The 72089-nt window shown below is 37.7% G+C and overlaps 2 protein-coding genes across 4 annotated transcripts; one reads left to right on the top strand and one right to left on the bottom strand.

Annotated features, from left to right (window-relative positions):
* Positions 1–10391: 10391 nt before the first annotated feature.
* LOC107830579 (uncharacterized) lies at positions 10392–25875 on the bottom strand. 3 transcript variants are annotated; one of them, XM_075240589.1, is made up of 11 exons: positions 25775–25875; positions 24339–24491; positions 24073–24198; positions 23338–23598; positions 14219–14547; positions 14023–14133; positions 13444–13931; positions 12873–13041; positions 11455–11694; positions 11219–11353; positions 10392–11031 (listed from the first exon to the last, which is right to left on the bottom strand). In XM_075240589.1, the coding sequence occupies exons 3-11, from the start codon at positions 24176–24178 to the stop codon at positions 10900–10902; spliced, it is 1971 nt and encodes a 656-aa protein (XP_075096690.1). In that variant the 5' UTR covers positions 24179–24198; positions 24339–24491; positions 25775–25875; the 3' UTR covers positions 10392–10899. The 3 variants fall into 3 exon arrangements, with proteins under 3 accessions (XP_075096690.1, XP_075096689.1, XP_075096691.1); XM_075240588.1 differs by having other exon boundaries at positions 24327–24491; XM_075240590.1 differs by lacking the exon at positions 25775–25875 and adding an exon at positions 25110–25254.
* Positions 25876–45365: 19490 nt separating this feature from the next.
* On the top strand, positions 45366–48495 carry LOC107801063 (glycosyltransferase BC10-like). The gene is made up of 2 exons (XM_016624332.2): positions 45366–46415; positions 47573–48495. Exons 1-2 carry the CDS (start codon positions 45792–45794, stop codon positions 48212–48214), a joined length of 1266 nt encoding a protein of 421 aa, XP_016479818.1. The 5' UTR covers positions 45366–45791; the 3' UTR covers positions 48215–48495.
* The last annotated feature ends 23594 nt before the right edge of the window (positions 48496–72089 follow it).

A 72089-nucleotide genomic window follows, 5' to 3' on the forward strand; every position in this document is an offset into this window, starting at 1 on the left:
GATCTACATGAAATTCTGTAGCATAGAAGACCAAATTATAGATATCTTCACCAAAGCATTAAGTAGGGAACATTTTGAAAGAAACAAGGTGAAGCTAGGGCTTTTAAAGCCCAATTGAGAACCTGATTCCTCATCATTTGGCTATGAAAATCACCTTCAGGTAAAACTATCTAAAGTGTTTTCTGGCCAAGTCTAACTCACTTCAATACCGTTGCAGGTAAATACGCATGATGAGTATAGAAGCTATAGATGCAGTGCATGGACGATAAAAGAGGATTAATACTTTCAAATAACAGGTCAAGGACCTGGTTCTTGCACCAAAGGTTAGTAGTTCTGTGTATTCCTTAATACACATCTTAAAAGGGTACAAAACTCAACTGCCATGTCATCCACCTTTTCAGGCCTTGCTGTTGCGTCTCTTCACTTCAAATCGTTCCATCTCCCTCTGAAATGTTGCACTTCTCCATGCACAACCGCCGTTTCAGAACCGGTCCATATCTCTCTCTTCATAATTATCCATTCTTAATAAAACCCTCCTTCGTTCTCCACAAACGATAAGTCCTCCATTAGAACTTCCCAAAGTACCTTCACTCCATCTTTTCAATGGTTGATGCAAACTCTGACCTCCCTGCCTCAGTCATCCCTGATATTGAAAAACCTATGGAGTCCTCCGTCCCTACTAAGTCTTCTATAACCATTCTTACTCTCCCACTAAAATCACACCTCACCCAGATTCCCCGTCTCTCTCCATTTCAGAAACCCTAAAATTGTTGATCTGTCCTCTCTATCTTTTGAGGTTCCCACTAATCAAAAAACAAGTGGAGACCAAGGTCAAAGCCCTGAGGTCACAGAGGGTTCCGCCATTGTTGCTGCAGTTTCTGTGGTGGCAGTGGTGCCGATTGAGGGAGAAAATGTTGTAACCATCTTTGTGGTATCTACTGACGGTGTCCTACATGAGATAATTTCTCAGAGAAACGAGGTACAGGGTGTGGGGGGAAGAAGGAGCCATAGTAACTGTTGAGGGCGCTGCACTAGCAGAAACTATCGGGCCCTCACATGAGGAACCTGACCCTTCTCTAGAGGACCCAGGTCGGGTTTCTCATTCCCAGGACAGTTCTGCTCCTGTATTTGCTATTGCACCTTTGGACATTCAAGCACCTGAGATGAGGTCTAGTGATGAAGAGGATTTAGACAACCTGGCTCTTAATGCGTTCATAGTCAAGCAAAGGGTGGTATCCACTCCTGAGTCTTCCACCAAGCGACCTACTACCAGGTTGCAAGCTAAGGTGGCCTACGACTATGCCCTTCAGAAGAGCAGAAAAAGTAGTAAGAAGCAAAGGACGAGGTTGGTGAAAGATAATGTGCCAGTATATGATAAAGTTGTCCCTGTGGTAGAAGTGGAAGAGGAAACACCAGAGGAATCTAGTTGCTTGGTGAGACGGTCCCAGAAAAAGAAGCAGCCTGCTTCAGTAGAGAGAGTTTCAAACCCTATTTCAAAGTTGAAGGATGTTGTGAGTGAGCCCTCAAATTCTGATGAGGATGTGTTAGTCAAATCTAAGGGAAAAGAGAAATCAAGTGGTGGGAAGTCTGGCAAACGAAAGACTGAAACTGTTCAGGAACTTGGTTCAGTGAAAAGGCTGAGGAGTGAAGGCAGTTCTGTTTCAGAACGCCTAAGGCACCAAAAGGTTCTGCTGGGTTGTACGTTTGACCCAGCAATCTTTGAGATGGCTGGTATGCGACAAGTTCTTGAGATGGTAGAGTTTCAATGATGGGGGAATCTATTCCAAGTAGATGCACCTAAGGTGTATGAGGATGAGGTTCAAAGCTTCTTTGCTAGCTTTTTTCCCGTTGAGACTGACCATGTTTGTGCTTTGGTGAATGGAGTAGATATCGTGTTCGATGTAGGTTTGCTTAGGGACATTCTTAAAGTCCCTACAGTTGGTGTATCTAGTATGAAGGATGCGTGTCAGTATAATTTCTGGAATGTTGTGGTAAAGGACAATGCGAACCAGAAGGGGGACCAGATTCACAAGAAGGCATTACTCCCTGTTTATCAATTGCTCTTCGAATTGGTAAACAAAGTTCTATTTCTTCGTGCTGAGAGGAGGTCCATGACCTCTAAGTCTGACCTGTTTTTGATGGAGCAACTGCATAGCTTTACTCCTGTCAGCCTGCCTGCTATTATGATCGAACACATGCAAAAAGTAGCAACTTTCAAGGATGGTAATCATGGCCTTCCATACGGGTTTCTGCTTATGCAAGTGTTTAAGTTCTTCGAGGTGCCGCTGGGGCAAGGCAAGGTAGGAACTAAGAAGCAAACTTTCTCACAGACAACGTTGGAAGAATGCGGGTGCATAGAAAAGAATGGGGGGTAGGCAGTACATCAACCGTCTCATAGCTCATTAATGCTCAAAATAGTGCAACTAAGGAGATCCGTCGGTTGAAGTCTAGGAATGTTATCCTAGAAGGTCAGCAAGCCCAAGGGGTTCTGACGTCAAATGATGAAGTAGCTCGTTTGACTAAAGAGAATGTTGATTTCAGGGCGCAAGTGGAGAACCTGAAAGTAGAACTGCTCAATGAGCAAAAGTCGGTCAATTCCCGAATAGATCTAGTTCTCGAAACTCTTGTTGCGGCCTCCAAGCCCTCTACTCCTAGTGCCCCCTAAGTACCCCTTCAGTGACCAGTTTCTAGAATGTTCTTTTAAGTTTTTTTGTGGCAGATGTTTCGTTTCTTTATGATGTGGTTGGGATGTAACAGTACTACTCCCGTCTTTAACAGTTCAATTTTGCCTTTTTTTAAGCAAAGGCATATATTTTTATCTATATAAAATCTATCCTCTTTTATTGTCTCATTGCTAGTATTTTATTATTCTCTTCTCTATCATGTCGTGTGCACATATATGGAATGAGTTAGCTCGGCTAGACTTCTTTATGTTGTTTAACTGCTTGTGTCTTTCTAATGATGCCAAAAGAAGGAATAAAATAATGATGACAAATTAATTTGAATCAAGGATCTGATTAAGGGGGAAGGCATAAAGTCGAGGGAACTTGTGAGATCTTGTTACTTTATTTAGTTCTCCTTGCTCTAAATACATGTTATCAATGTCTAAGTTTGTCATCATGAAAAAGGGGGAAATTGATGGGTTTTCAATGTCTTTGCCTTATGTTTTGATGATCTAACAAACTTACTGTCAAGGACCAGATAGGGAACCTGACACACTTGGGCTACATTGCAAGTTAACGGATTCCAGCTAAATGTGAACTGCTATAGCTTTAGGAGATAGAGAACCAAACAAGGACTTGATACCCTTATGGTTCCCTCATAGCAGTACGAAGTCAATTGGACACATCTGGAAGCGATGTGACTGTCTGCACTATTTCTGCCTGCATTGCACTGTCTCTAGTGGCCACTTATTCTTTGACCAACTAAAGTTCTAACATCATTCAAGTGATGTCATCAAGGTGTATTAACAAGGAGTTTATATCAAAACATCATTTGAACACTTGAGAGATCATTCAAGCTTCTGCAAAATAGTGAACTTCATTCTCAAGAGCTTTAAGAACAAAGTTAAATGCTACTACGGACCAGTTCCTAAATCTAGTATTTTGTTATCCTTAGTTGAGTTGTAATTTTGTGATTGTTCTTATTGTAACTCCTAAATTGCTTAGCTAGAAGCGTTGATTAGGAACCCTCTTGTAAAAACCATAAACTCTCTGAGTTTGTGTTGTGACTAGAGTTAGTCATAAGTTAAAGCCTTTGTTACTAAGAGTTACAAAGTGGCTTATGGTAAGAGTATCACAAGTTATTGAGTTGGAGTCTTTGTAATGGAGTCATTACAAAGTGGCTTGTAATAGGTGTTTACAAGTTAGTGAAGTTGAAAGCCTACAAGTGTATGTCGTAGTTTTAGTTCCCTTGATTTGGGATTTTTTCACGTAAAAATACCGTGTCTCATTTACTTTCTGTTTCATTAGTATTCTCAGTTAAAACACATAGAGAACCAGGTACTCTACCGTTTGGTGGACTCATATAAACTAACACATATGTTCATGGGTCTCAGAAAAATACTTAAATTAAAAAAGAGTTTACTTCAATGATATTACTCAAAGGCATAATGGTCTTATGACATTCCAAGAGATTTTATGGATGTACTTCTCATGCATTGCATTCATATACATTGACCCATGACCAGATGGCGTTATATACGCGTATATATGTATATGGGATATGGGAAAAGGTTATGACGTTATATACGCACCACCACATGATCAGCTGGTATACGTTGATGATTTGCCCACAGTGGCCGAGATGATATGATGGGATACCCTCAGAGGCTTAATGATGTTATGAACGCATATACCCATGCATAGTATGACATTTATATACATATGCACGACATTATAATATTAAATGATTCACAGAGTTATTCAGATATACATGTTGAATCTTTTACTCCATGTTTCTCCCACGTCTACTAGTTACTGATTTTCATTCCTGACATACTCGGTACATTGTTTGTACTGACATCCCTTTTGCCTGGAGATGTTGCATTTCATGCCCGCAGGTCCTGATAGACAGGTCGAGAGTCCTCCAAGTAGGCTATCAGCTCAGCGGTTGATGATTTTATACGTTGCCTGAAACTTATATATATGTTGTATTTCTTCATGCTTTACTTCGGTTCTTTTACCTATGATAGAATGATATGAAAGATACGTTATGTTGGTACTTGGTTGAGTAAGGTACCAAGTGCCCGTCGCGGCCCATCTATTTGGATCGTGACACTACTACCGGAAAACAAAAAGGGGAAGATGGCAAATAAGGCAGGTGAGAATGTACCAAAGGATCTCACCAGAGCATTAATTGGAAGTTTGACTTCAACTTATCACCTCGCAATAAATCTGTTAAAGTGATGCTGCTATGCTTATTTGCCCAACAAAAAGTAGAAAATTGTTCACCATATTTGTTCTATATATAACACATTCCTCAGTTTAACCAAATTCACTAACTGAATTATTGGGTGAAATATCTCCAGGATGTCCGATTTGGCATCAAATATTGTTTCATTATCTTAAATAGTACAAGTGTACTACTAAATAAGCTTCAATATCTGCAAGTACCCATTTTGCCATCAGTATTAATATCCATCTGAGAAGCATTTAAATTTACTAGTTTTGATTCAATTTTCAACTTTCATAAAAAAATTATATTTGAGTGAACTTCATGTCCAAATACAACGATTTACTTTCATGAAAGTCTTTTTGAACTCTTAACTTTAGATGTTCTCTATTTCTTTTTTCAATTTAAATCAAATATTTGGATCTGGTGGGCGGAGGTTGTATTGTTGATTTAATCAAGGATTAGTTTAAAGAAGTTGTCTAGATTTATTTTACTACTATTCAATAAAATATATTAGTCAAAATCATTCGTTATGCTTGGCACGACCTGGAATCAAAATGGAGTACTCAGAAAAGAGTAGATCCTTCTGTAAAGCAAAGTCAGTTTTATTTGCGGATTCAACAGATCACAATAACTTTATTCTCAACAATAACAATAAAACTTTGTATTTGTACAAGAAATATATATTCCAAATCTAATAAAGTATTTTGTCTAAAATCCCGAACCCATAAATCATAATCCGAACCCATTGGCCAGTCCTTAATTTCACAGACAAAGTTAAAACAAAAAGTGAAAAGCAAAAGGGAGAATTTTCTTTTTGTGTGCGCGCGCAAGACCACCAGAATCGTTCACAAACTAAGACCAATGCTTTTTTATCTTCGCTGGACTAATAGCATGTTTGGTCTAAGCTTCTCGCAGGCCAAAATCACTTTTTTATTAAAAAAAATACTTTTTTTTCAAGAAGTGTTTAGGCCAAACTTTTATAAGAGAAGCAGAAGCAGTTTTGGATAAGAAAAAAAAATAGCTTCTCTCTAAAAATACTTTTCTGAAAAGCACTTTTAAAAAAACACTTAAAAATACTTTTTAAAAGCTATACCAAATGTTAATTGCTGCTAATAAATACTTTTTAAATCAATTAGTCGAACACAAATTATTTCTCACCAAAAATACTTTTTGACAAAAAATTCTTTCTCAAAATAAACTAATATAAGAAGTTTGGCCAAAGAGGCTATAAAACATGGTAAAATCTGAATCAGAAACATACTTGCAGTAAATGGTACAATGCTTCATCAGATACGTATGGTATACTTTTTGTTCCAGTAAATGAATGGCCATGTTTGGGTTTAAGCAGTTCCAAAACTAAAAGCAGAGTACGTACTAGGAGTAATTAATTTCAGTATGAAGCCCAGAGACTATACCTTTTACTATAAGTTAGAGGAATCAAAATGGTACAGACATAAAGACAAGAAATGGGCAACACTCTTCTGACTGTACATCGACTTAACTTTCTGAATCCAACGATTGGTCAATGTCAATCAGACATGAGAAGAACAACTTTGGAAGTTCTTTGAACATCATCATTGTACCATTTTCAACAAACGAGTCCGGAATCAAGGTTCTTTTAGACTCAAAATATATAAATAGGTGGGGAAAAAAAATGACATTTTTATATATAGTGCCAAAATACTTGGCACTATACATTAACTTTAATTGTGCCGTTAATGTATAGCGCCAAGTATTTTGGCACTATACTGAAAAAGCTGACATGCCCAGGTATAGCGCCAAAATACTTGGCGTTATATATAAAAAACTGACACGCCCAGTATTTTGGCTCTATACTCCTTTTTCTGGCCCCACCAATAATTCTTGACTTCAATAATTCAAAAGTGTATAGTGCCCACTTTTTGGGCGCTTTATAAAAAAACGACTAGCCATTTCCTATATAAAGAGGCTAGGATTGTATAGAAATTCATTCAAAAAAATTTTAACTCTTGTTGAAATGTTTATTGTTGTTAAATTCTCCAGCATTTTTTCATTATGTCTGAAGAGCGTAGAATAAGAGTTTCATTATATTTGGGGGGGTGAGGTTGTGATGGAGAATAACTCTGTGGGCTAGAGTTTACCTGCTCGGTGTCATGTTAAATTGCCACTTACAATGGAGTACGATAAATTGATATCGTTGTTATGCAAAAAAATGAGTGTGAGGAAACGTTCAGTGATGCTTAAAGTAACCGGAAGAAATTCGCATTCCGTCACTCCGCAAGGGGTTGCTTTTTACTCGGAGTTTAACATCGACGATGATGAAACTTTGAGTGATTTTCTGAGGACTCCGGACGAATGCCGGGAATTTCTTTGAGTAATATATATTCAATTACGTTTCTGGGCGTTTAAGCCAGCAATTGATGGTTTTCGCATTAACGGCCTGTAATATCCATAGACGGAACTCATGTCTCGTAAGACCCCATCCCCCCAAATAGAAGGAGCAACAACAGCCCCGTATATCGCTGTAAATCCACCTCCGCTGACTCGTCGGTGATAGTATGGTGGATCTGCACCAGGTGGTCTCTAATGGGGACCAACTGCATACGACTGGACCCAGACGCTACCTCCTCGTCCTCCGGCATGAAACCCGTGAGCATGTGCAGCATATCCCAATATGCCTGCCGCGAATAATATCTCATGGTCGCAGGCAGTAAAACTGGCAAGCCATCAGCGGACATGCCATATAAACTCTCAGTGTTCTGGAGTGTGATGGTGGCCTCGCCGATGGGCAGATGGAAAGTGTGCGTCTCCGGTCGCCACCGCTCAATCAAGGCCGTGATCAAAGCATAATCGAGTTGTATCCGGCCAATCCTAATAATCCTATATAATCCCATCTCCTCCGGGTAATGGACCACGCGGGGATGTAGAACGCGGGGAGGACTCAAAAACTCCCACAATAGATCCACTCTCTTGGCTCGAAAAGTCTGTGTAAGCAACTGTCCGTCCCATATATACTCGAATCTATGTTGGGGTTGTAGGGCTAATAGATCCAACGTCCGGGGGTCGGGATGTATAGTCGCGTCCATGTCGTCAACTGTAAATTCATATTTTTTAATAACTTAATTGTACAAATTATATATATATATATTTATGGGTTTACCTATGAGTTCCGGGCTCGATATTTTGAGGCCCAGTGGCACCAAACTATCATTAATAATTATGTATTTTTTTATAATTTAAATTCATATTTTTTAATAACTTAATTGTACAAATTACTAATTATGTGTGTTGATACAATTATTAACTTAATTGTACAAAGTTTGCATTTTCAACTACCAGTATAAGATACTTAAACAAAAGGAATTCTAATCTAAAATACTACACATTACTACGCTACAAGGCTCTAAATTTTACTACGCTAAAAGGGTCTACGTTTTACTACGCTAAAAAGGTCTAGATTTTACTACGCTAAAAAATAATCTAAACTAAACATAAACAACAAATAAATTTAATTGCAAATAAAACATAAAACGGCATGAAAACACATATATATAAATCAGGATAGTAACAGACAAATTTATTTGATAAATTTATATTTTTTTATAAAACACTAATATTAAATTCGGATAAATTTAACATACTAGTTTCGGAAAAAAAATACAAACCGAAATAGAACACATACAAATCAAATAATATGCATTATTATAAAAGTTTCAACTTAAAATAAACCGAAATACCTCGATTTAGAATTTTCGGAAAGCAAATAGATTGAAATTTTGACTCCGGAAGTGTGAATCAACAATAATACGAAGCTCTATTCGAATGTGGGACCTACGTTCTTCACCTTTTATGTGACGGGGGGACCCAGAATTTTTTTTTTTTTTTAAATAGTGGGGCAGCGGGTATGGGAGAGGGGGACCAAGAAGAAGAAGGAGTAAAATATTGAGGAAGAAGAACCAGAACGACGATGAAGAAGACGGTACGATTTTTAAAAAGGGGTATAGCGCCGAGTATTTTGGCGCTATACCTGGGTATGTCAGCTTTTTCAGTATAGTGCCAAAATATTTGGCGCTATACATTAACGACACAGTTAACATTAATGTATAGCGCCAAGTATTTTGGCACTATATATAAAAATGTCATCTTTTTTTTTCCACCTATTTATGTATTTTGAGTCCAAAAGAACCACAATTGAGTTCCGGACTCTTCAACAAACCCCTTAGATATGGAGTATTTTTTTTCTGTTCCTGGAATTTTCTATTTTCCTAGGATGCCCCTTCATCCCAAACTTGTGCATAGTAGATCAAGAAAGCTTCACAATTAATAGGAGTACTATATATCTATGACTATGATTGACTTACACGTAAGATGAGATAGGGAATTTAATCCACTCCATCATTCTTCAGCCAAGCAAATATCTTTGCTTGCAAATTAATGCTTGCCAACCACCCATCAACAACAAATAAAATTGCGATACCATCGAGGACTGTGATAGAATGATTGAGATCCATCTATCTTTCACCAAATAATGTCTCAGATTGGACTATTGGAGTCATAGAAAATTTCTTGGCATGGAGCGTTTTAGCACCTTATCAAGCTTACTCGGTACAAATCTGAATTAGCGGCCATAAAATTTCGAATAGTTAAAAAAAAAAAAAAAAAAGTGGCGGCTTCCAAAAGTCATTAAAGGAGGAGATGGTGGTTCAAATCACATCAAAATGTTGGTTTACCGTCTCACTTCTACGTTTGTACTCTCCCTGCTAGTAAATGTTGGAGAATGTTAATTTTGTCCGTTGCGGTTGCATAAATAATTGTAATATATTTTCGTTAAGAGTGGGGAAAGGAATAGATAACCTTCCTAACTCGAGCCCTCACGAGTTTGGCATTCGAACTACACGTTCCTTAGTTTAGATATTCCACGTTACACTAGTCATTTTCAGTTTTGTGAATAATTATACCATTACTGTAACCTACAACAGAATACAGAACTAAGAGGAGAGAATGATTCTGGATCAGCTCATATAAAGCCCGGTTTTACCAGAAAGAATAATCATCTTGAGTAGGGGTGACAAACGGGCGGGTCGGATATGGAACAAATCGAAAACAAGTAATATAAAAACGGATAAATTACCCGACCTGACTCACATTCAATACAGATAAAAAATGAATTAACTGACAAATAATATGGGTAACTATACTATCCATGGCTTCTTGAATATGATCACTTTTTATGAGAATTCCTAGTCTTCCAAACTTGAAGAACCCTCAATTTGAGGCTTCACAAATGTAAAAATTAAACCCATTAATAATCCATTGGTTATCCATTTTCTAAGTGAATAATATAGTTCTTATCCATATTTGACCCGTTTTTAAACAATTCATTATCCAACCCATATTTTAATAGATAATATAGGTAGATAACCATTTTCTTTTATCCATTTTACCACCACTAATCTTGAGGTTGCTCCTATCACAACTTTAATGTCTACTGTACAGTCGCAAAAGCAAGAATCTAGTTTTAAAATTCTACAAGCAAGTACGATAATAAAGGAGGTCCATGTATGCATGTAAGACAAAACTGGTAAATATGCCACTCAATAGAGGGTCCCTAAGACCATGAAGTTAATATCTTAACGGGAAAAAAAGGGAAAAATTAACTTTAAATTGTCTCCCAGATTCCGCCAATGTACACGTAAAGAATGACCCATCCCCAAAGATACTCACTCTTTCCTCAAAAACAGCCTATTAGAAGCCGTCCGGATACACGTATAATGAAGGGAAGAAACACATGCCTAAAGCTATACCGCCGTAGAATCATTAATATTCGTCTCAACTACAAAACTTGTGGATCTCTACCGACTGCCGGAGACCAAAACAGGCACGAAAGGAGGAAGAATATAAAGAAAGGGACGACACTCAATACCATGAGCAACATCATCTGTTTAAACTACAGGTCCTCATAGATGTATACCTTTACCAGCTGATTTTGGCCATGCACACCTCATTCCAGTAGAGGGAATTTATCTATTCGTTCTTCTCTAGAACTCGAGTCACAAGACCAAGAGCAACAGTTCTTCCTGATGCCCTGAGGGACACCCTTCCAAGAGCCTTACATTTAGAATGCTCTTCAACACAAATCATTCCTTGCAAGACCACCTAAACCATGACAAACAAACTAAAGTTAAGATCTCTTTTAAATAGTAGGCGTTATCCAACCTCTAACCTAGACACAAAGGCAGTTGCCTAGCACCTTTCGTGCACCCACTCCCACCCAAGATTATTTTCTTCTAAAAATGATAACATAAGCACATGAATAGACATAATAGTTGCTTTTGAGAGAAACCTCGATTATAGCATTCTGCTTTGCTAGAAGACATCGAGGTGATTTCTTGGTCTCCTTTCCAGTCTTTGGATCAAGCAATGACAAAATCCTCACAACTCTTGCAGCCTCCTTAGCATGATGTACATGAAACTCCAACTGCACATTTTCAAATATCCAGGGCTCTAGAGTTATTAACAATATGCCATGAAACTCTGCAAATTTGAGGGTAAAATGATCTTATTAACAAGAGCTGCTACCTGAGAGCCAATCAAAATTGGAACGGCAATATCCAGGATGAGAATCTTCAGTTCCAAATGATTTGTAACAGCAACAGGATATTCAGGGTGGCACAGCACATCCCCTGCCATTACACGATTTGCGTCTATACCTGGTAGATTAACAGTGACATTGTCTCCAGCTTTTGTACTGTTACAAACCTGAGAATTATGTTCCAAAGAACGCACTGTTGCCACTTCTCTTGATGGCATAACTAGAACCTGATCCATGTTAACAGTTTAGCATTTGAAGAATGACTATTATCCTTCCGAAGAAATCAAAACAAGTTTGGCAAATAGAAGATTGCACCACAGAAAAACACCGATAGCGAATTTCTTAATGACCATTAAACAGTTGCTGCCCAATAGAAATTGCACCGTAACATTATTATGATTGAAATACCAACAATTACCTAACAGCATGTCCTAACAATACCCTAACAACTTGAAAGCATAAGTATTTGTTACTTATCTTAGTCCCCTTTAACTCATATTACTCTGTCAACTTGAGCCCTAACATTCTAATTCACTGGTGTCTTACATTATAGGGAGAAAAGAAGTGTCTTTGTGTTTCACTGTTATACCCATCTTATTTTGTCACCATGCAGATGTCCCTTCCAAAGCAAGTGAGCAAGAGGAATCCACATGTAAAGCCTAGCTCAAACAACCACCACCTTGAACTCCCATCCCCCTCTTCCAACTAGCGATGGCAAACTGGTGGGTCGGGTCGGATATGAGCGGGTCAAAACGGGTAAATTATCCGATCCGACCCGCATTTGAGACGGATAAAAACGGGTTTATCCGGCGGATAATATGGATATCCATATTATCCATGGCTTCTTAAATATGATCACTTATGAGAGAATTCCTGGTCTTCCAAACTTGAGGAACTCCAATTTGAAGCTTTACAAATGTAAAAGTTAAACACATTAGTTATCCACTGGTTATCCATTTGGTTAACCATTTTTTAAGTGGATAATATGGTTCTTTATCCATATTCGACCCGTTTTTAAATGGTTCATTATCCAGCCCATTTTTTTATGGATAATTGTTTTCTTTTAACCATTTTGTCATCTCTACTTCCAACACACCCCAAATAAAATTTAAGATACTCTAGAATAAAAAGTGAGAAAAGAGCGTTACACAGAGAAAAATGCAAGGTAGAAGCACCTTGACAGTAAACTAGGATACAAGTTTACAGGCCTAGTGCCTCCTTCAGAACTTCCTTCTGAGAGCAGTGCTTGGGTCAGGTTAATCTGGGTGATATTCAGAATGATGACATAATCTACAGGCACCAATACGATTCCCTATTCAGATATGACTCTAGCATCCCAAGTCTCCTAAAAGCATGTATACAATAAAGGAGAAGGATCTCTCTTGCATTAGTGGTCATTGAGTACCTTATCTCCAACTTGAAGAGCTCCTGTCTCCAACTTCCCGCATACTGACACCTGTCCTTGTGACGGTGATTTAACAAGATCACATATCGGCATTACTAGAGGCTTTGAGTAATCTCTTTGGGGAGGTTGGAGAGAGTCTATTGCATCCAAAAGGCAAGAACCTTGAAACCTGAAATTAACCTTCATTATCAGCTACACAAGACAATGGGGGCTTTGCGAGCTATTTGTCTTATGACACTAAATCACCACAGAAATTTTGAATCAATATGACAATCACCAGTTTATCTATTAGCTTGCAAATTTTGGTTGCCGATATTTGAGAAGACTTTGATTGTATTAAATTCCAGTTCCATACAGTTTAACTAGTATCTTTGTTATATACCCTACCGTTTCCATTGTTTCGCCTCTTCCTCAGTTTAACTAGTATCTTTGTCATATACCCTACCGTTTCCATTGTTTCGCCTCTTCCTTAAAAACATTTTGTTTATAAACAATGTAAACGAGATAAAGTTGAAAAGAACGATTAACATTACACTTCCTAGTAGTGCTAGTAGTTGACCAGTAGACTAACCAGGACAACAATCTTGCATCAGAAGGACTTGTCACCAAATTTTGGTTTTCCATGGCACTGAGGGGAATCCAGAGTACTGATGAATCTTTAAACTTACAAGAACGAAGAAATGATCCTAGTTGATTCTTAATTGTATCGAAACGTTCTTTGGAGTATCCCACTGCATCCATTTTGTTAATAGCAATTATTATTTGATCCACTCCAAAGCTCTTGATAAGTAGTGCATGCTCCCTTGTCTGACCTCCAGTAACATCAATCCCTGCTTCAAATGCGCCTATTGAAGCATCAATTACGAGAATTGCAGCATCTGCTTGTGTTGCACCTGATATCATATTTGGGACAAAGTCTCTATGGCCTGGGGAATCAAGCAGTACAACACGGTAACTTTTTGTCTTAAAGTAAGCAACAGCCACTGTCATAGTTATTCCCCTCTCTCTTTCCTCAGCACTCTCATCCAGTGCCCAGGCATAAGCAAAAGACCCTTTTCCCTGATTGGATAGACAGGAGATTTATCAATCAGATAATCAAGATTTGACAATGTCTTAACAAAAACGGATCAGAAGCTAAAAGAAGGATTACTTGCTGCTTGGCCTCTCTCTCATATTTGTGCATTTCCTTCTGAGATATCTGCCCCAAAAGGTGTAATAATCTTCCTGATAATGTTGACTTCCCAGAATCAACATGGCCAACCTACATGGTCAAAACTTCAGAGTAACATCAGTGCATTAGACATTGTAAATGTTTGAAATCTGGTGCAGATAATAGTTTGACTTACAATCGCGAGATTTAACTGGTCCAATCTGTCTTCTAATTGGTCGGGGCGTACAATTTTCTGAGATTTACTCTGTGATCTTGAAGCTGCACTTCCGGTCTCCGCAATGCAAGGAATTGATGACATAGACATATTGCGCATGTTGCTCGTGACACCATGATTTTCCCTAGTTTCTTTAGGAGAACCTCTATCCTTCATAACATCACGTCTAAATTTTGCTGTTGGTGCAGAAGAGCTAGCAGGCCCTTCGGCAACCAGTTCTTCTTTAACTTCAGTAGCTAATTCTTTTTTACTTGATGGGACATTTGACTGTAAGACTTTGTCAAGAGTAGCTGTAAAAGGAGAGTAGCAATGTACAAGAAAGATGTCAAACTCTCAAAATAGAGAACAACAACAACAACATACCCAGTAAAATCCCACTAGTGGGGTCTAGGGAGGGTAGGATGTACGCAGACCTTACCCCTACCCGGGAAGGGTAGAGAGGCTGTTTCCGGGAGACCATCGGCTCAACAGAAGAGATAATAATATCAGAAAAGAAATGCAAGAAGAGATAATAATATCAGAAAAGAAATGCAAGAAGAGATCTGTAACAACAAAAGAAGCAAGAAAAGAAATAATAATATCTTAAAATACACCAAATAAATGAAAGGGAGTGCAGTAATACAATCCTATGCAAAACAACAAAATAGTGTGAACACAACCTAGACCGCTACCAAACATAGGTGTTAGCGGAAACGTAAAAGAAAGCACACAAGATTTAACGTGGTTCAGATCAAAATAATCCTACGTCCACCAGAGAACAGTTGTCTTTTTAATATTAACAAAGGAAGGGGAGAGTTCCCAATTACACTTAAGAGAATTTCTCTCTTAACTCTCTACTCACTACAATGTATTGTATTATTTTGGGATGATTTCTACAAGTGAAGGAGTGCATCTATTTATAGAGGTAAAGACCTCCTCTTGATGTCATTGGTGACATCAAACTACCTCCTCTTGATGTCATGGGTGACATCAAAGGAGGAAGCTTCCTCCTAGCATCCACACCAACTCTTTCCACCAACTCTTCCAATTGGCATGTCATTGTTGACTAAACATAAACCAACATTTTCAGCATGCCATTGTTGACTAAACATAAACCAACATTTTCAATCTCCACCTTGGTTTGCGTTTCGAGCGTGTGAACAACTCTGGCCAAAACTTCTAAGCTTACTGGGCAACCCCGTTGTAAGAAACAAGAAGAATCAAACCATTGTTGAACATACCACCTCCACCTAGCAACTGTTCTCTTCGGAGTTGCATCAGTTGATGCACACCCCCGCCAAGTCCTTGCAGTGTGCAAACTTAGCGAGCGGGACTATCTTGGTCAACATGTCTGCAGCATTATCGTCTGTGATAACCTTCACGACCTTGATAGTTCCCTCATCAATAACATCTCGAATAAAATGAAATCTGACATCAATGTGTTTAGTGCGCTCATGAAATCTCTGATTTTTCATTAGATGAATAGCACTCTGACTATCACATCTAAGAGTTGATTCCAGCTGAACCAAACTCAATTCCGCTACTAAACTTTTCAACCAGATAGCTTCCTTTACCGCCTCCGCTGCTGCCATGTATTCTGCTTCTGTCGTAGACAAAGCGACAATCGACTGCAGAGTCGACTTCCAACTGACGGCACTGCCAACGAGGGTAAAGATGTATCCAGTTGTGGACCTTCTTCTGTCAAGATCTCCTGCATAGTCAGAATCCACATAACCGAGAATTGAAATACCTGTACCACTTTTTCGAAAGGTAAGACCAACACCAGAAGCTCCTTTGAGATATCTCAATATCCACTTGACAGCTTCCCAATGCCTCTTTCCTGGGTTGGACATGTATCTACTTACCACACTTACAGATTGAGCAATATCTGGACGTGTGCATACCATAGCATACATAATACTACCAACTGCACTGGCATAAGGAATCTTTGACATATGCTCCACCTCATCCTCGGACTGAGGCATTTGTGACTCTGAAAGTTTAAAATGAGGAGCTAATGGTGTACTTACAGGCTTGCACGTTTGCATATTGAATCTCTCGAGAACCCTTTCAATATACCTCTTCTGAGAAAGATGTACAACACCGTCTTCTCTTGAAATCTCCATACCAAGGATTTTCTTTGCAGCTCCTAAATCCTTCATGTCAAATTCCTTACTCAACAGTTTCTTCAAAGCATTTATCTCTGTAATGTTGTTAGCAGCAATAAGCATATCATCAACATACAACAGTAAATAAATCATTGAGTTACCAGACATCTTCTTGTGATACACACAGCTATCAAATGCACTCCTTGAGAATTCATGTGTAGTCATGAATGCATCAAACCTCTTGTACCACTGTCTAGGGGATTGCTTCAAACCATACAAAAACTTCTTTAGTTGGCATACGTGATCTTCTTTTCCCTCAGCTAGGAAACCTTCAGGTTGATCCATATAGATTGTCTCTTCTAGATCACCGTGTAAGAAAGCAGTTTTGACATCAAGTTGTTGAAGCTCCAAGTCAAATTGTGCAACCAATGCTAGTAGCACGCGAATTGAGCTATGCTTCACGACCGGAGAGAAAATCTCATTGTAGTCAATTCCCTCCTTTTGGCTGAAACCTTTTGCAACCAATCTCGCCTTGAACCTAGCATCTTCCACTTCAGGAATTCCCTCTTTCTTTCGGTAGACCCACTTGCATCCAACTGTCCTCTTCCCCTTTTGTCTTTTCACTAAGACCCATGTCTGATTCTTGTGAAGAGACTCCATCTCTTCAGTCATGGCTAACCGCCATTGTGCAGCATCCTTGCAAGAAGTTGCTTCAATATACGAGGAGGGCTCCAGATCTTTAATCTCTTCTTGTGCAGCTACGAACGCATATGCAATCAAGTTTGCTTGATTTATAAGGCGTTCCGGTTCTCGTGTCTGCCTCTTCTCCCTCCCCTTCGCAATTGTGTATAGTTCATTGACAGCAAGTTCTTCAAGGCCTACATCTTCTGACTCATCTTTAACCTGAGTCTCTTGATCCTTTTCCTTGGCAAGCTCCACCGGAAGCTCCATCTGCTCGTTGTTCTTGTTTCCTGAAAACTCCACGGAAACTTTACGGGGATCAAGTATAGAGGATTCATCGAAGGTGACATCTCTACTAACTATAAATTTGAGTAAAGACAAACACCAAAGTTTGTACCCTTTTACTCCATCCACATACCCTACGAATATGGCCTTCTTAGCCCTTGGTTCAAGCTTTCCTTCATTAACGTGATAATAAGCTGGACACCCAAATACTCGTAAGTATGAATAGTTAGAGGGTTCACCTGACCATACCTCATTCGGAGTCTTAAAGTCAATTGTCGATGCTGGAGATCGATTGACAATATGAGCAGCAGTGTGAACTGCTTCAGCCCAAAATACTTTGGACATTTTGGCTTGTAGAAGCATACAACGAGCCTTTTCAAGAAGAGTTCTGTTCATTCTCTCGGCAACTCCATTCTGCTGTGGGGTATGCCTGACAGTCCTATGTCTTGAGATCCCATGAACCTTGCAAAATTCATTAAACTCTTCATTGCAAAACTCCAAGCCATTGTCTGTGCGAAGATACTTGATTTTCCGCTCCATTTGATTTTCAACCAAAATCTTCCACTCTTTAAATGTTTCAAAAGCATCACTCTTTGCCTTCAAAAATTGCACCCAAACCTTTCGTGAGAAATCATCAATAAAAGTGAGAAGATACCTCTTTTTGCCCTTCGATGGAAGTTTAGAGGGACCCCATAAATCTGATGGATGTAGTCTAGCACTCCTCTTGTCTTGTGTTTGCCAGTGCTGAAGCTGACCTTCTTCTGCTTCCCTAGAACGCAGTGCTCACAGAAGTCAAGCGTGCTGATCTTCTCACCTTCCAAAAGTTTACGATTGCTCAACATCTCCAGTCCACGTGCGCTCATATGACCCAGTCTCATGTGCCATAGTCTTGCCTTGTCATCATTAGATAACTGCACTGTAGATGCATTTGCAGAGCCAACAATGGTGCTTCCGGCCAATGTGTAAAGGCCGTTCTCCAGCTTGCCTTTCAGCATGACTAAAGAACCTTTAGTCACCTTCATAGTTCCTGCTTCGCTCATGTACCTGTAGCCTTGTTCATCCAGAGTACCCAAGGAGATCAAATTCTTCTTCAGATAAGGAACATGACGGACTTGTGTAATAGTCCTCACGATTCCATCATGGCAGTGAACCCGAACTGAGCCAATGCCAACTATTGCACAAGTTGCATTATTGCCCATTACTACGGTTCCTCCACTTTTCTCGTAGCTGCTAAACCAGTCTTTTCGGAACGTCATATGCAGAGTACAAGCAGAGTCTAACACCCATTTGTTTTCATAACTACTATTATTATTACACGATGTTGTTAGTACATAATCATTATCAAAATTATGTACCTGTTCAACTGTAGATGCACTCGCCTTTTCCTTGGACTTTGACATTGGGCAATCTCGTTCAAAGTGCCCCTTCTTGCCACAACCCCAACACTCTGTATTCTTCTTGTTCACACGAGACTTTGATCTGTGCTTTGATTTGCTCTTTCCCTGTTGGCTAGTCCGGCCTCTTACAAAGAGGCCACTTGCCTGGTCATCTCTATCTCCTTCAATATGCCTCCGCACATCACTAGAGTTAAGTGTCTGTCGCACTTGCTCAAGCTTGATAGGCTCCTTGCTATACATCATTGAATTCTCAATATCACGATATCCTGAAGTCAATGAAAATAGCAAAGCACATGCAAGCGTCTCCTCCTCCTTTTTAATTCCTGCAATCTGTAAGTCCATGACAAGTTTATTGAACGCATCTAAATGATCTTGTAACGAAGTACCTGACCCCATCTTAAATGTGTGAAGACGTCGTTGTAACAACATCCTTGTTGTCACTGATCGGTCTTGGTATAGTCCTTCTAGCTTTTCCCATAACTGTTTGGCCGTCTCTTCGGTACCCGTACTCACTTCACAAAGCACGTTAGGTGCAAGGGATAGTCGGATTGCACTCAATGCATCCCCTTCAATCTTCTCCTTATCGGGAGCTGATATATCCTTAGGATACTTTCCGTCAATAGCATGGATTGAACCTTCCCTCCGCAGTAACGCCATCATCTGGATCTTCCAGATATTGAAGTTGTTGCGTCCACTGAATCTATCAATTTAAAACTTCATGGAACTCATCTTTGCTTGTTCTTCCTCCTTGGATCGTTAAAGAATCCTGTTGCTCTGATACCAATTGTTAGCGGAAACGTAAAAGAAAACACATAAGATTTAACGTGGTTCGGATCAAAATAATCCTACGTCCACCAGAGAACAGCTGCCTTTTTAATATTAACAAAGGAAGGGGAGAGTTCTCAATTACACTTAAGAGAATTTCTCTCTTAACTCTCTACTCACTACAATGTGTTGTATTATTTTTGGGATGATTTCTACAAGTGAAGGAGTGCATCTATTTATAGAGGTAAAGACCTCCTCTTGATGTCATTGGTGACATCAAACTACCTCCTCTTGATGTCATGGGTGACATCAAAGGAGGAAGTTTCCTCCTAGCATCCACACCAACTCTTTCCACCAACTCTTCCAATTGGCATGTCATTGTTGACTAAACATAAACCAACATTTTTAGCATGCCATTGTTGACTAAACATAAACCAACATTTTCAATAGGCAAAGCTCTATCAGACTACCCGGTACAAAGAGGGAAAAACTATGCACTAACCCTTAGCCTACAACCCTAATGCTCGACCTCCACATGTTCCTATCAAGAGCCATGTCCTCAGAAATCTGAAGACGGGACATGTTTTGCCTGATCACCTCGCCCCAATTCTTCTTAGGCCGCCCTCTACCCCTTCTCGCACCTGCCAAAGCCAACCGCTCGCACCTCCTAACCGGGGAATATATGGTTCTCCTCCGCACGTGTCCAAACCACCTAAGCCTCGCTTCCCGCATCTCGTTGTCCACGGGAGCAATGTCTACCTTCTCCCGAATATCTTCATTCCTTATCTTATCCAGTTTAGTATGCCCGCACATCCATCTCAACATCCTCATCTCGGCTACTTTCATCTTCTGGATATGTGAATTCTTAACTGGTCAACACTCAACCCCATATAACATAGCCGGCCTAACCACCGTTCTGTAGAACTTACCTTTGAGTTTCGGTGGTACCTTCTTGTCACACAGGACTCCAGATGCTAACCGCCATTTCATCCACCCCACCCCAATGCGGTGCGTGACATCCCCGTCAATCTCCCCATCTCCCCGGATAATAGACCCTAGGTACTTGAAACTTTGTCTCTTGGGGATGACTTGTGAGTCTTCATTAAAGGGCAGCCCGGTGCACTAAGCTCCCGCTATGCTGGGGGTCCGGGAAAGGACCAGACCACAAGGGTCTATAGTACACAGTCTTACCCTGCATTTCTGCAAGAGGCTGTTTCCACGGCTTGAACCCGTGACCTCAGGTCACATGACAGCAACTTTACCAGTTACGCCAAGGTTCCCCTTCACAGGTAGCAGGTTGGCGAATTTAATCGAGATGTGCGCAGCTAGTCGGGACACCACCGTTATAAAATAAAATAAAAAAAATCAACCAATGTCTGATCCTACAATCATAATATTTCCACCAGCCTTTCTGATTATGTGTTGTCGAAACTCGAAAGCATATGAAGCAGCAACAAACTAATTAATGGCTAGGGGAATTCGAGCAATAGGGTTCTTTTGGTACAAGTAACTAACCTATTGAGAAAAGGAGAAAACCCTCAAACAGGAAGTATTCGCCGAAGGAAACTTATATACAAGAACTCCTTTCTACAAAATCAGTCCAATCATCTAGACATGAGGGAGTGTCTGCAATAAGGTCTGCTGTTAGAGCGTCTAGGTTAGTTATAGGTAATATTTATCATAACCAACTAAACCGAATAAGATCATTCCAGCCTGATCTTTGACAATGTTATGCATCTTGCAGCTTATTCACTTGGTTCCTTTTTCTATTTTCTGCCAGCAACAGCAGATCGTAACCTCTTCTTCTTCTTTTTTTGATAAGGTGAAGATTTTATTTAAAACAGTATCAAGCTGATACTGTAAAAATACAGAGATACTGCTGGCTTAAAACATTAAAATCCTAAGCGGTCTAGCATGTCCAGCATATCATGAAAAATTCATAACAACATTTCCATCTTTCCAATAGTACAAATAATGTAAACAACTGTATTTCACGTATTGCAGCTGCTCCTTCTTGCCTTCAAAACACCTATTATTTCTTTCTTTTCATATCGTCCAAGCTATGCTAAGAGGAATATCTCTCCAAATCTTCTTTAAGGATGCATTGACCAGTGAATCAGTAAAGAACATGAGGTTTCCAGATCGTAACCTCATCTTCTTGAAACCACAATGAGATGAAGTAACAAGATTACTATGGACGGGAAAGTAAGAAAGCAATTTCTGGGAACCTAGAGTGAATGGCAGTTAGAATGCTAGAGTGTCACCTGGAGCAACAATAAATGGGGCATGTTACCTCACCAACTTTTTAGGCAAAAACCAATGATTTTAACAATGCCAATAACCAGCCTCAAAATAATTTGAGTCACTGGTCAGTGCATTTCACAATAGAACCAGAAAGTTTTGTTCCCTCATACAAAATTATAAATTCACAAGAAGCACTGCCAAATACGATCTCGGACAAAATCTTAATCTCTCTACGACTTTGAAAATCCTTAAACTTAGACCCACCATTGAGTCTTCGACTATATCTAAGGGTCCAACTTCATCACTTACAATGCCGATAATGGACGAAGAAACAGATAATTAACTCAGTAAAGGTATTGATATTTTTATCTTTCAATTTCAGTTACAGTTGCTATGGTTGAATGCAACCTTCACTCTAGCAATAGATTGCCAACGCCAGCAATGACTCTCAACCATAAGCATACAATGACTTCATTCTCTCTTTTGTTATGTGAATCTCTAACTCTTCCACTTTCAGATTCCATATTTCTAATTCTTTCGTCATGGAATACAATTGCAAGTTGTTATTTTCCACCTTCCCATGGATTAAATATTGAGACTGTTGATGTATTCTTGTTATGAACTGTAATGGGTTAATTCACAACTTGATGGTCTGTAATTGTCATGTCTTGATTCTGTTTTTTCGATATCATCCCTATACGGTTTACGGCATGTTTTCAATTGACTGTTTGTAATTGTTATGTGTTGTGTATGTTTCATTCCATTGAGTAGGCACTGACGTCATTTATGAGCTAACTGTTATGTTCGTTAATTGTGAGTTTCTAGATGTTTATGCTTGTACTTGAAGCTTGGGCCCATGGATGACTAAGTTCGGATACAATGTTTTACTTCCCAGTTAAATAGAGAACTTTTTATTCATAATATAAGAGATCTTACAATAGTTACTTTAGGTTCTTTAATTTTTTGTTTATATGTTCCTAATTTAGATAATAATTAGTTATTACAATAATGATGTGACCAGCTCACCTTTCCAGTTTGATGAACCATCCTCTTTTTAAAGCACAGGCAGAGCACCCAATAAACACATAAGGCATCTTAGTCGACTCACCTCTCAATTATGTGAAATACTTTAAAAAGTCTAATAAAAAAGAGATCCATTAGAGAGCATGATAAACAGCAAAAACTACCCCCCCCCCCCAAAGAAAAAAGAAAAAAAGAAAAAGGAGAGAGACTCTATGACAGATCCATAAAGAGGTGTCACTAATGTATACAACGATAAATTTAGCCAGAGAAGCACTTTTAAAAATAGAATGCTTTATGAATCATCTTTCCCAGTGGGTAGAAGTTTCGTGCTGAAGGGGCGGATAAGCTTCTGTAGCTTTTTGTTTTGAACTATATGCTATTTAACCTGCTGTTTCTCACTAGAGATAACAAGGAGAATAATCATGCAATAAAAATATTATCTATAAAAACAGTTCTCTCCCAGCCCCACAAGGGAACTTTTTCTTCATGATTTACAATATGTGATTGTATAAACCATTAGCAATATGTGCTAAAGAGTAGTCAAATTTTCACATAGATACACATGCAGAGCTCTGCAAACGTATTGTCAGTTGCTAACCTGCACTAGCTTTGCTGCCGCCACAACTTTTGATCAATGGGTTACGAAGGACCCCACAAATATCACATGCATTCATGGTATCTTCATTATCAAATGTGCAAATGGGACAACGCCAAACCCCAGCCTTAACCGGTTCTTGCTTTGTATTTCCACAAACATCACACACATTCACAGTATCTTTGTTATCAAATGTGCAAATGGAACAACACCAGATGCCAGCCTTAACGAATTCCTGTTTCGTATTCGTTCTTGGTACCCTGCCTGTAGCAAATCGTAAACAACAAATTATGTTCTTACAATTAAGCTTTTAGTATATAAGGGACAAAAACTAATTCAAAGACCAGTAGTCATGGTAAAGTAACCACAAACATGAAAGCATGCAAAAATCAAATGTAAATCTTGTACGAGTAAACAAATATTCCCTACACCCTTTTATATCACATTTTGACTTGGTGGAGAAATTTAACTCAATATTTTCCACCAAAATATTTCAAGAAGATATTCTACAACCAAACTGCGAATTAGAAGCAGAAAAAAGTATTCCTATCAAAACCATTTCTGATACTGCAGGATGAACCAGAAATTAAGAGTGATAATCTTAAAATATGATTTAACATTTTCTTTCTGTTCTTTTTAAGTGTGTGTGTGCGGTGGGGGAGGGACGGGGATTAGAGTACAGAAGGAGGATGCAGCCTTTAGATGTGAAGCACTGAGAAGAGCTGGCGGGACACTCACCATTTTTCTCTGCAGAATCATATCCATCGTCATAGTCATAGTTGTAATCTTCATAGTCATAAAAGTCTTGCTCATAATCAACTCCATAATTTACCTTACGAGGCATGGTGACGCTTTCAGATATGCCTAAGAAAATAAACATGAGCTTGCATATCAATGTCTACATGAATCAAGTCATCACAGAAATGTGCAACATTAGAGAATCAACTCAGCTGCTCTAACAGCACGAACAGAATACACTGTGAATGCTTCACCTTCAATCATACCTCGAAGATGACCGCGTAACTAAGATAACATTTAAGATCTGACTCAACCACCAGGAAATGCTCACCCAAGCAATACCATAAATCCAGAAAAAAACAATATAACTGGGAAGAAATCCTCCTAATGTCCTGAGTGAGAAAGCAAATCTCAGCTTCCTGTCCAACAAAATACGCCACTAGTTTCAATCAATTGGAACATGTTTCAGAAGGAAGATAGAAAATTTCTAATTCTTAAAACTGTACAGACATGACAACATTACTGGATATCTTATATCGGCATGCTTTTTGTGCTTATCCTTTTTATATAGAAATATCTGTCACAAATAAAACTTTTCCATTTAGTACTATTTTCTTCATTCCCTAGCAGAGTCAGTGACAGGGTCCAAACGAAGATTCTTGAGAGAATCCATCTCACCGTATATCGTTCTTGAGAAGTAACAATATAACAATAAGTCTTAACTATGACCTCTTATGAATTCAGAACACATATAACATTTAAAACTATGATGAAGCAAATAGTCCTCTAAAATTCAAACATGTTTAATTATTTGGAAAAAAGTTTAAATACTGGTTATTAGTGGCATATGTTACATTTATAGGATTTAATACATCATCAAGATCCACAAGGAATTATACAAAAACTTTAGTTAAGAAGATACTAAAAGCATTAAGTATTAATTAGACTGCTAACAGCAACCAGCGCGCAGCTACAAGGAAACACTTATCCTGTTGGAAACGCCATTAACTATGTTATTCGACATGGATTATCAAAACCTGCTCGCGTGACCTCGCCTTCTGTACAGAACCCCATAGAGAACCCCATAGAACTGCTGAGGTCTAACAATAACTTTATCAGAAGTTTTTGATCAATCCTAATATTAAGGGGCAGTAATACCTAAACATTACTAACACACTACGTGATTGATCAAAAGAAATTATATTTTCTTCAAATACTAGCTGATTTTGATAGGTAGAGTTACCTAGTCCCTGTGCTTGTGAGAGAGGTGCCCACAAGCTAGCCCGGGTACCACCATTACAAAAAAAAAATACATATCAGTTAAAGTTCATTAATGAATAATTAAGAGGTCTAATAACCCTAGTACCCCCCACCCCCAACCCCCACCCCCAACCCCGAAATTGATGAACCGGTTGGGACCAGCTTTCTATCCTGAAGAACAATGTTTACTTATTAGGGAGGCGGCCTTTAATCATGCGAAACCATAGAGCTTTAATCTAGGCAATAACAGTAAACAGAGAATTAACTTGAATAAAACTTTTTTCACATAAAACAAAAAACTACAAATTAAAGAACGATATTATACCGACAGAACGTTAAAGAAAAAAAAAAACTAAGCAGAGTTTACTGGGGTTTCTTCATCTCCAACCTAATTGCCGAGAGAATTGAAGAATGAGGAAGAAGAATTGTACTTTAAGTTTACCTTAGTTACTTTCAACTCCGGCGAAGTGTATTTCTCTGAGAGTGTGAATTTTAAGGAGATTTCAAGGGGGCGTTTAGTGATATGCCACTTTTTTTGTTTTTGCTTAATTTATGTGAAGGTATTTCTGATTTTTTTTCATATATATATTTTAATTATTAATTATTTTAAGTTATAGTATTTTTTATGTAATTTTTAAATATATAAATTCTATTTTCAAAAATTAAAAAAATAATAATTCTAAATATATGGCCATTAAAATTAAAAGGTTTGAATCTAAAACAATAAAAAGTATTATATAAATTGGGACAGATATAAGTATTAATTTAGACTCTAGTCGGATCAGGTCAATTCAATAAAAAGCGCTCCTAAAAACTTCTTAAAACGAGATCTTGACAGTGATAATCTTCTATATATATATTAAAGCAAGAAAGTTTGCATTGTGGTTAAGTCAAGTGGCAAGCTACTATAAAGCCACTTGACAATCTTAAAGAGTTTGTGGGAAATTGTCAAATAAGGAAATATCACTTAAGAACTATATATGGAATTTCATTTATTGAAATTAAATTGAAATAAGAATTCTTTTAAAAAAAAATAAAGTTTAATCATTGTACTAATATTTTCTAATTGAAATTTTATATTTGGAAAGTAAAGAATTTTGATATCAATAGTATTTGGATTCCTTTTCTAATATCGAGTGAGAAGAATATATCCTATCGTAATCTAATGTGCAATTTTAATTTATTTTAAAAATTCAATACTTTTTAATGAGTTGAAGAATATATTTTAAGGTTTTAACCTAAAGTTCAGAATGTAGATATATTTAATAATTTATTTATTTCATAATGGATAATCCAAAGTATCTATTTTAGACTAAGTTTTCTGAATTTTAAACAAGTATACAATAAAAATAATTATTTTAAAGGCTAAAAGCTTCAACAAAAATAATAATTACTAGAAGTTTAATAATAAAAATACCGTAATATTTTGGTGAAGTACTATATAGTTTGATCATATGCACTTTTATTTTTGTCTATTATTGAATAAAGCACTAAATGAAAAAATTAAATAAAATATCATACTTACTAGGGAAAATAATTTAGAAAGAGGGGGATAAAGATAGTATTGTAGATAATAAATTTGCGTCGAGAAAATAAAATCAAGACCGAAAAATATCGCAACAATCGTAGTATTTTATTTCAAATATTTGAGTGTTACAATCTCTATGATTCCTCTAATTCTACTTTTCTAGTATAAATTCAAGGGCCTTTGAGCTTGATCTTGAATTGTAATTTGATTTATCCGTCACGAGCACTTTGATTGTTGCCACGAATTTTATCACAAACAAGTAGCCTTGATCTTGAACATCTTGTATTTGATTTGACTTCGTTCTTGATTTTGAATACTTGAATTGTTCTTCGTTCTTGAGCTTGAACTTGATTTCTTGAACTTGAACTTGATTGCTTGAAGCTTGAAACTTGTAGAGAAATTTGCGGCGTTTGATCCACGAGCTCTCTCTTGCTTCTTGTTATAACTTCTGGTCTCTTTTCTGAGTTATGAAGACCCCTATTTATAGTTGTGGAAAGAAGGAGTTGTGATAAGAACAAACTCTTTCCGACCAATCAAATTGAAGTGTGACATGGCCGCATTTGATTGGCCAGAACATGTCACTTGCACACGTGGCCCGATTTCATTGGACTTTTAGTGTGACTGGGCATGCCTTGTCATTTTGACACATGGCACAATCCTATTGGCTCTTTCGTTTGACTTGGCGTGCCACATCATTTGACATATGGCACCAAACTGGGCCTCTAGGAAGATAACATCTTGGGCTTAATTAAGTGGGCTCATCACTTTAGCCCAATAGATTAAGACTTATTTATTTAATCCATAAATGTTAGACCTATATAATTAATTTATTTATATATTAGCCCATAATATTTATTTGGACCAATATATCTTGAATTTAAAATATAGTCCAAATTATTTTACGGATTTAATTTAAATAAAATTTATATGCCTACAAATGCCCCTACTTCAAGGCTTGTCGTAGTGTGGATACGATAATCCTTGCGATAAGTCGTGAAGTACCAGCAAAGATAACAAATTTGAATCCGAGGTTGAATTAAAATTTCCAAAATATAGTATATTTCGACAATTTAATTCATTGACCCAACGAGCTGAGACAAATTTGTCTTGGGAACTTTAGTATCAAATTTATATATTAACAGAATTGAGCGAGGCCATATTAGTTTGAGAATTTGGAACTTTTGTTACTCGAATTCCAACGTTACCAAAGGACCTCTTGAATTCCAACGTTACCAAAGGATCTCCAAATCCAACAAAATAATCTTTTCTAAATATAATCATTAGGCTTGAGATTACACTTTGACTTCTACGTGGCATTGTTATTGCCACAGTCATATACTTTTAGTTTTATTGTCAGTGCTTGTTGCTTTCTTCCACATTTGATACAAATTCAATTACTTGGAGTAGTCCTGGTTTATTCCAACTACAACACAAGAAACGTAAATTCTGAGAGGATATGAGGCCAATTTCGAGTCTGAATCGAATAAGGGAATGTTTAGCCGCCTTATTGTATCTGATCCCAGTCCCACATCGAAATAACCTCTTGTCCAGCTGCTTTGAGAAATCTATATAAACTCGTGCTTGTATTTGTTGGGCATCAATTTGCAGTATTTGCGAGCCACTTGAGTTTATTTTTGTGAAATTGGAAGCATTAAAGCGAAGGTAATTTTTTTTTCTCGTGCTTTCTTTTTTTTGTTGTCTTCTTTTTTTTTCTTTTTTTTTGGTAGGTCAAGCGAGAAAGATACGTTCTTGTTCAACAAGATAATCCACGCATGAAGAAAATAATCTTGGGGTGTGAGGGGATGAGTATTCATTCTTGCCCGATTCTTGGAGAGATTACTCTCAATGTGGCCCGATTCTTGGAGAGGTTACTCTCAAAATGGTCCGATTCTTGGAGAGATTACTCTTAATGTGGCCCAATTCTTGGAGAGATTACTCTCAAAATGGCCCGATTCTTGGAGAGATTACTCTCAAAATGGCCCGATTCTTGGAGAGATTACTCTCAATGTGGCCCAATTCTTGGAGAGATTACTCTCAAAATGGCCCGATTCTTGGAGAGATTACTCTCAAAATGGCCTAATTCTTGGAGAGATTACTCTCAATGTGGCCCAATTCTTGGAGAGACTACTCTCAATGTGGACCAATTCTTGGAGAGATTACTCTCAAAATGGCCCGATTCTTGGAGAGCATTTCATCCATTTAGACTTTGTACCCATTCTAACATTCTTGATTCGGACTTTGATGACCCCTCTTTTCTTTTTCTTTTTCTTTTTAGCACGAAGAGATGGCAAATTTCAGGGACTATACCTCACCTTCCTCAAAACTTAGATATCTCATCATCGAGACTGAAGATGGCATAGAACAAACCAAGCTTTTGGTTCAAACCTCACAAGCCGGTCGATATGCTGCCTCATGGCCTCCTTTAAGGAACTCCCTTCATGTAGAGAACTGGACCTTGGAACACAAATCGATTTCTAATCCATTATCCAAGATGTGGTCTCTCCAAGCGCCAATCCATCGCCATGTAAATATTGCTAGCACCCTTCCAAACTTAGGAAGTCGCATAATTCAAGGCGAAGTACATTGGGAAAACACAACAACAATCGAGGGCAAGTATCGTCATATCCCAGGATATTGGGAATGGGTTGAAGACGTACTTGGTGGAAGCTAACAAACTCTGAGTACAACAAAGATTTATGATGTTGTTTATGCCTCACTTTTCACTTATGATCGAAACTCGACCATTTTGCAAGCATTTTGTGAGGCTTGGTGCCCCAAGACGAACACACTTCTTACATCAGCTGGGGAGTTATCTATATCTCTTTGGGACTTACATATCCTTGGGGGTTTGCCCATTGCGGGTTCTCCGTACGAAGAAATGGTACCTGAGACAAGGGAACTCATCGGTTTGAATGAAAAACAAGTCAGATTTATTCCTCGATCTTGCGAGTATTTATTTGTCGCATTTCATCATCTTAAAGAGGGTACGGGTGCTACCCAAAAGGTCTCCTTCATCAAGTGGACAAGTTTTTGGTATAAAAAAGCTTTAATATATAGGCTTGCCCCGTTGCGAAAGGAAAAGAAATCTGCACGCCTAAAGTCAACACATAATCCTAATGGAGTTATTCCCGAGACGACGAGGTGGTCGAGTGATCAAGAAACTATATTCTCTAAGCTTAGGGTGGGGTCTGACAAGAAAGATGAGACATATGTAGCGGCATTCTTATCAATTTGGCTATGTACCTTCGTGTTCCCCAAGGTATTAAACTCCATTCGCCCTGAGACTTTCAAGATGGCAAGCATGATGGCAGACGGGCGACAGATTAGCCTTGCAGTCCCAGTTTTAGCGAGTATTTATCATGGTTTGAATAAGATTTCGCGTTCTTCCCAACTCGATCAGGTCAAAATTTCTTTTCCCATTCATTATGTTTATGTCGGTCTTGCACATTACTTCAAAACCCACTATCCACTTGCTAAGGGTCCGTCTGTCCCTTTGATGGTGGCATACTCAAGAGAAGGGGCTGCAAGGTACTTTGACGAGAAGGATGGAAGAAAATGCATCCACAATGGGGAGTATATAGTTTGTGCACCAACAATGTTAACCAATCTCCGTCCTTATTATTACGTGGATAACGATGCCCCTCAAGAGTTGGAATCAAATTACTTCATGAGCTTACGTTTTAATTACCTTCCTTTGAGGTATGGTAACTCATTCATCATTGAGCCATATAGCCCGCATCGGTTCGGTCGTCAATTTGGATTTTACCAGAACGTCCCCGACTTTTTGGAGAACGATATCTGCAACGCCTCTCTAGATGAAGGAATCAGATTTTGGAGGATTTGCACACTGTATCGATCTATGTCACGTGCGGTTTTTCCCCCAGCGGGAGATCCTATGGAGAAGCCTTTCTCCACTAATTATATGTCTTGGTGGGAGAAAGCGCATGGGAAGTTTCTCGATAATAACTTACAAGCTTTGATAGACAATGTTGGGCTAAAGTCTACAACTCCTTTAGGAGGTGAAGATCAAGGTGTTGGAAAGACGCTCGCAAAAGTTAAAAAAATATCAACTCCAATCCCAAAAGTAGTTATGCAACCTAAAAAAAGGAAGCTTAAATCCTCAAAGGCAGCTTTGAAAGAAGTGGTGTGCACTTCAACAACTATAGAGACACACCCTCTAGTTCTTCCATTTAACACGTGTGTTCCTCAAGACACAAGCCAAAGTACCAATGAAGATCAAAATTGGAAAAGGAAACGGCCTAACCCAATAGAGATCGTAGAGGTTCAAAGTGTTGATAGTCCCTCAAGAACGCATACAGCTTGTAACAAAGAGGTAAAATACAATCGCCTCGCTCATTCTTTTTTTTTAGGAGTAGCTTCACTATAAGTTACTTACTTTCTTTGCCTTTTCTTTATGCAGTTAAACACCATTGGGCATCCGATGGTATCCCCATGCGACAAGCCGCAAGTGAGTGATGAATCTATTGGAGGGCCTACATGTAAAGTGAAGTCATCGTCAAAGGCGTCATCTCTTCCTCACGACGAATCCCTAAAAAGACAAACTCCAAATGAGATAACTCGCATTTCACCAATGACAAATACGGCGGTATCTATATTTGAAGGAAAAAGCATTGTTTTCAATCGCAAGAAGGAATTCATTTTGGGACTTTGGGAGGATATTTGTAATAGGCTCTCCAAAACTCGTCCGGAATTGCTCTCATCTTATAGGGAGCAAATCATTGAGATTTTCGAGGATATGAAGAAGGCGAATATTCTGGATTTTTCTCCATTAGAAGATTTACTGAATTCTCTTTTTGAACTTGCCGCATCATATGACCAAGAGCGATCCAATATGACTGATAAGACGAGTGAAGATGAGAAGCTAGAGTTGATTTCCAAAGCTAAATAGCGTCTCGAATCATTCAAAATTGAAGCAAGTGAGAAAGTCAAGAAAGTTTCCTCTAGTGAAAAAAAATTGAAGAGAGCCGTGAAGAAGTTGCAGACATTACAACAAGAGAGGGAGAATCTCGAAGGTGTTATAGAAGCGACTCAAAAGGAGGTTGAAGAGATTCAGAAAAAAATTTCAACTGCCGAGACTGAGGTCTCTTCATATGACAACATAAATTTGTTGACTATTGATGATTCGGCCAATTTGGAGGGGAAGAAGAAGAACTTGGAGACTAGCTGTCAAGAACTGATCAACTACAAATTTTGTTTAGATTAGGCTGTTAGCATTATCTCCCCTTTTATTTTTTTATATTAGGTTGACCTAGTGGAAATTTATTTCATCTTAGATAAGATTGTTTCTCGTTTGCTTTACATTACCCGTCATTTATCTTAGTTGAATAATTTTTTACTTTACGCACTTGTAACGAAAGATTCATATCTTGTCGTAGGAGAGTCCAAATAATGAACTATTTGATTTTTCAAAAATTAGATTTCAATATCTAAAATATATCCAAAATTTAGAATCAAGCACCTTCAGAATCGCCCCAGATAATATTTTGGGACTAACTTTAGATCCCACCACGTTGAAAATTTCAGATTTGCGCAGTCTCACCAAAAAATTCATATCTCGGTGTAAAAATATCGAAACGACAAACCGTTTGATTTCAAGAAAACTAGACTTCAAAATCTAGAGCATATCCAAAATTCTAAATCAAACAATTTCAGAATCGTCCCAAATAATATTTTGAATCCAACTTTATATTGCACATCGCTATCAATTCCAGATTTGCCCAGTCTCACTAAAAAATCATATCTTAGTGTAGGAACGTTGAAATTATGAACCGTTTAATTTCTTCAAAACTAGACTTCAAAATCTAGAACATATCCAAAATTCTCAATCAACTAACTTCAGAATCGTCCCAGATAATATTTTGAAATCAACTTTAGGTTCCACCACGTTGAAAAATTCAGATTTGCGCGACTTCGCCAAAAGTTTTGTATCTTGAAGTAGGAATGTCAAAATCATGAATCGTTTAATCTACTGAAAACTTAACTTCCAAATATATATAACATATCCAAAATTCAAGATTTAATGCCTTACGGATACATTCAGATAATATTTCGAAGTCAAGACTAAATTCTGATACACCGACAATTTCAGATTTGCGCGACTTCACCAAATATTTTATATCTTGATATGGAAGCCTCGACATCAGAAGACGTCTTACTTGCCATAAATCGAAATTTAAGAGCCATATTCTCACAAATATCTTGGGGTTCAAATTTCACTGAATTCGAAACATTGCGCCAAGCAATCATTTCCTTATACTTGTGTTTCCTTTTGACGTCTCGCTTCTCTTCCCCTTTTTTTTAGGCAGAGGGCGGACTTAGAGACCAACAAACTTGAAGGTTTGGCAAAACTGAAGACATAGAGAATCCCTGAACTTCAATGCAAATACTTGACATCCTTCTAAAATCGGCCCATTGAAGATATCAATTTACCAAGGAGGGTTGCCCCCTTTAAATCAAATGAGATCAAAGTTCAATAGGAGAATGGCATTTCAGCTTGATTTTGCATTCCTCCATACTTCACTCGAACAACAATTGGGGCAATATGTATCTTTTGAACTTATGCAACTGAACTTAGAATGAAACTCTAAGCTGCCTACGCACCTCGGTGAAGAGGATCAAGTCATATCGTAGTTCAGACTGGGTAGATTTGCCTAGGCCGCCTCTTTTGAGATTTTCAACCTAGCGGACTTTGTTTTTTACATCCTAACTTTTGCCTAGGCCGCCTCTTTCGAGACTTTCAACCTAGCAGACTTTTTTTTTGGGCCGTACACAGTTTATACTCTTGCGGGTTAGGAGTGTAGCAACGTGCAGTTTAGGCTCGTGCGTCAAGGAGCGTGGTGACTTCAAGGATAATACTTCTTCAAAAACTTGTCATTGATAGGGCCGATCCCCATACCATCTGCATCAACCAGCTTGTAAGCCCCACTTGAATAAGCTTCTTGTACGACATATGGCCCATCCCATTTTGAAGTGAACTTCCCTACAGGTTTATGGGAATTATGGGTCTTCGTATGGCAAGGACTTGATCTCCTACTTGAAAGGATCTCGGACGAACTCTTTTATTGAAGGCGCGAGACAATCGAGCTTGATAATATTCAAGACTCTATTGAGCTTCCAATCTCTTTTCATCAAGAGCTTCCATTTCTGTTAATCGAAGTCAAGCATTTTCTTCATCAGTGATCCCTTCTTGAATAGCCAGTCGTAACGAAGGTATTTGACGCTCAAGTGGCAAGACAGCTTCGACTCCATAAACGAGTGAATAAGGAGTTGCCTGTGTTGGCGTGCGATGAGTCGTTTTATATGCCCATAGAGCTTCTTCCATACGGTCATTCCAATCTCGTTTGGATTTGGAGACAACTTTCTTTAACAAGTTGCATAGAGTCTTGTTGAATGCCTCAGCTAGACCATTGGCGGCAGTATTGTACATCGAAGAGTTACGTTGCTTGAAGCCAAAGAGATCACAAATCCTGTTCATCAACCTATTATCGAATGGCTTTCCATTATCCGTTATTATATAACGAGGAATGCCAAAACGATAAATAATGTTTACTTGGATGAAACTTGCAACATTTTCCTTTTTTACTTCCTTAAGAGCAAGAGTTTCAGCCCATTTTGAGAAGTAGTCAGTTGCAGCTAAGATGTATAGGTGCCCACCAGAGGACTTTGGCAGTGGTCCAACAACATCTAATCCCCAAGCGTCAAATGGCCAGGAGCAGTAGTCGGGTGCAATATTTCAAAAGGTTGATGAATAAAATTCGCATGGAATTGACAAGCCTTGCATCTTCGAGCGTAGTCCAAGCAATCGTTTACCATCGTTGGCCAATAATATCCCATCCTTTTTATATGGAAGTGGAGCTTTGGTCCAGACTAGTGTGACCCACATACCCCAGAATGTGCCTCTTGCAAATCTTGGAGAGCTTCTTCTTCTTCTAGGCATCGCAAGAGTACTCCCTCAAACGACCTTCTGTATAGAGTATCCTTATAGTAAAGGAAGCGAGGTTCACGACGACGGATTTCAGTCCTTCTCCTCAGATTTTCTGGAAGTATCCCATAGCATAAGTAATCGATAATGGGTTGTCGCCATTCTTCTTTCTCAACTTCAGAAACAACAACAAGCTGCTTGAGTTCGTTTTCTTCACCTTCGACCTCATTTGGCGGCGGTACTACCCATTTTTGGCAGACGGTAACTTGCGCTTGGTCAGGCAAGGCTAATGATGAAGCTAGAGCAGCTAAAGCATCAGCCTTCTTATTTTCTTTCCTTGGTACATACTGAATAGTCACATCGCTGAGCCACCTCATCAACTTTTTTGCATAATCATGATATGGGCGTAGTTCAGGCTTCTTGACTTCGTAACTACCCAAAAGCTGATTGACCACTAACTAGGAGTCACCAAAGACTTGCAATTGCAATTGCTTCATATCAACGGCCATTTCAAGCCCAAGTATTAATGCATGATATTCAGAAACATTGTTGGAACAGAGTTGTGTCAAGGTGAATGAGTAGGGCAAGACTTCACCTTGAGGAGTGACAAATACTACGCCAGCCCCGGCTCCCCCACGATGCGCAGCACCATCAAAGTACATCTTCCATGGAGGTTGAACTTCAACGACCATTGCGTCCTCATCAGGTAGTTCATCAGTTAGCTCCCAGTCATCAGGTATCGGATGATCTGCCAAGAAGTCTGCCAATGCTTGTCCTCTTATAGCCTTTTGAGGGATGTACAAAATCTCGAATTGTTGAAATTGGAGGTACCATCTCGCTAGTCGATCACTAAGAACAGGTTTTGACATCACGAACTTGATGGGATTTGCTTTAGAAACAAGACAGACAACATGAGCTTGAAAGTAGTGCTTCAACTTTTGAATTGAGAAGACTAGAGCCAAACACAACTTTTCAATTGGCAAATAGTTCAACTCGTTAGGTGTCATCATCCTGCTCAAGTAGTAAAGAGAGTTTTCTTTCCCCTCACTATTTTCTTGGGCCAATAATGCTCCAACAGACCTTTCCTGTGCCGCAATGTATAGTATCAATGGCTTTTCTGGTATAGGAGCTGCTAAAACTGGATGCTTCATCAAGTAGGTTTTGATACTTTCGAAGGCATTGCTACAAGCTTGATCCCACTTGAAAGGAACGCCTTTCTTCATGAGGTGACTAAATGGTTGGCACCTCCCAGCCAGGTTTGATATGAATCTTCTAAGGTATGCTAGCTTTCCTTGCAGACTCTTCAATTCATGGATATCTCGAGGCTCAAGCATTTTCAAAATGGTATCCACTTTGACTTGATCAATTTCGATCCTTCGATAACGGACAATGAAACCAAGGAACTTTCCAGAAGTAACTCCAAAGGCACATTTCAACGGATTCATCCTAAGTTGGTACCTCCGGAGCAATTCAAATACCATCCTCAAGTCTTTCATGTGGTCACCCTTCTCTCTTGATTTCACTACCAAGTCGTCAACATAACATTCGACATTCTTGTGGAGAAGATCGTCGAAAATATTCTGCATAGCCCTTTGGTAAGTAGCACCAACATTCTTCAAGCCAAAAGGCATTGCCTTGTAGCAATAAATACCCTTGGGGTGCGAAATGCAGTAAGCTCTTCATCTTTTGGTGCCATGCGAATTTGGTTATAACCCGACGAACCATCCATGAAAGACATTGCCTCGTAACCAGTAGTAGCATCGATCATCAGCTCTAGAATAGGAAGCGGGAATTCATCTTTGGGACATGCATTATTGAGGTCCCTAAAGTCAACGCATACTCGAATCTGGTCATTCTTCTTCCTTACAGGGACAATACTTGAAACCCATGTTGGGTATTTAACTTCCCTAATAAATCCAGCTTCAATGAGTTTGTTAACTTCAGTTTCAATCAGGGGAACCAAGTCTGGCATAAAACGCCTTTGAGCTTGTTTAACAGGGCAAGCACCATTTCTGACTGCAAGGTGATGGACTCGAAAGGACTGCTACTTTCGGGTCCAAGCCAGGCATCTCTTTGTAACTCCAAGCAAAGACATCCCTGAATTCTTTGAGTAACTCAATATAAGTGCTCTCTTCATCAGCTTCTAGTAAAGCACTTAGGTAGGTGGGTCTTGGTTCCTCATCGGTGCCAAGGTTAACTTCTTTTAAGGCATCAACTGTCGTCTTCACTCCTTCTTCAAGTTCAGGTAGAGCATGTTTCACATCTTCATCTTCTTGAGGGTCCCCATCATTGAAGGATATGTGATAACACGACGAAACATCCTCCAATTCCGCATTATCTTCCATCGAAGACGAAACACCATTCTCGTCTTGTACAGTGATACGAAGAACCTACACTTTCTTCATCTTCGTCACGTTCCTTAGTGTAGAACACAATATATGGCTTTACCTTCAGTACTTCTTCACATGAAACCACCAGTTTTGTTTGTCGCCTCATTTTGGAAGGAACCAAACTTTGGAAATCCTTAGAGATCTCCTGAATTTTGGGAAATGGGTGTTCTTGTATTTCGATGATTTCTCTGGAACTTATTCCCCTTCTTTAATGGACCCAATCTCTCAAATATAGAAGTTCTCACAGTTGATTTTCCAAGCCGATCAAAGACAGAAGGCCTGTTAGAAGCGGTAGATTCGTTTTCTATAGTGATATAATTGCTACTCGCCCTTCTTATTAAGATGCGCACTGGTGACAGTTGCTTGTATCCCATACCTTCACGGGGTTGCCTCGTTGCAGCTTCTGATGGGAGCTTCCCTAACTTTGACGGCTCGTTGAGATTGTATCCAGCTTTTGCAAATAGCTTGTAAGCGTTAGGATCGAAACCTTCATCTGTTCGCTTTGTAGGGAGTGCCACATTGTGCAAACGATTTTGGGCTACAAACCCTGCAAGCGGCTTTGAGGACAACTTTACTGCCTCAATTCGTTTTACCAGAAGAGTTAACTCCCTTAGCGTCTTAGTTTGGAGATTATGTGATCCGCCCTCGTCTTTCTTCCTTTTAGGGATATATCGGAGCGCGTGACTTACTTTATTTCCATAAGACGCAATACCCCCTTTATGAGATTTACTCACGTTGGCGGGTACCTCCTCAGTAACAGTTTTGGCTTTACCAATAGTCACATCAGCTCTTTTAGTTATGGGTTCGTCATTCTTGCTTTTCGTACCATCATCAACTTTCAGCTCCTTCACAATGCGGTTCTTCAAGTAGAACTTTCCATCGGCAAAGTGTAACTCAGCCTCGGTGAATGGCTCATCATCAGCAACTACCGTCTTCTCGACTTCACCCTCGTAGTATTTTAAACATTGATGGTAGGTAGATGGAACAACTTTATTCTCATATATCCAAGGCCTCCCAAGCAAAACATTGTATGAAGTCTTCACGTCAATCACATGCAGCCATGCACTTGATTGCATATCTTCAATAGTGATTCCCAGCCTGATTGCGCCTATGGCTCTTTTCCCCCCTTGGTTAAATCCTTGGATCATCACACGACTTTCTGAGAGTTCGTTCATGGGAATACCAAGTTCTTTCACAGTATGGATTGGCAAAATGTTCACTGAGGATCCTCCATAAACCAAAATCCGATTTACCCTTTCATCGCGCATATAGCCAACCAGGTACAATGGGTGGTTATGAGGATTGTCAACTAGCAAAAGATCGTCATTTGTGAACGTGACCTTTTCCTCACAAGCATTAACTTCTTGAGGAGTGGACTCGATGGGCTTTTCCGAAGATGGTGCCAACGGTAGGTCATCACTCTTTTCTTCCCCTTTGTCAGCATGACAACAAGAGGCATCAATGCCCTCACGGGAAATCTTCGTGCGAAACCAACTTGGTAAAAACTCCTCCAAGGTCACTGGATTTCGTGGCTTTTGAGGGTGGTGCATCTCCACTTTTGCTTTCTTCAAATGCCTAACTGGATTCTTTTTATTGGTTTTTTTACCATCATCTTCCTTGTTGGTTGTTCCACTGATTCTTTTTGTGGGCTCCTTTTGTGGTGCCTACGACGAGTCACCAACATCCAACCTTCATCATCATCAGGTTGGTTGACTTCAACTTTGTCGCTCTCCAGTAATTCTTCATTTTTACTTTCTTTAAAATTACATAATTCATCCGGACTGAATGTGCCAAAGGTGATAGAGACTTGGTTTGCGCTTGCTTTCTCATCTTCAAGCACGATCTTCTTTTCACGAGCCAAGTCCATGACTTTATCCTTGAAGACAAAGCACTTCTCTAGAGGGTGGCTTACAAGTCGGTGATATTTGCAGTAGTTTGGGTAATTTGTTTTCCCAGTTTCATTTGGTCGCTTCATCTCCGGAAGCTCGATGAGATTTAACTCAAGGAGTTCTTCGAAAATGGCTGGCACATCAGAATCCAGGAATGGGTACTCTTTATCTTGCATTTCTTTTAGAGTCAACTTCCCACTTGGCTTATCTTGAAACGAAGTGGATTTCATACTCTGCTTCTTGCTCTCCTTCGTCGTGAACTTCACAAGTGACGTATTGACATTCATAGCTTCTTTGCTTTCAGACTTGGGTACGAATTTGCCCCACTTCCTGACTTCTTGCTTATCATTCACTTTGCGAGGTTCATAGATGGGTAGCCTTTCATTTCCAGTGGAGGCCATTCTCAATTCCATGTCATGGGCACGAGTTGCAAGTTTTTCAAATGTGCTAGGCTTGATACCTTGCAAGATGTAGCGCAATCCCCAATGCATGCCTTGGATGCACATCTCTATGCCTGAAGCTTTACTAAGTCTGTCTTTGCAGTTGAGGCTTGCATTCCTTCAACGACTGATAAAGTCAATAACTGGTTCCCCCTTTCGTTGACGAGTATTTGTAAGCTCTATCATACTCATCGTGCGTCGTGTGCTATAAAAGCGATTGGGGAACTCTTTCTCTAGTTGATCCCAGCTATCGATAGATCCAGCCTCAAGGCCTGTGTACCAGTCAAAAGCATTTCCTTTTAGCGAGCGGACAAACTGCATGATGAGGTAATCTCCATAAGTCCCAGCATTGTTGCACGTCTCAACGAAGTGTGAAATATGTTGCTTTGGGTTACCTTTACCATCAAACTGTTGAAACTTCGGAGGTTGATAGCCAACAAGAATCTTCAACATATCGACCCTTGTAGTGTACGGCTTCGCATATGTAAGGGAGGATTTGGCAGAAACTTCATATTTGTTCTTAATGGTTCCTTCGATGAACTCTTTCAGTTGATCGATTGGAATCATCCCTTCAGATGAGACAGGGATAGCCTTAGTGGATGTTGCTTTTCTTGGGGGAGAGTCACTCTCTATTACTTTTGGGAGGTTGCCGGGTGCATGGGTAGATTCTTCTTCCATCAAGATTCTCACCATGTCTGTTAGCTTGTCAATTCTAGCCTCTTGATTTTGCATGCATTTGGTCAAGCCAGCGATTGCTTCCGTCAAGTTTGCCAACTGCTCCTCCATAGATGAAGTGTTTGTCACCATGGCTTGCATGATTGTCGTGGATGACGGAGAGTAGCATGGATTTTCACACAGATTGATCCTTGACTAGCTCACGCTATGTGGTGTAAGTGGGGAGGATCCATCGCTTGAAGCATCATCATCTTCCTTCACAGCAGAGTGCTTGGAGCCGGAGAGGTCAAGCAGAGCAAGAGTTTTCTTGATCTTTTCAGCAACACCGCTTCCTTCTTCAGATGCATTTGTGGAAGATCTTACTCCTTTTGAGGATGAAGATCCAAAAATAGGGGTTGATGCGGACGACACTTGGGGTGCCTGTTGTCCTAAAGAGCTTGATTTGCTCCTCGTAACTGGTCCAAAACTTCCAAAGGTGACATCGAGGATGCTTTCCACATGAGCATAGAACCTAGAGTTAGCAGTCTTGGTGGATGTTGATCTGGATTTGATTTTCTTCGAAGCCATTTCAATGTTCTTGAACTTTGGTGAGTGAAAAGTTGAGATGAGAGGTAGAGATAGTCCCACTGGGCGTGCCAGAATTTGTAGACAATAAATTTGCATCGAGAAAATAAAATCAAGACCGAAAAATATCGCAACAATCGTAGTATTTTATTTCAAATATTTGAGTGTTACAATCTCTATGATTCCTCTGATTCTACTTTTCTAGTATAAATTCAAGGACCTTTGAGCTTGATCTTGAATTGTAATTTGATTTATCCGTCACGAACACTTTGATTGTTGCCACGAATTTTATCACAAACAAGTAGCCTTGATCTTGAACGCCTTGTATTTGATTTGACTTCGTTCTTGATCTTGAATACTTGAATTGTTCTTCGTTCTTGAGCTTGAACTTGATTTCTTGAACTTGAACTTGATTGTTTGAAGCTTGAAACTTGTAGAGAAATTTACGGCGTTTGATCCACGAGCTCTCTCTTGCTTCTTGTTATAACTTCTGGTCTCTTTTTCTGAGTTATGAAGACCCCTATTTATAGTTGTGGAAAGAAGGAGTTGTGATAAGAACAAACTCTTTTCGACCAATCAAATTGAAGTGTGACATGATCGCATTTGATTGGCTAGAACATGTCACTTGCATACGTGGCGCGATTTCATTGGACTTTTAGTGTGACTGGGCATGCCTTGTCATTTTGACACATGGCACAATCCTATTGGCTCTTTCGTTTGACTTGGCGCGCCACGTCATTTGACATATGATACCAAACTGGGCCTCTAGGAAGATAACATCTTGGGCTTAATTAAGTGGGCTCATCACTTTAGCCCAATAGATTAAGACTTATTTATTTAATCCATAAATGTTGGACCTATATAATTAATTCATTTATATATTAGCCCATAATATTTATTTGGACCAATATATCTTGAATTTAAAATATAGTCCAAATTATTTTATGGATTTAATTTAAATAAAATTTATATGCCTATAAGTGTGAGAGAATTTCATACTTTGAATTAATTTAAATAATAAAATAAAGCAAATAAATAATTAATACTCAAAAATATTATTGATAAATTCAAATATTATATAGTGAAAGATTAAAAATAAATAAAAAAATTATTTTAAGAGATAGAAAAACCATATTCTTTATAGTATATTATAATAAAAGTAGCAGATGGGGATATAAAATAGGTGCCAAGCTAATAAAAAGTTAAGTAATAATGTAACCATATTAAGTAACGGATAACACAATAACAATAAACAAAGAACAAAAAATAGAGAATTTTTTTTTGTAAACAAATAATATAATTGTAGATATATAGAAGAATTAGACATTTAAATTTGATATAAGAAAACTTTTTAAATTATTACGAGAAAAATATATTATATGGATAATATCACGCAATTGAAAACATAATTTATAAACCTAAAATTTAAAGCATTTACAATGAAATAACACCAAGCAACAAATTAACAATATAAAGATGTAATTAAAATTGTCATGTAGTTAAGTTATAAAAAAATTAAAGTCAAAACTCTATATGAAAACAAAAGAAAAAAATTAATTGCTTATTGCACATAATACTAAATAATAATTACTAAATGTGTAGATTTATGAAAAATAATAAAAGAACTTCTTCGTTTAAACTTTGGCATATTTTCAAAAGAATTAAAAAAATAATACGATAATGTTTATATTATAGATACAACACGAAATGTGAAAAATAATTAAAATATTATATGATCGAAAATAATGTATATAGAGGTGAATAGAAGTAATGTGAAGGGGTCTACACTTTATATTTGTTTAATAAAATAATTAAATAGGAAAAATAATATTATTGATAAATTTAAACAAAATAATTGGAGCTACGGAACAAAAGAACAATGTTAAATTAAATTTTAGGGTAATACAAAACTATATTCATTATATTATACTAAAAGTAGAGCAATGAGTAAGGACATTAAGTAACGCGATAAGCTAATTAAAAGTCACATGGTTATATAGCAAGTGTGCATTATGATTAAGCCAAATGACAAGCTAATATAAAGCCACTTAGCAAATTATGACAATATTTGTTATAGTATTTGATTTTAATTGAAAGACAGGATATTTATTTAAATTTAAATAGAAAGATAGTAAATAAGATTCTTTTGAATCTGAATGGAAAGAAAGTTAAATTTGAATTGATTGATTAATTAATTAGGAAAGCTAATCAACACATAAATGTTCCAATTCAAACGGGAGGCTCAACGAGTGAGGCGAATTTTTCTAAATAATGAGAAAGAGTTTTTTGAAATTTGAGTTCACAACAAAAATAACAGAAAAAATAAAAACATGTTTGTTACTAGAAATAAAACTAAAAAATCTAGGCTCGAACCCATAATCATAATTACCGAGTTGTTGGATCAAAACTTAACTTTCGTCACTACCTTAGGGATAATGTTTAACTATGAATCGACTCAGACATTGGCTAAACAAATGTCAATTGTGTTGCCTTTTGATAAAATTAATTATCTAATATTTTATAATTTATTTTATATCTCAATTGTTTGGAAGCAATACATATATCTTTTTTATTTTTTTTTTATCTATTTTTCTATTAGTGCTAGCAGTTGCTATGCTAAAATATACAATAAGGGAGGATAGATCCTTCTCTAATGACTCATGTATGAACAATGACTTTTTAGCGCGTTGTTGATATTTATGTTCTCTCAAAATGTATAAGCCAATTGATCGAGCAACCGATGGGGTCGAGTATATATATATATATTATGTGTGTGTGTGTGTGTGTCAGTTAGAATGAAATAGATTTGGATAGGGTAAACACATAGATGAATATAATTGCACTATTTGGGATTGCTATTTGCACAAAATAAAGTGGATTGTAAAATCATAAGGTAAGATTCATTTAATTAAGAATTACATGTAAGAACTCATCTTCTTTTTGTAGATGTACATCGTAGAAAAAAATATTTAAAGTAGGTTAACATTTATTTAATTATAATATATTAATCTTAACTATATCCCAAAGGTATCATTTAACTTGTTAAAAACAATGTGACTTTAATTGTGTGGTTAAAATTGAGGTAACTAGAAAAATTATTGAGCAAATTACGATCCAACAGTTTTATAAGTTAGTAACTCCCAAAAGTTAGAATATATCGTTGTTAATAAATTATCATGTATGTATATATTAATTTGTCACCGTGTAATTTTAGGTTGGTAGAAGTTGATGTTGATGTAAGAATTTATTATGTTGAGATAATAATATAATATATTTTTATAATTTAAATTAAGATATTACGAAATATATTTTTATTTGTTACTACTCTATATAGTATGACTTCACTCAGTTTCAATATAGATGAGATAGTTTGACTTAACATGAAATTTAAGAACGAAAATGAAAACTTTTGAAACTTATGATCCTAATAGTTTTGGGGGGCCATGATATTTGCATTGGTGTAAGAACTTCTCATTATATGTAAAATGGGTAAATAAAAAATTTAAAGTTAAATTATTTTCAAATACATAAATGTGTCATTCTTTTGGAACAGACCAATAAGAAAAATATTTTATGTAAATTGAAAGGGAACGAATATTTATTTTTGAATCTTATTGTATTTTTTATTTGTTTGTATCACCGGTTATATATGAGGTTATAATATTTAAGTTTATGTCAATAGTTATTCATATAATTTGTTCTTTTTAATTTATAGAATTTAGCAGGATCATAATATGATCCGCACATCGTGCGGGTACTAATACTAATATACATCTTCAAGCTATCACTTATATTTTTCTTTTACAATTTGTTCTTTTTTTTTTGTTTTTTATATATAGCTAAAAAGGACAAAGAATGGAGAAAAATACTGCGACTTAACTTTTGTTTGCTTGTGGAAATTTGAAATTTTGTCATTGTAAACAATTGTAGATTAACTTTTATAACAAGAGAATTTTTCAAAGAAGTAGAAACATTTTGAGAACACTGATAAATTATAGACAAGAATAAGTTACAAATATTAAAATACATGTTTTTGTTTTGCAAATGTTTTCGCAAGAAAATGTTTAAATTTAATTATATCTTTTATGTTGTGATTTACTTTGATATAAATACATTCAATTGAACATATTTGACCAAATTACCAAGTTGGTATGATCTATTAAAATGTTTTAATTCTAAACAATATTGATTGATTGAAAGACTAACATCATTTATGTCTGTAGTAAATGACATTATATAGCCGCTCTCAAAATAATAACTGAAAATTTATATATATTTTGTATATATATATATACATACACACATTCTGTACGTTATATAAAAAATTTATACAAATTTTATATACTTTTTCGACTACCAACATAAATAATTTATGACGCGGACTAAAAGTGATAATACCCCGTATTTTTGTCTACATAGTTAACAACAGGGTAGTATTTGAAGTTTTTTTTTTCCTTTTCCATATAGATAGCATGAGAATATTGAGAGTCTAAGTGGTCATTAGCTTTGCTCCCTTCCTATAAAGAAGGATTATGAGACATAATTTTGTTGGAGAAATTGAAATCCACTTGGCATAATCCAAACTAATTTTTCCCTTTTCTTTGTCTCTCTCTTCCTATGTCTGTTGTGCCATCTTCCTTCATCTTTGTTCTCAATATCTTAATCACCTGGAAATCCAATACAGCTTAAATCTGATGAAAAAAATATTAAGATTCAACCCTCAGAATTTACCTTTGATTACCTTTACTACTTTTACATTTTCCGACAATGATTAGAATATCAAGTTTCCTCCATTATTTACTCGTACATTGTTCATGTAATAATCCCAGTCCCACTGGTAAAGATTAGGTGATATTGCATTCTATCTTGATCTTATATAATTAGATCTAGTTTTATGTACGATATTAGAAGAGGTAACTTAACATAGGAATCACATCTAGGTACACACAATTATATTCCATTTTTTTTTCAAAAATATATGATTATATTATTCTCTTATACTCCTTAGAATCATAGTTGTTAGATCAGAAAATGAAGCATGAAACACATCAAAATCAGTTTACCTCAGCAAAATTATTTAATTCACAAAGGTACATTCATAGCCTTATTGTTTATTTCCTTTTCTTTGGGTCTGGTTTGGTTATAGGAATTTCAGTAAGCTTTTATCTCAAAGATGTTCCAATTACGTTAAAGAAAAAATTATTTTCTTTCCAACCTTCTCCACTTATAGTAACACCAAAACTGAATCCTCCACCATCTCAGCCATTGAATTTACCTTCGAATCAACAGCCACAACAACGCGTACAATTAAATAATGATCGTCGCGTCGAAAATAATATTAAGACGAAAAGGGTTGGTAGAATAGGGTTAACAGATTATATTAAGCCTCCAGAAGCCATGCACGATATGAACGACGAAGAGTTAATATGGAGAGCTTCAATGGTTCCTAAGGTTAGGAATTTTCCATTTAAACGTACCCCAAAAATTGCATTTATGTTTTTAGCAAGAGGAAGTTTGCCATTGGCTCCTCTTTGGGAAAGATTTTTCAAAGGAAATGAAGGGCGTTACTCCATTTATATTCATTCACAACCATCTTTCAACGGAATTGCACCTGAAGAAGGACCTATTTTTCATGGCAGAAGAGTACCAAGCAAGGTATGTTAAGTATAAACGCCAATTGCAATTATATAGTTTTTCTAAATGCTTCATTCATTTATCTTATTGCTTAGTACACTCACACCTCTCTATAACATCATCGCTATATAACAATCATGCACAATAAAAGTCAATTTTTTGGAACCAATTTTTATGCTATAATATATGGTTTCTATAACAATACTTTGTTATAACTATGAAAAAAATTTGGAACAAAACGCTGTTATATAGAAATTAATTTGACTGTAGTAGTATTTAAGTTATGTATGTGAGCGGATTGTGTAGAGAATTTTTATAGTAGACTTCTTAAAGAATGGGCGAATTGCACCAAGTTCTACTTTTAACTCTGCTTTTTAAAATATATCCATAATTTACAATGTATCTAAATTAGCCAATTCACCCTAGAACTAAGTGTCCTGAATTTCTATATCCTGAAATTTAGGACATAAGATCGAATTTTTAGACACAATTTTCACACTTTAGGACACGATGTCCTGAATTTTGAACCTCGAGGTTTAAAATTTAGGATGACGTGTCCTGAAATTTGAGCGAACTAGGTAATCTTTAAATACATTATAATATAGATATATTTTAAACAGCATGCTTAAAAGTGAGTACCTAGTGTCATTTCCACTTAAAAAATCTAGTGGACCAATACATCTTGTCTTTGGGCTTGACTTGACCATTTTCAATTTTGGGTTCGGCCAGTTTAAGATTGTTATACAAATAGCCGGTAACATTCAATGTTTATTTTTTCTAATCGGTTTATATAGATTATGTATTGATTATATACAATTATACATATATTATATGTGAATTGTAAATATATTTTATATCCTTCGGCAATTTATAATTTAACAGATTAGGTGAGCTGCTATTTGGGTTTATACTTCTTGTTGGATTTCCTTTTCATTAGGTGACTACATTTGTACTTCCCGCACTGTTTAGTGGGAAGTTCATAATATAATATTAATTTAGTTATATGCAGAATGCTAATTTCAATGCATATGAAAAACTGTCCTAGTTATCACATAGCTTGTGTATATGTGTTATTTCAATTTACATAAAGAAGCTTCTTTGACCTTTTTTGTTGTACGATTGTTATTTTATAACTCTATTTAATTTGATAATATCCTCATTGTTGGCAAAATGTGTAGAGAGTGGACTGGGGAGAATTCAGCATGGTCGAAGCAGAACGAAGGTTACTAGCCAATGCCTTACTTGACATGTCAAATGAGCGTTTTGTGCTGCTTTCAGAGGCTTGCATCCCCTTGTACAACTTCACTGCCATCTACACCTATATCATGAACTCCACGAGAACTTTCGTGGAGTCCTATGATGAATGGGGCCCCGTTGGACGGGGCCGTTACAATAGCCAGATGACACCATGGGTGACCATCGAACAATGGCGAAAAGGGTCCCAATGGTTCGAACTCGACCGGGAGATCGCCGTCGACGTGATCACCGAGCCAAAGTATTTCAATTTATTCAAAGAATTTTGTAGGCCAGCATGTTACTCCGATGAACATTACTTGCCAACTTTTGTAACTATGAGATATTGGTGGAAAAATGGCAACAGAACGTTGACTTGGGTTGACTGGACAAAAGGTGGGCCCCATCCAACGAAGTTTGCTAGGACAGAGGTAACAAAGGAGTTGTTAAACCAAATGAGAAGTGGAATTCAGTGTGAATATAATGGAGAGCCTACAAGTATGTGTTATCTTTTTGCAAGAAAGTTTTTGCCTAGCTCATTGGATAGGCTTTTGAAGTTTGCTCCTAAGGTCATGATGTTCGGTTGATATATGTATTTTTGTACATATAATCTCTCACTTCACAACGGTTTAATTTTACGTATGGTCACTCGTGCCTAAAGAAGGCACAATTTTCCTAACATTATTTTCAGAAGGAAGATTTTGTAGGAGTTAGTTTCTATTAAAATTAAATCAAAAGCAAATGCAATGTCATGTAATTCTTTTATTTTCTTGATAGGCCTTTTTTTGGTCGTATAGAGTGCTACCTCATTTTCAATGTGACAATGAACAAAAATCACTTGTGTATTTTTTTTGTCACAACTGATGGATTGTTTTGTGTGGAGATAGACTAATATATATATATATATATATTAGATTAAATTATACTCCTGCTTGAAGTTGCATTTGGTGGTATTATTTATATTTGGTAATGCAAAGTCAAAGAGTTTTCTGTAGTTCTTTTTTTCCTTCTTTACTACTTTGTCTTTTGTGAAAAACAAAGTGTCCCTCGTCTATTGTGGAAAGTTTCTTCCTCTTTTTAAATTGAATTACTCTTTGTTGCACTTGTAAAGAGCTAGAAAAATAGAGTGGTCTCGCACACATGAGAAATTGGTCCTAAATGCAAAACGGGTTGATTTCCCCCCCCCCCTCCCACACACACCATTGAATTCTGTAACAGCAGTCGGGCCGAAATCGCTTTCAAGATTGGCTTGCCACGTCATAGTATTTTTTGATAAGTTATTCTTGTTTCCTTCTTGTTCTTGGTCAATATTATCTACTCATTTTTCTTACGGTATCAATCATTTCCTTCAATATAGTGGCGAGCAAAGTTATTTTCCCTTTGGATCTTATGCATGTTATGAATACCTAATTTTTGTATGCTTTTTAATTCCTACAAAAAAACTAACTTTTGGATGGTTTTAGCTATTTTAGTTAATTTTCTTTGAATTTATTTGTATATTTATATGTGAATTCCTTAATTAAAAAGTATTAATTTTTTTTTTATATTTTAATTTGCATCCTTAATTTATATATACCAAAAAAAATTTCTTTCTACTTGCATATTTTCTTTAGAACTAAATAAGACTATAATTTCATTAGAGTGAAAAAGGATTGGGTTAGTGTATTTTAATTAATATTGAACCAAAATTGGCCCAAAGTTTGAGCCCAGTTCGGTCATACCTGGTCCAATAAATGGCCTGTCAAGACCTGGTCCAAACGGCGTAGTTTCATGATTAAACTATATAGTTTTATTAGTTAGTTACTTCACTATAATACGTGTCTTGCCTAATCATAGATTTTTATTTTTTTCCCCTTGGATTGATCATATAAACATTAGTTTAATTGGCTAAGTTGAATGCTGAATTTTTTGCTTTTACATTGGTTTTAATTGGTTAGTTAGTTTGATATTAATTTGTGAAGGGTAAAAGATAAATGATGAAGTAGTGTACATGTTTGGTTTCTTTTACTGTTTTGGAGTTGTTGGGAGTACATCTACTTTTGTTTGTGTCTGAAATTAGTGAAAAAGGACAGTCCTTTTCTCATTTTTTGGGCATATTTTTGGTTAAGGCAAAACCTAACCTCAAGGACCTTCTACTACTATAAAGAGAGGGGTCCCCGAGGAGCAGTTGAATACATTATAGTAAAGTAAGCTGAAACCAAGAAAAAATCTTCCAAAAATAAAAGCAGTAAATTTAGTTTCTAGGCTTTAGTTTCGGTTTGATTTTTTGGTTTATTTCGGGTGTCTTTTGCTGCTAGTTCTTGTTGGTTTTGGCTGGGTTTAGTTGCCGTTTTTCTCTACCTTGTTGCTGCGTTTAAAATTCTGCAATCTAGGTAACTTTCAACCTTGTAATTTTGTTCTATTCGATTGAAAGTGAAGAAGAGTCGCATATCCGAGTTCCTTTCAGTTTCTTTGGTTCTTATTCTACTTCCTGCTCGTTAAAAGAATGCATGAGTGCCGAAATTATTATAAGAAGTAGACTAGTTTATTTTACATTCGCTTAAATTTGGACTAAAAATTTGTCGGCTATCAGAGGATTACTTCTGATGAACCTAATTATTACACTAGTTAATGTTGTGAACTTGGTTCAAGGTTACTATCATTCTTAGTTTTTATTATTAGGTTGTTAAGTATAGATCAGGCGACTTAATTTTAAAAAAATGCATTCTAAAAGGTCCAAACTTTTCACTGCTCTTTTACATAAATAAATGTGCTTGAAGCATTAGGTGAAATTTGAAAATGGAATTTTTAGATTCACGCTGTTCTTGATTTTTTTTTTTGACAATGTAATATTTTTTATTTTTTTGATGTCTTAGCTTGGTCTATTTCGTTTTGTTATCCATTGCATGATGAAATCTTTGTTTACTTGTCATCCTTTGTTAGTTTTAATGAGCATATGATTTTACGATTGCAAATTTTGAATGCTTTTGTTTGATTAATTTATTCAGAGTTTGGTTTAATATAATAATAAAAAAGGGAACATTCTTCGTCATTAGCATATGAGAAATTTTCATCCTATACCATATAAGAAACTATATTACTAAATATGTTCATAGTTTACATATTACCATTCATGCTAATAGTATTTCTACATAATATACACAATGCATTAAATAAGGAATCATTATAGTTGTATGATTCCTTATTTAAGCGCCCTAAAAAAGGAGAATTACATATTTTCCAGATCTTCCAACGCAGATCACGCACAGTAATCACCATCGTCGACTTCTTTACAAAATTTCCGTACGCTGTTTTTTGCGCTAAACTCTATTTCAACATTTTCTCTGATTTCACAAATCAAAATCGACAAAATCTTCTATAATTCTTCTGCAACAAAAGCAATTATGGCGAAAATACAAAGCAAAGGAAAAGAGAGCAACAATTCCACCATTGACAACCACTAAAAAGCTTTGAAGTTTTGGATTCAAATTTGAGTTTTCAAAAATCATTATTTGTTTGGATTGAGTGTTGTTGAAAATAATTGAGAATATGGTTTGGAGTTTATATCTCAATAGGGGTTTTGGTGAAGATTAGACTTGATTTTGATTGAATTTCAGATTGAAATTCGAAGAAGAAGAAGACGTATATTGCAGAAATTATAGATAAATTGTAGAAACATTGTATACAGTTGTTTATTTATTTTTCTTTTATTCATTTACCTATTGTATGAAAGTTGAACAACATTGTATAAAAATTATATTTAAGTGGATGATTTAATACTGTTTTGTACAAAAATATATATCAAAAATATGAAACACACATTTCAAGGGAAGCATTTCGAGTCCAAATATGTACCTAGTTTATAGATATTTTGTAGATAAATTATAGATTATTTGTATTCTGATTGTAGATACTTTATTTTCTGTTTTCACAAATAAAAAAATGACTAAAACTTCTACAAATCTTCTGAAAAAAACGCAATTATGTCAAAAATCCCAATTATACTACAATTGAATGAGAATTGGGATATTAAAATTTAATGTACCCAGTTTGTAGATATTTTGTAGATAAATTGTAGATTATTTGTATCTTGATTGTAGATGTTATGTTTTCTGTTTCACAATCAAAAACAATTAAAACTTCTACAAATCTTCTGCAAAAAATGCAATTATGTCGAAAATCCCAATTATGCTACAATTGAATGAGAATTGGGATATTAAAATTCAATGTACCCAGTTTGTAGATATTTTATCGATAAATTGTAGATTATTTGTATTCTTATTGTAGATGCTTTGTTTTCTGTTTTCATAAATAAAAAACGACTAAAACTTCTACAAATCTTCTGCAAAAAAAGCAATTATGTCGAAAATTCCGATTATGCTACAATTCTGTGATCCTCCTATATGCTCTTGTTACTCCTTACGAAACTGCTATGCTAAATATGGAATCCAAAAAAATATTTCTGCAATTTTTCTTCAAGAAAAATAAATAAACAACATTCTACAATTTCTGCAATATACGTCTTCTTCTTCTTCTTCTTCTTCTTCTTCTTCTTCTTCTTCTTCGAATTTCAATCTGAAATTCAGCCAAAACCAAGTCTAATCTTCATCAAAACCCCTCAAAATTGAGATATAAACTCCAAACCATATTCCCAATTATTTACAACAATACCCAATCCAAACAAATAATGATTTTTGAAAACCCAAATTTGAATTCAAAGCTTCAAAGCTTTTTAATGGTTGTCAATGGTGGAATTGCTGCTCTCTTTTTCTTTTCTCCTATGTTACTGAAGGAACCCAAAATCATAACCATCAAAAGTTATTGATGTGTATGAAACTTTGAAGATTTGACTTCAATATTGACTGGTTGTAGAAGAAAAAACCTTGATTTTGGACGTTAATGGTAGAGGGTTTCAATTGTTTTTCTGGATTTAGCAGAGGGTTTCAATGTTTTTCTGATTTCTGGGTGTGTGGTGATACGTGGGTAAGGGTGTGGGGTTGGGAGAGAGAAACGTGAGGGGAGGGGGGGGGATTTGGAGGAATATACAGTACCATAAATGTAAGAGTGATATAAGGTACAATTAATGTACAGTTAAAAAACCTTATGGTCTATAATTGGTAATTAAGTGTAACGACCCGACCGGTGGTTTTGAGCTTTTGCACTTCGCTCGCCAGTTCGCGGGCATGACTTGCCTCGTGTGATGTATTATGACTGATGTAAATCATTGGTTTTGGTTTTTACGGAAATCGGAATAAGTTTGAAAGAACAGTTCTCAGTTGTAGCTTGAAATTGGAAAGGTTTGACCAAGATTTGACTTATTTGTATATGAGCTCGGATCGGAATTTTTATGATTTGGTTAGCTCCGTTGGGTGATTTGTGACTTACGAGCACGATCGGAAGTGGTTTTGGAGGTCCGGAGTAGAATTAGGCTTGAATCGGCGAAGTGGAGATTTTGGCAATTTCCGGTTGGTAGGTGAGATTTCGATTCAGGGGTCGGAATGGAATTCCGAGAGTTGTCGTAGCTTCATTATGTCATTTGGGATGTGTGTGCAAAGTTTTAGGTCATTCAGAGGTGGTTTGGTTAGGTTTTTGATCGAAAGCGTATTTCGGAAGTTTTAGAAAACTTAGGCTTGAATTCAATGTGAATTGGTGGATTTGGTGTTGTTTGAGGTGTTTTGATGATTGGAACAAGTTTGAATGAGGTTTTAGGATGTGTTGGTGGCTTTAGTTGAGGTCCCGGGGGGCCTCGGGTGAGTGTTGGGTGGCCAATCGGGCTAGTTTTGGTATTGGATAATTGCAGAAACTGTTCAGTTGTTGCAGACGAAATTGGCCTTCGCAATCGCGTGGGGCGAGTCGCGATCGCGTAGAAGGATTTTGGGGTGGTCTGTGTTTGGCCTTCACGTTCGCGTTTGAGGCCTCGCGTTCGCGGAAGGTGGGAGGCTGGTGCTTCACGTTCGCGTGAGGGTAGGTCGCGTTCGCATAGTGGAGTTGGCGCGTGAAGGGTCCAGGAGCTGTTGCTCTTCGCATTTGCGTAAGTGGGACCGCGTTCGCGTAGGTTGAGGAGTCTAAAGCATCGTGTTCGTGAGCCCTTGGTCGCGATCGCATAGAAGGAAATCTGGTCAAGTTAAATTTGCGCATCACGAAACGCGAGTGTTTGACCGCGTTCGCGAAGAAGGAATATCAGAACTGGGCAGAAAGTTTATAAGACATTTTATCCGCGATTTTGAGCCATTTTTCCTCCATAGCAGAGTATTTTGAGAGCTTTTTGAAGGTGATTGAAGAGAGATTTAAGGAGAATTGATTGGAGGTAAGATTTTTGAACCTAAAACGTGATTCTATTGTGAAATTAACCTAGAAATTCATAGAATTTAAGATAAAAAAATGGATGAACTAGGGCTTGGTATTTTGAACTTTTGAATTGGGATTTGAAGGACCATTTGAGGTCGGAATTGAGAACTTTTGGTATGTATGAACTCGTGGAGCGATAAGGAATCTAATGATGTGAAAATTTCTGAGTTTCGAGAAGTGGGTCCGGGGCTCGGGTTTTGCTAATTTCGGGATATTTGATATTTTTCGATTGTTTTCACTTGGGCTCTGTTCCCTTAGCATATTGTGACGTATTCGTTCTGATTTTGGTTAGATTCGACGCACGTGAAGGCCAATTCGAGGGGCAAAGGCGTCGCGAGCTAGAGTTGTAGCCGGTTCGAGGTGAGTAATGATTGTAAATGATGTCCTAAGGGTTTGAAACCTCGGATTGCACATCGTAGTGTTATATTGAGGTGACACACACGCTTGATGATGAGCGTGGGGTCGTTTACTATTGGGGATTGTGACTTGGTCCGTCCCAGTACTTCAGTTGACACGGGGGTCCCTTCTTCCCGGACTCATCCTTTCACGGCCCAGCAGTTGACTCGGACACTAGCCAGTTTGAACAACTAGATGTCAGTTGCGACATCCAAGTTGTCTACATTGTCTGCTACAGTTGAGGCCCATCCAGCACCTTCCACTACTCAGTTTCCTCAGTCCATTGAGGACACACTAAAGAAGCTTCAGGAAAATCAGGAGAAGATTATGAGGACTCAGGACGCCTTGACTATGGCGGTGGATTCACATGGCAAGGCTTTGAGGGAGCTTGCCAAGGAGCACAAGAGATGAGGAAGTCAAGGGCGTCTAAGGAGTCGGTGAGAGTGCTACGGACTGATGTGGACAGGCTATTGGCAGACCAGATGCCTTTAGACTTGTTATTCGGGGATCCACCCCCAGCAGCAGATCCAGCTCCAGCAGCAGCACCAGTGCCATAGCCACAGTAGGAGCAGGAGCAGGCACCCAGGCCCCCAAAAAAGAAGAGGAAGCTCCCCAGTTCAGTTGGTGCAGTTATTGAGCTACCAGACCCACAAGAGACCCCCTCCAGTGATGCACCTATCAGTCAGCCGGTTTAGGAGCAGGCCCCAGTCCCAGCAGCTGAGCAGCAGGAGATCGGGAACCAGTCTGAGGTTCCCGTACATACAGAGGACTTGGGGACCACTGATGATCCCATGCAGACGGACCAGGCATAGGGAGATCCTATATCCTTTCTTTTCTTTTGATATTTATCTGATAGTTGACATTGAGGACAATGCCAGCTTTTATTCGTAGGGACGCCCTACTTTTTTCTGGATGACTGTATATATATAGATTCTTAGTTTATTTTTATTGATTTTTTGTTTTTTTTACTTTGGGCTGTATATAACTTTACATTTCTGTATATATTCATCCCCCGTTGTATATTCTACTCCCCTATTTTACATATTCATTCTATTTTCTATTTTCGCAAAATTTTCGTTTTTAGCTTTGTAGTTAGGCTCGTAGCCGCTTGTTTTGATTTTGGCGTTTCCAATAAGCCCTTGGTTTTCTTAATTCCATGGTTCTTTCCAAGGGTTGAGTATTGTGCGAACCGGGTGGCTCTTCCCAATGATAGATGGCGTGACAACCTTCTTAAGGGTTTGAGTCCGTTTCTTTGATTTTTCTTTTGTTTTTGATAGTGTAGTTAAAGGCACCTCAAGTAAAGCTTCACTTGGGCCTAGCACATTTGCCTTTGATCCCATGGTCAAAGACATAATGTTATGTTCAGGATGGTGAAAGTCGTGGCTTTGAGACTCTTGCGTTGACCAAACGATCATCATGTGGTCTTTTTGGACCATTGTGTGTTTAAATCATAACTAAGGTCGTTGTGGTCCCTCGACTCGATGTCTTTAGCAAATCCCTAGCGTGTGTGGTGAGGAATTGAAATTTGAGTCCAAGTCCCAAGCCAATGGTCTAGAACTTGCCCTGAATGTCTGTTGAGGCAAAATCCTAGGTGAACTTTGACTTGAGAAATGATTATAGGCTCTCCTTGATCTAAATGCTAAGTTAAACAATTTCATAGCCTTCTAATGAAATAATCCCTAGTTAACCCTTTTGAGCCTTAAACCTTTTTCCTTCAAGAACCAATGCTACAAGCCTATACCCGTTCTAAACGATTACCCTCTCTCGTCACCCAAATCTTCCCTTGAGTAATGGCAAAAATCTAAGTTTGGGGGGAGAGACAAGAAAGGAAGCAAAGCAGTAAGGTACAAAAGAAAGAAAAGAAGGCAATGAAAAAAAAGCAAGAAAAGAAAAAGGACAAAAAAGAAAGTCCCATGTGAACAAGAATAAAAAGGGATTCAAGGAAAACAAAAGTGAAAAAGGCGTGGAGAAAGTAGAAAAAGGAGAAATGTTTTGAATTGTATAAGAAAGAGTGACAATGTATCTCTCTAACCCCTTGCGAAGAAGTGAAATCCTCAAAAAGAGCCAAGAAAGTTGCGCCGAAATGAATCAAAAGAAGTGCTTAAGGGAAGATTGAACCCACGTGAATAAAAATATGTCCTACCCTTGCCTAAAAGCCTTCACAATGACTCCACAAAATCCCTATTTGATCTTAAGTTGAAGGGAGCTTACATTAGTGGATATTTACATAAGGGGCAAGCATATGGTACTTAGAGCCGGACTTGTGACCTTCCTTTTTGAGAGAGATGAGTGAAATTTCATTTGCTTCGATTTGTGTGTCAATATTTAAAAGGTGAGGTTTGCTTAGGGAGAGTTGAGGATGTGAGAGTTTGGGTTCCACAATGACCAAAGTAAGTGAGAAAAGCTCTTTGATGAAATGTGTCAACTCTTGATGCTCTTGTGTCACACTTGATCCATAGTTTTCAAAGTTTTAAATGTGTTAATGATGCATTCGTACTGAGGGCAATTGTTAGTCCCAATTGATGCTTGTTGAAGTTATTTTAGGATAGCTGGAATTACTTGGATGTTCCTTTAAGGGGTGGGTCTTATTTTGTTTGCTTGAGGACAAGCAAAGGTTTAAGTTTTAGGGAATTGATAAGTTAGGATTTTAAAGTGTTTATGTCCCTACTTGCCTATGCTTTGAGCATAAATTGATACAAAAACAGTCCCAAAATGCTCACAAATTGTGCTTGATTGCTGGGTTGATTGACAAAGTGACGAAATGTCAAAGATCGGCTCAAAAAGGAGTGAAACCCGCTCAAGTATCAAAGACCAAGAGAAGTGAAGAAAAAAGGGGCCTAGTGCGGACCGCGTAACAATGACCGCGGACGCACTAGGAGGTTCAGAGTCTAGACATTTTCAAGCTTAAGGTCACGCAGCCGCGGTAGGATTTATGCGGCCCACGGAGAAGCATCGCGGCCGCACTCCTGCTCTGTGCGGTCCGCGTTCATAGGGTTCACAAAGGGCATTTGTCCTTATACGGTCCGCGGTCACGTCTGCGCGGACCGCGCCAGTTGCCTTCGCGGCCGCAGTACACTCCCACACGGTCCGCATCCCCCAGTTCAAGTCATCAAACAACTGAAGCCCAAGAGCCAGTGCGGCCGCGGTCCATTTTGTGCGGCCCGCGCTGACTCCATAGGGGTATTTTTGTCTAATTTTTCCAGCCTAGTATAAATAGAACATTTAACTATTTTTTTATTGAGCCGTTAGATCTGAGAACAGAAGAACAGCTGCGCTTGGTGTTGTAGCCATTTTTGGCATATTTGCTTCCCATTAACAATAGATTATTGTAGTTTCTTCTTAGTAATTAATTAATATGTGTAGTTCTTCATCTATTTCTTCAGTTTCTTCTTTAATTATGTGTAGCTAAACCCATTAGCTAGGGTTGTGGCTCAACCCTAGTGTGGGTAATTGATGGGTGTTGCCATCTAGGGTTAGATTGACTATGGGTGTTTGTTATTTGGGTTGATTTTATGATTTAATTTAGAATTGGTGGTTGCAAACACTGATTCAAGCTTTGTGGGTTTAACTCTTCTTGAGAAAGAGAGTTTATGACCTCAAAATTGACCCAACAAGGAATTGGGATGGACTCATGAGAAATGATAGTCCCAATTAACGGGTAAATTTTGAGAGAGTAATCACCCTACTTGAACCCTAGTTGCTTGGTCTAATTTGCCAACCCAATTGGTCTCGAGAGAGTCAATTGGGTAAAATCACTTTCTCTACCGAGAGGTGTGAGAGTGGGTAAAATTGTGCAACGGTTATAGCATAAGCCCCAAATAAGTCAATCAAACCTAAGTAATATCTACCCGTCAATTAGCCACCAAGGTAATGCCACGACCCTAGTGCTCTTCCTTCCCATTAATTACAACTTAGCAATATTCTCCTAGCATAATCTAGCTTTAATCCATAGTTTTATAATAGTAGTTATAAATACAAAAAACTCAAAAGATGCTTGAAGTGACATTAGAAGCACAACCGCAACTCTAGGCTAGACAGAAAATACAACTCCACTACTAGCTCCCTGTGGAAATTCGATCCCGGACCTCTATTCGGGTAAAAGCTATTGCGATCCGCTCTTCCTACCATAGTGTAGTGTCGAGTCGACAGCGATCAACTTTTTGGCGCCGTTGCCGGGGAGCTTACGTTGTTGACTATCTGTTTCGTTAGTTTTGTGTTTTGCTTCTCTTTCCTTCTTGTTTACTAATTTTGTTTGTGTCGATCAATCAGGTACAATGACTCTTAATGCAAATGACCCTCTCGATAATGTGATAGCGGGGGAGGAGGTAGAGGATCTAGAACCAGATGAGGTCTTACCTCAACTTCCACGGAGAGGCCGACATGTAAATGTAAATACAAATGAGAATAACAATATTCCAGACCTTCCTCTGGTACCACCAAGAGTGGCTCCCAGATACTAAATCAAGGATATGCTAGTGCTATTGTTCCTCCCCGAATCCGGGCGGGGAACTTTCAAATCACAAATGTTATGCTGACCTTGCTCGAGGAAAGAGGGTATTTCACGGGTGTCTCCGATCAAAATGCATATAAGCACTTGAAGGGGTTCGTAGATACATGCTGGGGTAGCAAGCAGACAAACATGTCCGAGGATGCATTGAGATTGAGGCTTTATCCATTCTCTCTTCGGGGTAAAGCATTGGATTGGTTGGAAAGGCTCCCCAATCATTCTATTACAACATGGGATGAATTGGCGGACAAATTTATTTCCAAGTTTTTTTCTCCAAGTCATATGGCAGCTCTTAGGGATGAAGTTCTAGCTTTCAAGCAAGAGCCAACAGAACCTTTGCACGAGATATGGGAAAGATATAGAATAATGGTGAAAGAGTGCCCTAATAATGACATGACCGAGGCTATGATTCAACAAACCTTTTATCGGGGCATCAACACCACGAATCAATGCATTGTGAACCAATTGGCTGGAGGAAACTTTATGAAACTTTCTTACCAAGAGGCATATGATGTACTTGATGAAATGGCCGACACCTCTTCGGCATGGCAAAGCCGAGCAAATGTGCCCCAAGGTGACCCCACGGTCATCCATTTGCATAAGGAATTGCACGATCATGGCCAAGCCATCCCTGAGCTTACAACAACTATGAATCAATTGGCAAAGGTGCAATTGCAACAAGTCCAAAACCCGCGCCAAGTCAATGCAATGAAAGGTGTTTCTATGTTGAAAAGGAGGCAAAGAGGACAACAACCTCAAGGTAATTGTGAACAATATGACAACAACAATGATGGTGGTGGTTATTCAAATGAGTTCTATGATGATCAAAGTGAAGAGGTCCAATATGTCAACAACTACCAAGGGAATAGAGGTAACTCTTCAAATCAACAATGGCATCCTCAAGGAAATTGGGGCAATCAACAACAAGGCAGAGGTAATTGGAATAACAACAACCAAAACAACAATTGGGGTAATCAAAGCAACCAAGGAAATTGGAATGGTAGTAACAATAATTGGGGCAACAACAACAATCAAGGAGGGTGGAACAATAGCGGGAACCAAGGTAATCGGGGGCAAAGCTTTCAAAGGCTCCCCATGTACCAACAACTGAACAACCCACCCCCTTTCCTTCTCAAGGTCCGAGTTCGTCCGGAAGTGATATGGGGAGAATTGAAAGCATGTTCGAGCAAATGATGAAAAAGAACCAAGATTCCGAGGCCCAACTAGCTTCGCATAACACATCTATCCGAAACTTGGAAGTGCAATTAGGCCAAATCTCTCAAGTATTGAATACTCATCCCAAAGGTGCGCTACCAAGTGATACGGTGGTGAATCCGAAGGGTGGGAATAATAATCATATGATGGCGGTTACAACAAGAAGTGGTAGAGGCGGTGATGTGAATGCCTCAATGCAAAAGCAAGTTATGAATGAAGATGTTGAGTTGCGGGATGATGATGTACCTTTGATTGTTGATGATGTGGTTAATCAAAATGCGAACAATGATGTGCGGATTGATATTAATGATGAGGCCGAGGTAGAGACTCAAGATGCTGTGAACCCATCTAGGGAACACGTGATTGACATGCCCGAGCCGGTTGTACAAAAAGCCAAGGCACCTTTGCCTAGGCCACCTCCACCTTATCCTCAATAGTTAGCAAAGCAAAAGAGTGACAATCAATTCAAAAAATTCATTGACATGATGAAGAGCCTCACAATCAATGTCCCTTTGGTTGAGGAACTTGAGCAAATGTCGGGGTATGCGAAGTTCATGAAAGATTTGGTTACAAAGAAGAGGTCGATGGAGTGCGAAACAATTAAGATGACTCATCAAGTGAGTGCCATAGTGCATTCAATGGCACCCAAGCTTGAGGATCCCGGAGCTTTTACTATCCATTGTACCATCGGAAGTGCGGATTTTCCAAAGGCCCTTTGTGAGTTGGGGGCTAGTATTAATTTGATGTCCTACTCGGTCTTCAAGACTTTGGGAATTGGGCAACCTCGGCCTACCTCAATGAAACTTCAAATGGCGGATCGATTGATGAAGCGACCCTTGGGCGTAATCGATGATGTTCTTGTCCGTGTTGATAAATTCATATTGCCGGCCGACTTTGTCATATTAGATTGTGAGGTGGATTTTGAAGTGCCGATTATTCTTGGAAGACCTTTCCTGGCTACGGGGAAGGCATTGGTTGATGTTGAAACGGGTGAGTTGACATTCCGAGTGGGAGATGATAAGGTGGTATTCCATGTTTGCAAATCAATGAGACAACCCAATAGCACGGAGGTGTGTTCATTTGGGGACATTGTCACAGCTGTGATACTGGATGACACTACTAGGCGAAATCCTAGGTGAAATTTGACTTGAGAAATGATTATAGGCTCTCCTTGATCCAAATGCTAAGTTAAACAATTTCATAACCTTCTAATTAAATAATCCCTAGTTAACCCTTTTGAGCCTTAAACCTTTTTCCTTCAAGAACCAATGCTACAAGCCTATACCCGTTCTAAACGATTACCCTCTCTCGGCACCCAAATCTTCCCTTGAGTAATGGCAAAAATCTAAGTTTGGGGGGAGAGACAAGAAAGGAAGCAAAGCAGTAAGGTACAAAAGAAAGAAAAGAAGGCAATGAAAAAAAAGCAAGAAAAGAAAAAGGACAAAAAAGAAAGTCCCATGTGAACAAGAATAAAAAGGAATTCAAGGAAAACAAAAGTGAAAAAGGCGTGGAGAAAGTAGAAAAAGGAGAAATGTTTTGAATTGTATAAGAAAGAGTGACAATGTATCTCTCTAACCCCTTGTGAAGAAGTGAAATCCTCAAAAAGAGCCAAGAAAGTTGCGCCGAAATGAATCAAAAGAAGTGCTTGAGGGAAGATTGAACCCATGTGAATAAAAATATGTCCTACCCTTGCCTAAAAGCCTTCACAATGACTCCACAAAATCCCTATTTGATCTCAAGTTGAAGGGAGCTTACATTAGTGGATACTTACATAAGGGGCAAGCATATGATACTTAGAGCCGGACTTGTGACCTTCCTTTTTGAGAGAGATGAGTGAAATTTCATTTGCTTCGATTTGTGTGTCAATATTTAAAAGGTGAGGTTCGCTTAGGGAGAGTTGAGGATGTGAGAGTTTGGGTTCCACAATGACCAAAGTAAGTGAGAAAAGCTCTTTGATGAAATGTGTCAACTTTTGATGCTCTTCTGTCACACTTGATCCATAGTTTTCAAAGTTTTAAATGTGTTAATGATGCATTCGTATTGAGGGCAATTGTTAGTCCCAATTGATGCTTGTTGAGGTTATTTTAAGATAGCTGGAATTACTTGGATGTTCCTTTAAGGGGTGGGTCTTATTTTGTTTGCTTGAGTACAAGCAAAGGTTTAAGTTTGGGGGTGTTGATAAGTTAAGATTTTAAAGTGTTTATGTCCCTACTTGCCTATGCTTTGAGTATAAATTGATACAAAAACAGTCCCAAAATGCTCACAAGTTGTGATTGATTGCAGGGTTGATTGACAAAGTGACGAAGTGTCAAAGATTGGCTAAAAAAGGAGTGAAACCTGCTCAAGTATCAAAGACCAAGAGAAGTGAAGAAAAAAGGGGCCTAGTGCGGACCGCGTAACAATGATCGCGGCCTCACTAGGAGGTTCAGAGACTGGATATTTTCAAGCTTAAGGTCATGCGGCCGCGGTAGGATTCACGCGGCCTGCGGAGAAGCTTCGCGGCCGCACTCCTGCTCTATGCGGTCCGTGTTCATAGGGTTCAGCAAAGGGCATTTGTCTTCATGCGGTCCGCGGTCACGTCTACGCGGACCGCGCCAATTGCCTTCTTAACCGCGATACACTCCCACGCGGTCCGCATCCCCCAGTTCAAGTCATCAAACAACTGAAGCCCAAGAGCTAGTGCGGCCGCGGTCCGTTTTGTGTGGCCCGCATTGACCCCACAGGGGTATTTTTGTCCAGTTTTTCCAGCCTAGTATAAATAGAACATTTAACTATTTTTTTATTGAGCCGTTAGATCTGAGAACAGAAGAACAGCTGCGCTTGGTATTGTAGCCATTTTTGGCATATTTGCTTCCCATTAACAATAGATTATTGTTGTTTCTTCTTAGTAATTAATTAATATGTGTAATTCTTCATCTATTTCTTTAGTTTCTTCTTTAATTATGTGTAGCTAAACCCATTAGCTAGGGTTGTGGCTCAACCCTAGTGTGGGTAATTGATGGGTGTTGCCATCTAGGGTTAGATTGACTGTGGGTGTTTGTTATTTGGGTTGATTTTATGATATAATTTAGAATTGGTGGTTGCAAACACTGATTCAAGCTTTGTGGGTTTAACTCTTCTTGAGAAAGAGAGTTTATGACCTCAAAATTGACCCAACAAAGAATTGGGATGGACTCATGAGAAATGATAGTCCCAATTAACGGGTTAAATCTCGAGAGAGTAATCACCCTACTTGAACCCTAGTTGCTTGGTCTAATTTGCCAACCCAATTGGTCTCGAGAGAGTCAATTGGGTAAAATCACTTTCTCTACCGAGAGGTGTGAGAGTGGGTAAAATTGTGCAACGGTTATAGCATAAGCCCCAAATAAGTCAATCGAACCTAAGTAACATCTACCCGTCAATTAGCCACTAAGGTAATGCCACGACCCTAGTGCTCTTCCTTCCCATTAATTACAACTTAGCAATATTCTCCTAGCATAATCTAGCTTTAATCCGTAGTTTTATAATAGTAGTTATAAATACAAAAAACTCAAAAGATGCTTGAAGTGACATTAGAAGCACAACCGCAACTCTAGGCTAGACAGAAAATACAACTCCACTACTAGCTCCCTGTGGAAATTCGATCCCGGACCTCTATTCGGGTAAAAGTTATTGCGATCCGCTCTTCCTACTATAGTGTAGTGTCGAGTCGGCAGCGATCAACGTGTTTTCTTGCTTTCAGCCATTATTTATAATTATTACTTACTGAGTCGGAGTACTCACATTACTTCCTGCACCGTGTGTGCAGATTCAGGCATCGCAGAGTCCACTCCTGAGTGCTGATCTTCCTAGTCCAGGCAGTATTTTCAGAGACTACGAGGTAGCTGTTGGCGTCCACAGCCCCCGTGCCTCCCTTATCTTACTATTTTCATGTCCTTGAACTTCTGTATCGGATTTCATATCTAGTAGACTGGTATCCGGATTTCGTATCTAGTAGACTGGTATCCGGATTTATTAGTTGCTCATGACTTGTGACACCCCGGTTTGGGCTGTGTCGGGATAGTTTCTATTGTTGTTATCGTTATTTCCGCAAATTATGGTTATTATATCATATTTTAGAACTATTTATGGTATTTAACTATTTAAAAGAGGTGGTCTGTTTTGGTTTGGCTGACCTTGTCTTCATGATAGGCGCCATCACGACCGGGTTCGGGGTTAGGGTCGTGACATTAGCTATATTAAATGTAATTATATCAAACCTTAAACATTGAAGGTAATATAGTTTCCTATATGACATAAGAATGTAAAAATTCCTTAGCATATCTATGAGGCCCTGTATGCATATCGGGCTAATCAAATAAGTTTCTTTAGCCCAACTAATAAATCAAGAGGTTGGTTCATTTTTTTTATCATAAGCCGGTCTAATATTACATACTAATTTAGTCAAATAAATTCAATAACAATCTGAATTTTTTATATATATAGCTAAAATGATGTGAAGACTTGATCCCTTTAGTAATTAATTTAAGTACTAGACAATTAGTAGGCACGCTTTAATCTTTTTTTTATTCACGGATGTTCAACATTCAATAAAGTAATTTAATAATCTCATACCATATTAGTTTTAGTTAATTTTTAATTTAATTATTCCTTTGCTAAAATCGCGAATTCGCTTGCGTAGCGCGATAGTTGACTTTTAATAACTTTCAAGAATTAATTTTCTCAAATGTAGTAATTTCTCGAAAGTATTACAAATAATTGATTGTCATGATTTCAGATTCGCTTGTGAGGCGCAATTATGATAAGTTAATTAATTTTGTTGCTCGATCTCTCATTTGCTTGCGTAGCGTGATTATGACAACGTAATTTATCCAAAAATCATTTTTCTTAATAAATCTAATAAAGTCATCAACAATAAAAGCGGACATAGGCAAACATGAAAATCGAATAAAGCACAGTTTATCTAAAAATTAATTTAAAGCCAAATGTAGTAAATAAAGCGACCGTGCTAGAACCACGGGACTCGAGGAATGCCTTACACCTTCTCCCCGGTCAACAGAATTCCTTACCCGAACTTTATTTTTTCAGACCAATAATGATAGAGTCAAATCTTCCTTTGACTACGGATTCAAATAAAAGGTGACTTGGAACACCCAAAATCAATTCCAAGTGGGGACTCTGTAAATAAAATAATCCCTACTCAAATTTGTCATTTTAATTGGAAAAACTCTTTAACCCACAATCCATAACACATATTATTTGGGCTAGAAAAAGGGGCGTGACACATGTAACTAGGGGTGTACATAGGCCGGGTTGGTTCGGATTTTTCAGTCACCAAACCAAACCAAACCAATTGTCTCATATTTTTAAATCTATAAACCAAACCAAACCAACAAAAGTCGGGTTTTTTAATCGCGGCTTTTCTCAGATTTTTCGGGTTTTTGCCCAACAAAATCTTCATAGCATAAATTTGTAATTTGTGCTCTAATATTTCTTAGGTCCTAGTATGATAAAACTATATAAGATGTTGCTCAATAAAATAAGATAAAATAATGTAAGATGAGTCATGATTATACTAAAATACTCAACAAATCGCATAAGATAAATATTGCTAATTAAATAGCCATAATAAAAATAAACATAATCTAAAAGTACTAAGTCATATTAAAATAAGTACTAAGTATTAATTACATGATTAAATAGTATTAAAAATAAGTTATGCATTTTCATTATCTAAACCAATGCAAGACTAAAAATAAAATATCCATTACTATTGTCATTCCTAGTATTGAATTGATTTTTTTAGCATTAGTATTGATTTGATTTGTAAAAATAGCACGGGCTAGCCAGTTTTCGGACTGGTCATTAAAAAATAGCCTGCGTTTGCAAAGTCATTGAAAAATAGCCACTATTTTGCTGCAATACAGAAAGTTCCAGCATAATATACTGGAGATCGATGCACCTGTGTATAAACTTCCAGCATACTATGCTGGAACTCCGACACGCGAAAAGTTCCAGTATATTATACTGGAGTATTTTTCTGGATTTTGAACAGTATTTTTGTTCATATTTATCTTTACATGAAAGTGGCTAAATTTTGATTACTTTTGAAATTGTGGCTATTTTTTAATGACCCCTTGTAAATCTGGCTATTTTTGAATTTCTCCCATTTGACTTTGCTTTGGGCTTTATTTGAGTTACTAACTTTTATGGGCTATAAAACATATTTGACCACTCAAAAGTTCTAAGTCCAAGCTTGAAATAATACATTAAAAGTGAGAACTATTAAAGAGTTTAAAAAATATTTATAAATTACATTACAATAATTATTTTTATGTATAAAATATTTTTAAAACTTGTATACATGTAATGTCGGGATGGTTTGGTTTCGGTTTGACTTTTTTAGTTAAAACCAAACCAAACCAAATCAATTATGGTCTGTTTTTTTTTCTAACACCAAACCAAATTAAACCAACCCATAATCAGATTTTTTTTCTCGGTTTAACTCGGATTATCGATTTGATGCGGTTTGTCGGTTTCCTTTGTACACCCTTACGTGTAACTAACTATAAATATTAAAGAAGTTCATGGCTAGTCAGGTAATGCTGATTTCGAGGCCTATGGTAAACAATTTGACCTCAATTGTTTAATGCTACTTATTAAGAGTGTACGCAATAGTCTATAACCACATTTTCCCAGCATTTCCTCCCAACTATACAAATATGAGAGTATACGTAACGCTTGTTGATAAATGTGTAATTTAACCCTTCCTATACACAAATATTCCTTTTCAATTATTGCATTAGGGGTGTGGCCGAGCTAATTGGTCAGGTAAAATGAAAGGAGATGCTATGCTGATGCTTGAATCATTTGCCTCAAATGTTGAAGATAGGTGAATAGGGTAAAATACGATATGACACATGGTTATCTAAAGAAAGGACACGTGGAACTCAAAACGAAGATGGCCACCGAGCGCAGCTATTCTGCTTATCACCGGAAGGGATGACGATCATAAAAATGTATTAAATGTTTTGCGTCCGGTAACATTTAATAAGGAATATTCTGCAGCATTAAGGGCGACGACCCATTACAGAAAATTTGGCATTTATGTCCACCATTACATTTTCATCAATGGCCTTATAATTAACATTAAAGGAGGGCACGATCCTAGGACCTCCTTCCCTAGACACAACTATAAATAGTGAGCTTATTTATCATTGTAAAGGACACGAATTTTCTGACTAACTTATATTTCATTCTATACAAAGCTTAATATAGTTTTATTTTCTTGCTTTTGATCTCATCAATGATGTGCCCGGAAACCTTGTTTCCGAATTCGTCAACTCTGCTATTTCATCTACATTTTAAGGCTAAGTATTATATATTTCTTCAGTTATTTCTCTATTCAAGATCAAATTAGTTCACTTATCTAGAAACCACAAACAAATTCAACTGTACCGTTTTACGAGTAACAATTTGGCGCCCGCCATGGGAATTGTTTAACCAAAAATATATCTTTCGGTTAAAGTCTAATTTTAGAAGAAAACGGGCTTCTAATAACCAATTTTTGCCTCACTTTCTTAACGGTATCAAAAGAAAATAACAATAACAAATAAGAAAATAATTGATTGCAAGATCAAAGCAGAGAATTTCAAGAAAGCAGAAAAGTAGAATGTATATTTCAATATTATCTCAGACGTCCCCTTTACAAATAATATTTTGTGCCCTTATATAGGAATGTACAATAGTAACAGGGTTTCCCCCATAATTTGAGCTAATTATGGGCATTTGATGATATTGATTGCTCATTATTTTGGATTCTTATAACCGATGCATTTATTGCTATAAATGTCTTACATCTGTTACGATTCTCCTTCCTTATTTCTTTTCGGTCCATGTATTTTTTCTTCTTTCTACTATTTATTCATTCTTTGCCACCTGTTAGGCCCGATACTGTCTCGTGGGTATTTCTTTCTGTGCCTTTTCTTACTCTATCAAATAAGACTGCCACGTGTTGCTATACTATTGTTCCACATATTACGCCATGTCAGCAGTCTAGTGTAGCTCCTTTTCACCACCAATACAGATAGTCCCCCCACTTTCTTGAATATTCTCTACTGAATATTTGGGAAAGTGAAAAGTTTTTATGGCGGGAATTCTTTGCTGACGTTTTCGAATATAATCATACCCCTTTTCTGAACCGATGTGACATTCATCACTTTCATTTAATGACCATACCACGTGGCTTTTATCAACTGGTCCTTCAATTCTTCAACGTCTTTTAGGGTTTTCTTGCAACCACATCAGTCACGAAGTGATGGCTCCATTATGACGCTTCATAATGACCTCAATAGTCGTGTCTTCTTATAAATACTTCACCCATTTTTTTCTATTTTCTAAAGCCTTTCCTTCTTGGTTTTCTTGTCTTACTTATTTCTTCATCTTTTTCTTGTGTTTCTTTAGTTAATCATGGCTTCCCCTGATCCTTGCAAAGTTATCATTGTTGATGAGTTTGCTTCTTCCAATGTGCCTACTAGAAGTAGAAGAGGTGGTCAATTGCGTAGCCTCGATTCTATTTCCGTGGTTCCCCCTCTCAAAGTAGTGCTGCCAATCCATCTTCTTCTAGACCTAGGGCTTCTACAATCCTAAGATCTTATTCTAAAGACAAAGATTCAACTGAAGCTCTACGTGAACCTACTGTTGATGAAACTGTTCCTCAAGAGCTATCCTTTGTGAATGATAGTGAATCCGTGAAGAGTCAAGTCTCTTCCATGGTTGCTTCCCTTGATCGTGTTAATCGTTATCCAACTCTGATTACAACTGGTCTTCTTGCTCTGGTTCATAGAGAATGTAATTGGAAAGCTGACTTTCCAATTTTAGTCCTGGTTCTAACCATAGAATAACTTCATACCAAACTGGCTATTCCTTCGTTTATACATATCCTTTTACCCTAGGATTTAAACCTCATATTGACCTGGTAATCATTGAGTTCTGTCGTTACTTCAATATGTGTTTAGGACAGATTGGTCATATTGTGTGGAGAGCTGTTGCATGCCTCCGTTATTTATCAAATTTGGCTTCTATGCCTTTCACTTTTCGTCATCTGCTCCATCTTTACTCTCCCAAACTATTTCATGAAGGAGTTTTTTCCCTTGTGGCTAAAAGTAAAAGAGTATTAGTTAGCCCTGACGATGATAGAAATCGAAGGGGTTGGTATGCTCGCTTTGTTGCTGCTCCCACTAGTGCTTTGGTGGGTGAAGAAAGTATGCCTTTTCCAGAAAAATGGAATTTTGCACGTAAGTATTTGTATCTCACTTTTTCCTTGCTCAAAATTGATTTTCATGTATTCTCACCCCTACTTTTTCAGCAACTATGGAAGTTTTTTAGGAAATATCCAACTTCTATGCTTGAGTAGGAAAGTTGCTATCTGTTGCCCCTATGGAGAGAAGATCTTGGAAATATCTTTCTCAGAAATTTGGGTGGAAAGTTAAAACACATGGTAATTTTTCCCGCTTAGTCTTCTTCTTTTTCTCTTTTCCTACTTAAGAGTTTCTCACCGTGACTCTTTTCTTTTATTAGGGTTTGCCATTCGTGGTGTTAGTTCTACATCTATTCCCACAGTCAAGCTTTCTGTAAGTTCTGCCCAAGAGCGGATTTTGAGCGCTTCTTCCTCCAAGAGGAAAATTGCCGAAACCCGTGGCTCTAAAGGTGAAGAGGAACAAGAAGAGGGTTCCTTAGTGCACAGGCCTCGGGCTAGGAGGCACGTTATTTCAGATGATAAATCCACCCCTCCTCCAAGTTCAGTTCCTTTGAACGAGCCTGAAGATATTACTTTAGTGAGTTCTGATGAAGAGATGAATGCTCCTCCTCGAGACTCTACTGACAGCTATTTTCCCTTGGTTTTGATAGTGAAGATTTTGGTCCCATTTATGAAGAATTACCCCTTGCTCCTCTTCCAGCGTCAGTCCCCATTCGTTCTCAATCTACCGTTCCTGTTGTTGTTGCTGCTGCTCCTCCCATGGCTGCTTTCGCTTCCTCAACTGTCCTTGTTGCTACTACTTCTCATGTTGAAGTTGGTGCTTCTAATAGCAATAGGGTGACGAAAACGGTTATCATAGAAGTCCCTGAAAATGGTAATCTGTTGAAAATATCTGGTCAAGCCGACGTATGGTTGAAACCTCTACTTGGCCTAGTTGAGAAGTCAAAGTTGGAAAGCCACGGCTCCTTGGCATGGATGAATGATATTGTTCATTCATCTTTGAAGGTTCAAGTCTTAGCTTTTTTTTCTTCTTTTCCTCATGGTTATTTACTTTTGTTTGACAATCCCTTCTTTCTTTTCTTTTGTAGATCAACTTGATAGGCACAGAGCTTATGAAGAGAATTGTTCACACTGAACAACTAGTCAATGATTATCATACTGAAGTGGATAACTGGAAGGAACAATATGTGGGTCTTCAATTAGAGAAAGAAGTTTTAGCCGAAGAGAAGTGTGCTTTGGAACAACAAGCAAGGATGATGGCGGCGGAATTGACAGTTGAAAAAGCCTCTTCAAGTCAAGTTGACAAAGACAAAGATATCCTTGAGTCTTCATTTGCAGAGCAACTTTCTAAAGCTACCGAGGAAATTAGGGGTTTGAAAGAACTCCTTAATCAGAAGGAGACTTATGCCGGGGAGCTAGTTCAAACACTCACTCAGGTTCAAGAAGACCTCCATGTCTCTTTTGATAAGATCCAGTTATTGGAGAGTTCCTTCGCCTCTTTGAAAGTTTCTTATGATGCTTCTTTGAAATTGTTAATTATACATAATCAAGGTTAAAAGAAATGCAGGGTCAAGTAAAGAAGAACCAGTAATATAAAGACATATGGCAAAAGTGGGGTCGAACAAATAATTCTTATTATTTAAAAACCAAAAAATGGAACTGTTAGTAGACAATGACATAAATAGGCGAAAAGTATAACGTTAGTGGCATGAATAGGGCGACCTTTTAACAGATGGCATAGATATTCTATTTATGATAGTTCAGTGGCAATTTTAGACCTTTTCCATATATTTTATATCCTCCGACTATTTATAGTTTAAGAGATTAGGTGGGCGGCTATTTGGGTTAATTGTTCTTGAAGATTTCCTTTTCATTAGGTGACTACATCTGTACTTCCCACGCTGTTTAATGGGAAGTTCATAATATTAGTTTAGTTATATGCAAAATGCTAATTTCAATGCCTATGAAAAACTGACCTAGTTATCACATAGCTTGTGTATACGTTTTATTCCAGTTCAAGATAAAGAAGCTTCTTTGAATTTTTTTTGTTGTGCGATTGTTATTTTATAATATGTAAATTTTTGGCTGGAATATTTAATTTGATAATATCCTTATTGTTGGAAAAATGTGTAGAGAGTGGACTGGGGAGAATTCAGCATGGTTGAAGCAGAACGAAGGTTACTAGCTAATGCATTACTTCACATGTCAAATGAGCATTTTGTGCTTCTTTCAGAGGCTTGCATTCCCTTGTACAATTTCACCACTATCTACACCTACATCATGAACTCCACGAAAACTTTCGTGGAGTCCTATGATGAATGAGGCCCCATTGGGCGGGGTCGTTACAATTGCTAAATGACACCATGGGTGACCATCGAACAATGGGGAAAAGGGTCCCAGTGGTTCGAGCTCGACTGGGAGATCGTCGTCGATGTGATCACCGATACAAAGTATTTCAATTTATTCAAAGAATTTTGCAGGCCATCATGTTACTTTGATGAACATTAATTGCCAACTTTTGTTACTATGAGATATTGGTGGGAAAATTGTAACAAAATGTTGACTTGGGTTGACTGGACAAAAGGTGGGCCCCATCCAACGAAGTTTGCTAGGACAGAGGTAACAAAGGAGTTGTTAAACCATATGAGAAGTGGAATTCAGTGTGAATATTGTTTGACCAAAAGATATCATAACCTTTTTGATTAAAACAATTGATGATGATGATGATGATGAGGTAAATCTTAGCCAAGCATAATAAACTCCAGATCTAAAAAGAATG

The sequence above is a fragment of the Nicotiana tabacum genome, chromosome 20 (genome assembly GCF_000715075.1).
Source record: "Nicotiana tabacum cultivar K326 chromosome 20, ASM71507v2, whole genome shotgun sequence".
Classification (NCBI taxonomy): domain Eukaryota; kingdom Viridiplantae; phylum Streptophyta; class Magnoliopsida; order Solanales; family Solanaceae; genus Nicotiana; species Nicotiana tabacum.

What these genes read in the sequence shown, in the direction of transcription:
- LOC107801063 (XM_016624332.2), top strand. Translation starts at nt 45,792, where the DNA reads ATGAAGCATGAAACACATCAAAATCAGTTTACCTCAGCAAAATTATTT. An exon ending in GCAGAAGAGTACCAAGCAAG is followed by an intron (nt 46,416 to 47,572) that starts GTATGTTAAGTA and finishes CAAAATGTGTAG; the next exon opens with AGAGTGGACTGGGGAGAATT.
- LOC107830579 (XM_075240588.1), bottom strand. An exon ending in GATGCAAGATTGTTGTCCTG is followed by an intron (nt 13,042 to 13,443) that starts GTTAGTCTACTG and finishes GGTTAATTTCAG; the next exon opens with GTTTCAAGGTTCTTGCCTTT. An exon ending in AGCAGAATGCTATAATCGAG is followed by an intron (nt 11,032 to 11,218) that starts GTTTCTCTCAAA and finishes GTCATGGTTTAG; the next exon opens with GTGGTCTTGCAAGGAATGAT.